Source organism: Pseudonaja textilis, chromosome 2 (genome assembly GCF_049901715.1).
Source record: "Pseudonaja textilis isolate UNSWEBS1 chromosome 2, rPseTex1.2, whole genome shotgun sequence".
NCBI classification, from domain to species: Eukaryota; Metazoa; Chordata; class Lepidosauria; order Squamata; family Elapidae; genus Pseudonaja; species Pseudonaja textilis.
The window spans coordinates 334,003-400,616 of record NC_141991.1 but is presented as its reverse complement, the minus strand read 5'-3'; the positions used below and the strand labels follow the sequence as shown (position 1 = coordinate 400,616).

The following is a 66,614-nucleotide window of genomic DNA, read 5'->3' as shown; positions in this document are numbered from 1 at the left end:
CTATTCTATTCCAAGCTGGATCTCTCCTTGATTCATTCCCATCCATTTGCTTCTCAACGCCTTCTGGTGCCTTGGAGAATCGATTGATTCCCCCCTCCTTTTTTGGGGGGGGGCGCCCCTCAAATCCTGAAATGCGGCCGTCATGTATTCCTTCTTTTCACTAGACTAGACGTACCCAATTCCTGCAATCTACGTTTTTGCCTCCGGACCTTCGGTCATCCTAGTTGCTCTTCTCTGCACTCTTTCTAGAGTCTCAACATCCTCCTACCATTGTGATGACCAAAACTGGAGGCCTCAATCCCAGGGTGGTCTTACCAAGACATTATAAATCGGTTCTCCCACTTCCCGTGATCTTGATTCTGTCCTTCTCTTAATGCAACCTAGGATTGCCAACCGGGGACCGATCTTTTGTTCTTCTGGTGTTTGGATAACGTCTTTGATGCTCAGGTAGAAAGAGCTTGTTTTCAACTACAGCTTGTCCTCAAGTCATGACTGTAAGGGAGCCTGCCCATCATTGCATAACTCATGACAGTCATAAAGTGGGTCGGTCGCATGATCACCGCCATCCTGATTTTATGACTTTTCTGTGGCTGTTGTTAGGCCCTTGCCATGGTGGTGAATCCACCGCTGTGGCGCTTAGGTGAACTTACGGTTCGTTATGAACCGGTTTCGCAGGAAACTGGAAGTCAGTGCAGGTTTTTGACAAAAAACCTGTTGTAAAATGGAGTCACATGGCTACACAATTATATGCAAATATTATATGCAAATATTATGTGCAAATATTATATGCAAATATTATATGCAAATATTATATGCAAATATTATATGCAAATATTATATGCAAATGCAGCCCGGTTGCTGAGCTGTCACCAGTGGAATTTCTCATCTGGGTCGTAAGAGCTTCAACCGGTTGCTAAGCAATTGGTCATAAGTTGAGCACTATCAGTAGAGGCTGTTGGACTGCATTAGCTACCCGAGCAGTGAGCAATTTCAAAGTTGCTATTTTTAATAATAATGGATCTGTTTAATAATATCTGTTCCCAACAGTGTGAAGTCCCAGCTGACAGTTTGTTCAGCTGGAATTGGTGATGAGACAGGTCGTCTTCCTAAGAACCTAGGAGGTCCTAAAGCGGGGCTCCCCAAACTTGGCCATTTTAAGACGTGTGGACTTCCAGCTCCCGGAATTCCCCAGCCAGCTGCTGGGTGCTCTCTGAGTTTGGTGGTTTTCTTGCAGACGTTTCATTACCAAACTAGGTAACATCATCAGGGCTTCTAATTACCTGGTTTGGTAGCGAAACGCCTGCAAGAAAACCACCAAACTCAGAGAGCAACAAGGACCCCACAGGTCAACCCCGCAGCTTCGCATATATCCTTCTTTCATCGGTAACGTATCCGTGGAGTCAATGTGAGGAGCGTGTGGCTTTTTGTAGAAAGTTTTGTCAACGGGCAGAGTTTCTAAGATTATTTTGGCCTGCTGATAACTCAGCATAGCCAGTTTATGCCCCAACCTTTCCGTTTCAATTTTCGGATCTTGACACTTTTTTTAAAAAAATTTTTTAAAACAAACATACACAAACAAAACATAAAACATAAAACCATCTTTCAGTTACATACAGTGTGTTGGTTGGTACAAATCTTTTGTGCTTCGTCTCCGTAGACTTCATGTTAAATTCTCATATTATCAATCTAATGCATATATGTATATTATTATTATTAATCATTTGACTATTACTATTTTTCCATCATTTTATGCGAGTTATTCATTTTAATTTAATTTGCATTATAACATTCATTACATCATCATAAACCCATCCAATAATAATGTATCCTTAGGTTATATTCTGTACAGTTCTATTTATACTTATATTGTAAAATCTTCTAAACTATTTTATTTCCATGTTTTTTTTCTAACCATTGATAACATAAATCCCATATCTTCTAATATTGTTTATCTTCTTGCTCTCTTATTTCAAATGTCAGTTTACTCATTTCTGCACATTCTATTATTTTCTTGATAACTTCCCCCTGTATTAGAATTTTCTCATTTTTCCACTTTTTAGCAAATACAATTCTAGTCGCTGTTAATACATTTACAATCAAATATTTCAGTTCTCTACTGAAGGTTTCTGGTGAAATACTCAATAAAAATATCTCTGGATTAAAGTCTATATGTTGTTTTTTTCATTTTTTCCAACCATGTGTGGATTTTAATCCAATATATTTTAGCCTCTGCACACATCCACCACATGTGGTAGCATGAGCCTGGTATCTGATGACATTTCCAACATTTCTCCGATTTGTTCTTAAAGATTCTTGCTATTCTTGCCAGGGGGTAAATGCCACCTGTAAAACATCTTATACAAATTTTCTTTATATACTGTTAACATTGTCATTTTATAATTTTGAGACCACAATTTTTGCCATTTCTCTAAATCCCATATCCAAAATTCTTCCCCCAAGCAATCATTGTTTCTTTAACTTGTTCTTCTTCTAGTTTAACCTCTAATAAGTATCCATGTAATTTTTTAGTCACCTTTCTTAGGAATGATAGTCACCTAACAGTTGGGTTGGAAATATACTGCTCAAAAAAATAAAGGGAACACAAAAATAAGACATCCTAAATCTGAATGAATGAAATATTCTTATTACATACTTTGTTCGTTACATAGTTGAATGTGCTGACAACAAAACCACACAAAAATTATCAATGGAAGTCAAATTGAGCAACCCATGGAGGTCTGGATTTGGAGTTACTCTCAAAATTAAAGTGTTAAAAAACACTACAGGCAGATCCAACTTTGATGTAATATCCTTAAAACAAGTCAAAATGAGGCTCAGTAGTGTGTATGGCCTCCATGTGCCTGTATGACCTCCCTACAATGCCTGGACATGCTCCTGATGAGGTGGCGGATGGTCTCCTGAGGGATCTTCTCCCACACCTGGACTAAAGCATCCTCCAACTCCTGGACAGTCTGTGGTGCAAGGTGGCGTTGGTGGATGGAGCGAGACATGATGTCCCAGATGTGCCCAATTGGATTCAGGTCTGGGGAACAGACGGGCCAGTCCAGAGCATCAATGCCTTCGTCTTGCAGGAACTGCTGACACACTCCAGCCACATGAGGTCTAGCATTGTCGTGCATTAGGAGGAACCCAAGGCCAACCGCACCAGCATGTGGGTCTGAGGGGTCACAAGGGGTCTGAGGATCTCATCTTGGTATCTAATGGCAGTCAGGCTACCTCTGGCGAGCACATGGAGGGCTGTGCAGCCCCCTAAAGAAATGCCACCCCACACCATTTCTGACCAACTGCCAAAACGGACATGCTGAAGGATGTTGCAGGCAGCAGAACATTCTCCATGGCATCTCCAGACCCTGTCACGTCTGTCACATGTGCTCAGTGTGAACCTGTGTTCATCTGTGAAGAGCACAGGGCACCAGTGGCAAATTTGCCAATCTTGGTGTTCTCTGGCAAATGCCAAACGTCCTGTACAGCGTTGGTCTTTAAGCACAACCCCCACCTGTGGACATCAGGCCCTCATACCACCCTCATGGAGTCTGTTTCTGACCGTTTGAGCAGCCACATGCACATTTGTGGCCCGCTGGAGGTCATTTTGCAGGGCTCTGGCAGGGCTCCTCCTCACCTTGCACAAATGCGGTTGTTGCCCTCCTATGGCCTCCTCCACATCTCCTGATGTACTGGCCTGTCTCCTGGTAGCACCTCCATGCTCTGGACACTACGCTGACAGACACTCCAAGCCTTCTTGCCACAGCTCACATTGATGTGCCGTCCTGGATGAGCTGCACTACCTGAGCCACTTGTGTGGGTTGTAGACTCCGTCTCATGCTACCACTAGAGTGAAACTACTGCCAGCATTCAAAAGTGACCCAACCATCAGCCAGAAAGCATAGGAACTGAGAAGGGGTCTGTGGTCACCACCTGCGGAACCACTCCTTTATTGGGGATGTCTTGCTAACTGTCTCTGCTTTCCACCTGTTGTCTATTCCATTTGCATAACAGCAGGTGAAATGGATTGTCAATCAGTATTGCTACCTAAGTGGACAATTTGATTTCACAGAAGTAGGATTGACTTGGAGTTCCATTGTGTTGTTTAAGCGTTCCCTTTATTTTTTTGAGCAGTGTATATAAATCAGGATAGTAATTTAATACTGTATCTTTAAGAGAATGCTGTCACGGCCATAAGATGGAGCCAGAAACCTGGTTTGTTCTCTCCTTGCATTTCCTATTTTGCCGTATTGCCTGATCGTCCTTCTACTCGGATTGCTGTGAGTTTTGCAACTGTTAGCAAAGTCTGTTTACTGAACTCTGTTTATGGTACTTGACTTTATTTCTGCATTATCCCTGGACTGATACTAACTCCTTTAACCGTGTATGATTCGGACTGTTTGTTGGACTTTGTTTACCCGTTGACAGGAAGTAAAACCTCCATTGTACTATTCAGGGTTTCTGTATGCTGGTTGTGTGTTATTCCTCATCACTCTCACTCCGTTTCCCTGAGTGAACTCATTCTCCTAACGGGGAATGACCTCAACAACCTTTTTGTCAGTACCCATCCAAATTTTATCTAATTTGGTCAATTTATCATAGAAACCTTCTGTTTAACAACGTTTATCATACTTAGAATGTATTTGCACATATGAAAAGAAATTCATCCTTATATCTTGCTTGTCAGCCTTCAAGATCTTTTCTACTCCTTTGCATCTTTCGGCTGCCATGAGTAACGGGGGGAGGAGCGGTCGCGTCTGGGAAGAGAGCTGGAGGTGTTACATTCTTGTGTTGTATAAATGAGGAGTGGGGGGGAGTATAAATTCCTGCTCTCAAGTTTCTATTTCCTTGCTTAGCCTTCTTTCCTTTGAGCAACTGCGAATCCTTATCAAAATATGTCAAGGTCAACGGACAGAGGCCTCATCACCACCCGAAGATGCCCACATGATCATGTTCAGAACTTTTAATTGGAAGAGACTTCTGGATTTCGAGGGGTGGGAACAATTCCATTTCTTTGTATGTGTGATCTGCGCGCCAAATTTCTCAGATTCAGAATTCTACCTGTAGCTTCCACTTCGAACTTCAGCAAAAGAATTCTTTCCTCTAATTTGTGGAGTCTAAGTATTTCTTTCTTGGAATTTGAATGGAGCACAGACTGACATTATTGTGAATCTCCTAACCAGCCCACCCGGAGAAAATATCCAGTTTTCTTCCGAGGGGTTTTTACATCATGTCATCTCCAGCTAGTGATGAGGACGACCTGGGAGCTGTGGGGGGCCAATCGTTGTTGATACTGGAGGTGCCAGCAGCCGAATAGCTAGCCGACCTTACTCTGGAGGAAGTTCCAGCTGAGAGGCCCAGATGGTTGTTTGGTGTTGGCTGGAAGGATCCCGATGAGCCCCCCTCCCCCCTCCTGGGATCACCACGACTCGAAGGCATGGGAGAGACGAGCCATGGCAACAGAAGGAAAGGAGAGAATTTTTGCTGGATCAAGCCAGGCAGCTCCTGAATGAAGCTTTTGGTCAGCCTCACACCGCTCCAAGGTATGAGGGGGAAGGAGGAGCAACTTCAGACAGAGACAGCCAGGCTGACCCCACCCCCATAGCTCAGCCAGCACCAGCGCAGCAACCAGCTGCAGCCCCAGAACCCCCAGCGGGAGGTGTGATCCCTAGAAGGCGCATAGCTCCCAAGCTACCTCCGTTAGAGGTGAAATTTGGAGGAAATCCCAAGGACTTGGGTTTCTTCCTAGCACAAGTTTGGAGCTATATGGAGGAATATTGTGCCTCCGAAGTTTGAACCTGGTCAGTCAGCAGATGTAGGCTCAAGTGATGAGGAAGATCGGCATTGAGATTCGAGCCTGCATTATTGAGCGACATCGAAGGGAGTCAGGAGGAAGAAGAGGACTTGACTCTGAGATATGAGCCTGATTTACTGGAAGTTTCAGAGTCATCTTCCTCCCCTGAATCTCCCTCCCTGATTGAACCTCAGGTGTTGTTAACAGACAATCAGGAGAGGGTGCCGGAGTCATTAGTTGAAGGACAAACCGAGCAATGTTGGATAGACACACGGCAAAGATGTAAGCAGAAACGGGCCATCCAACGGACACAGAAAAGAGACTGACAGGCCCCTTAGGGAATATAAGGAAGTGTGCTAGCTCTGAATCCCCGTTCAAAGCAAGGTGTCATTTCGGTTGGTATTACGTCTGATACACTCGTCTGCAGCATCTTGATTTATGGTTAGTTTGGACTTGCCAGACAGATTCCAGGAAGACTGCCAAGGACTGCGTAAACAGAAGCAGTTAACTCTGCCGTGTCTGAGACTGTCTGTTTGAGCATTTGTACTTTGGAACTTTGGGCTCTCACCTGTGGATCCAGGTGAGACAGAACAGAGGAATATGGGGGAGAGTTCACCTCTGAAGCAGCCAAAGTGAGATGTGTCACCAGGGCCCTGGAGGGAATAGCGGCAGAATGGATGGTGACTTTGCATAATGATAATTCCCCCCAACTGCGGAATTACAACGTATTCATGACTGCGTTGCGAGCAAGATTTGAGGACCCACTGGTGGAGAGAAAGGCCAGGATCAAGATGAAAACCATAAATCAAGGAAGGAGGTCAGTAGCTGACTACACCTAAGAGTTTAGACAGCTGGTGTGCCATATCCAAGGCTGGTCCCAGGGAGCCCTGATAGAAGCCTACAAAGATGGTCTAAATGAAGACGTATACCAGATGTGTATCTCCAGAAGGGATCCCAATGATTTGCAATTGTGGTACCTGCTGGCAGAGGAAGTGGAGATAGACCTGACCGGAAGCAGACACAGGGGGAGCTCTAGATGGAGTAAGCTGTCCCCCCCATGCTTCCAAGAGGCCCTCAAGCCTCCCAAGGGAGGGGTGATGACAAGACCCAAATCCACTGCCTGTTTTCGATGTGGGAAGGAGGGCCACCGGACTGCAGACTGCAGGGTCAAGCTGGATCCAAAGGGGGTGCAGAGGGCAGGGAGGAAGCCTGAAAACCCCCCAACCAAGCCTCACGAAACTGTGCTAAAGATGGGGGAGGTTGTAGAGGTCACCCCTCCGGCGGGAGAGGAGCCGGGACCTCCAACCTTCTTTGAAGAGAGTGAATCCGATTTGGAAGACGACTTCCTGGTAAGTCCAAACAAGGGCCCCATGACCATTCCAGTAAAATTAAGGGCACCCACTTCAGGGACCGAAGGGAAGATGTTAGCCTTGCTAGACTCTGGGTGCACAAGATGTGTAATCAACATGAAAGTAGTTGAGGAGATGGGCATCAGACTGAGAATTTTAGAAATGCCCATAGCCTTTTGCCAATTGAATGGATCAGTGGCGGGGGGTTGCCCTGCACGCTTCATAACGGAACCCCTAGAGATGACCATGGGGGAGCATAAAGAGACTTTGCGTTTTATTTTGGCCCCTGGCATGGAGCAACCGCCAATACTAGGACTGCCCTGGCTCCGCAAATGGAATCCCCATGTGAACTGGAGGAAGGGGTTGCTGCGCATACACACCAATCAGCGACCGGAAGGGGAGGGGCAATCCCAGCAGAACCTTCAGAATCCGGTTGAGCTAGCCTCCACGGGTACCGAGGATTTGGAGGGGGAGGAAAAAATCCTGAAAGAATATTGGGACTTAAAGGAAGTGTTTAGTGAAAAAGCTTCAGATGAGCTTCCCCCTCATTGGTCAATGGACTGTAGTATTGAAATTCTGCCTGGGGTAATGCTCCCGAAACCGAAATTATATTCGATGACACCACGGGAATTGGAAGAGTTGAGATCGTTTATCGATAAAAATTTGAAACGTGGTTTCATCCAACCCGCTAGACCTCGGGTAGCTGCCCCAGTGCTGTTCCGTGAAAAGAAAGATGACTTCACATGTCTGGTGGTTGACTATAGAAACCTGAACGCAATTTCCGTGGAAAACGTATACCCCCTCCCCCTGATGAAGGACATGCTAGCCCACCTGGTGAAAGGGAAAATTTTCACAAAGTTGGACTTGAGAGAAGCGTACTAGATGAGTGGAAGATGAGTGGAAAACCGCTTTTAACTGCCCGATGGGTTGTTTTCAGTTTAATGTTCTCCCATTTGGACTACAGGGGGCTCCAGCCGTATTTATGCAGATGATCAATCAGGTATTACATGAACATTTATACAAGGGGGTCTTGGTTTACCTTGATGACATCCTTATTTACACGGAAACTTGGGATGAACATGTGAAACTGGTGCGTTCCGTACTACAGAAACTGCGAGCTGCTAAACTGTATGCTAAACTGTCCAAATGTGAATTCCATCAAGAGAAAATGGACTATTTGGGGTATCGCATTTCACACAAGGGTATCGAGATGGATCCAGGGAAGGTGCGAGCTGTGTTGGAGTGGGCCCCACCACGTACCCGAAAACAACTTCAAAGCTTCTTGGGCTTTGCCAACTTTTACCGGCAATTCATCCCGTCTTTTGCTAAGATAGCAATGCTTATCACCAATCTCTTAAAAACTAAAGGGGAGGTGAAATCAAAGCCGAGTAAGCCGCTGGAGTGGTCCATGGAATGCCAAGCTGCCTTTGAGAAACTGAAGTGACTGTTCACTGCAGAACCAGTGCAAAAACACCCGGACATAGATGCCCCTTTCATAATCCAAGCCGATGCAAGTGATGTGGCCGTTGGAGCGGTATTACTTCAAATCAACGAGAACCTCCCGTAAACTGACTGAAACTGAAAAAAGGTGGGCTGTCTGGGAAAAGAAAGCTTTTGCAGTTCGCTGGTCTCTACTGACATGAAGACATTTCTTGGAAGGAGCGAAACACCCATTTGAGATATGGACTGACCGTAAGAATTTGGAGACCTTAAAAACGCCTTGGAAACTGTCTCCTAAGCAAGTTCGGTGAGCCCAGTATTTTAAACGGTTTAATTTTTCACTAAAGTACATTCCGGGGGGTGGGGGAGGAATTTTATGGCGGATGCTTTGTCTAGACTGCCTCAATACAATAGTGTTCGTCAGGAAGTGATACGGCCAATTGTTTCTACCAAACAGCTAGCCGCCCCGGTGGTCACTAGAGCGCAAAAGAAGAAGCAAGAGGCAGATTTGTTGGGTGATTTGACAGCACAATTAAAGAAGCCCTGAAACTGGATGAGTGGTTCCTGGCGAATTCGAATAACTGTACAGTTAGAGATGGCTTGGCCTGGATGGGAGCGAAACTGTATGTACCAGAGACATTGAGAAACCAAGTATTGCAACAGGCCCATGACTCCAAAGCGGCTGGTCATTTTGGATTCGTGAAAACCTTACACCTCATTAAGCGACAATTCTGGTGGCCTGCGTTGAAGAAAGACATTGAAACTTATGTGTCTAGCTGCTCAGTCTGCGCTTCAGCAAAAAGGCCTCCTGGTAAGCCAGCAGGTCTGTTACAAAATGTGGCCAGGCCAACAGCTCCTTGGAAGGAAATCTCTATGGACTTTATAGTAGAGTTACCCGAGAGGTTATTTGGGTAGTAACGGATTCGTTTTCCAAACAAGTGCATTTCATACCTTGCTCTAAGATTCCTTCCGCAAGATCGTTGGCTAAACTGTTCATACTGCACGTTTATAGGCTGCATGGTGTCCCTGAACATATAATTTCTGACCGAGGGGTTCAATTTACCTCAAACTTTTGGAAGGAGTTCCTGAAGTTGATTGGTTCCGCCCAGGGCTTAAGCTCTGCCCACCATCCCCAAACCAATGGGGCCTGTGAGAGACTAATGCTATGCTAGAACAATACCTCAGATGTTACATAAATTATCAACAGGATAATTGGGTTGACTTATTGCTGTTTGCTGAAGTGGCATACAACAATTCTGTTCATAATAGTACCGGGTTCACCCCCTTTAAAGTGGCGTCAGAACAAGAGTTTGTGCCCATACCTGAGCTTCCTCGTGAAAAACCTAACATCCAGTCGCTAGACGAATGGATATCTCAACTCCAGCTTAACTGGCCAGTTGCTCACAAAGCATTGGATGACGCCCATCAGTCCCATAAGTAATTTGCAGATAAAAAGAGGGCCACAAAAGTCCTATCAAGTGGGAGACAAAGTTTTCCTGTCCACCAGATACTTACAAACCACTCAAAAGTTGAAGAAACTTGGTCCTAAGTATGTAGGTCCTTTCACAATTGAACGAATTGTAAATCCTGTGACGGTCCAATTGACACTACCAAAAACTCTTCGATGAATTCACCCAGTCTTCCATGTTAGTTTGTTGAAACCTGAACACACTTCTGTTTTGAGACCAACCCAGACTGATCCTCCTATTTGCTGGTTGAGGGTGAACAACACTTTGAAGAGATTTTGGACTCTCGTAAATGGAGGGGTCGGTTCCAATACCTCGTAGCTTGGAAACATTTCCCGTCTTCCCAAGCTGAGTAGGTTAATGAGAAGGATGTTAGAGCCCCTAAGCTGATCAAAGACTTTCACACAAAGTATCCTGATAAACCCTAGAAATATATATGATTGTTAACCAATGTTTTTGTGTTGTTCTCTCTTACAGGACTAACGTCTTTTTTCTAGGAGGGCCGAATGTCAGCCTTCAAGATCTTTTCTACTGCTTTGCATCTTTCGGCGGCCATAAGTAACGAGAGGAGGGGTTGCATCTGGGAAGAGAGCTGGAGGTGTTACATTCTTGTGTTGTAAAAATGAGGAGTGGTGGTGGGGAGTATAAATTCCTACTCTTAAGTTTCTATTTCCTTGCCCAAGGGAGCCGAGGAAGGGCGACTCTCTTGGGGAGGGGGTCCCATTCAGGAGAGCTCTCCCCACAAATGCGGCTGGCGGCAGGGGGGCCCTTGGGGGGGAAGGGAGCAATGTGTATGCGGGGGGGGGGTGTCCTTTGCCCCCCTCCCCAACCGCAGAGCAGGAGCCAGCGCTGGGGGGGGACTTATTGCCAGTGCTGCACCGGACCATCAAGCCAGGCAACCGGCCTTCAGCTGCCCCCTCCGCCTCTCTTGCAGCTACCGGTGGAAAGGCGCCGTCGAGGAGGACGCTGAGGTGCTGCTGGTGAGTTTGGGGAAGGGGCGGCCAGGCAATCCAGTTGATCTCTGCCCCCCTTCCCCCACCCAAGGGGGCTTGAAACCCCCACTCGCTGGGCCCAAAGCGGGCCAGGCTGCGCAGGGATGGTTTGGTTTGGCTGAGGAATTGGGGAGGGGTCACGGGGGAAAGGGGGAGAGACTTTCCCCTCTGATCAGCTTCACAGAGCCCCGGCTGCATATTTGGGACCCCCCCTCACCCGTACTCTTTCCTCCCCCCCTCCCCAGATGATCAAAACACGGAGCTCCCGGGTCTCGGCATTGGCAGAGTTTGTCTGGTAAGGCAAAGACCCCCTCTCCCCGCCCCTGGCAGTGCATGATGGGGGGCAACACTCACTTTCTACATCGCCCACCCCACAAAGACCCCCCGGTAGTGCATGATGGGGAGGCAACACTTTCTACACCCCCCGCAAAGACCCCCCCTCCCCCCTGGCAGTGCATAATGGGGGGGCAACACAGTGACTTCCTACATCAACCCCCCATTTGGCTTGCAGGTCGGTACACCCCTACGAATTGGCCGAGGTGATCTCCGTCCCCATCCAGCAAGGGAACCCCCTATTTCCGATGGGTGGAAGAGGCCGTGGACCCCGAGTGACGGGCCCTTGACCCGCCTGGGCCCACAATAAAAGTCCCCCGCCCGGGCGGGGCAGTGCCAGGCTCTGGCTTCCATTTGCCTTTGGGGGCTCCTTGAGTCTTGGGGGAGGGGCGGCTGGCTCTGGAGAAGGGATTCCCCTCCCCTTAGCGGCAGTCCCACGGCTGGGGCCCCCACCCTGGAAGAAACAGCGGCAGTCAAGAGTCTCACTGAAGCTCTTTATTCAGCCTCTGGCTGTGAAAGGGAGGGGGCGCGTGGGGGGGCAATGGCACCTCAAAGTCAGCAGTGGGGGGAGACAGGCAGCCCCCCCCCAGGAGCCGTGCCACACCCCTCCGGACACTCTCCATAAGAACTTCACTCAGAAACAGTACAAAAATAAACTCGGGCTTCACTCCACAGGGGGAGGGGTCCTCCGCCCAGGGTCCCTTTCCCGGCTCCCCTCCCTTCTGTGGAAGGTGGGGGAGCGGCGCTTGTGGCTCCGTGGGGGACCTGGAACATGCCTCACCCGTCCCACTCCACCAGGTACTGGACGCTGCCGTCCATGGTGATGCACCGGGCCAGGATGCGGACAGCCTCCCTCCGTGCAGGTCGGCCCATCGCCCCAAAGTAGCTGCTGCTGGCCGGGGTGCAGAGGGCAGGGGGCACGGCAGGGGACAGGGGGCGGGGCTTGGCGCTTGAGGGGAGGCGTTGGGCAGGGTAAGAAGGCGGGGGCAGGGCGCTCCGGACTCTGCTGCTCTGCGGCGCTGGGGGCAGCTGCCACGCAAGGTTCAAGGGGAGCCCCAACGTTTCCGCTGCAAGGGAAGGGGGAGCGGTTAGTCCCAGGCCACAAACCCCGGCCCCTCCCATCACCCAGGGCCGGGGGGGGCCTCCCCCCGAGACCCCTCGGCGGAGGCGTCCCAGCCAGGGCGAGAAGGGGAGCACCTCAGCCGTCGGGGTGTGTCCCATCGAGAACTCGGGCAGCCCAGCTGGGGCAGCTTCGGTGCCCTGCGTGGTGGCATGGCGGGAAGCAGAGCAAGGGGCGGTGGGCACCCCAGCTGCTTTGGGGACCCCAGGTGGGGGTGCAGGTCCTGTGACCACTCGGGGAAAAAGCCGGTGGGTGAGACGGCCAGCGTGCCGGGGCTACCTGGTGCCAAGGAAGGGCTGCTTGCACCCCTGGGGGAAGACCACCGCTCCTTCTGCATCGAAAGGGGCACCCCTGCTTTGAGACCCCCCCCACACACCCCCGGTCCATCAAGGTTCCTGCCCAGCCTGAGCTGCTGCCTTTGCCCTGTGATGCCCGTTGACCCCAGCCCTTGGGGAGGCGCCCTGCCAGGCCCCGTCCTGCCACGGCAACAGGGGCCCAACAGCCAACGGAGAACCTCAGCCCTGCCTGGAGGCCCCAGCCACAGGAAGCAGGCCCAGCGGATGCCCCTCGAGGCCAGAGGGCCCCCTTGGGATCCTCCATCCTGGCCCTGGGGGGAGGCCGTGGGTATCCCCACGCCCCTCTGGGCCCCCCGGCTCACCTCAAGGCCCCTGTGGTGTTGGCCAAGGGGTGGAAGGAGGCGAACATCCGGATCGGAGCGCTGGGGGGAAGAGAGAGAGCGGACCATCAAGAGAGGAGCCGGCCTGGGGAAGCAGCCATGCCCCCTGCGCCCCCTGTCCACAGCCTCACCTGTCCTGGCAGCGGGCATCGGTGCAGCTTAAATTGTACGTGCTGCAGGTGCCGCCGTAGCTCTGGTTAGGACTGACCGGGCTCTGCACCAGCTCCTGTGCGGAAGGGAGAGCGTTGAAGGGCAGCTGGGGGGGGGGCAGCACAGGCCCCTCCTCCCTGGTGGCCCTCCCTCCATGTCCCTCTGCTCCCTCCCCTGCTTACCTGAGTGAGGGCCCTTGTTAGCCGCTTCCTCTTCCTGGCGCTGTGCTGCTCCGTGGTGTTCAAGGCTGCCCCGGGGGCCTTCGGGCGATGACGCCTCTCCCTCCTGGGCTGCGGCCCCAACCCACGCCTGCCCTGCCCTGAAAGCAAGCTGTAAGGGGCCCTCCTTATCTGTGCAGCACGGAAGGGGGGGCGGGGGGGACACAGCTTCCTCCTCTGCCCAGGCCCACAGCTGGGGAAACTCCTCACCTGTTCTTGGAGAAGGGCGTGGGGGCCCAGGGGCGTGGGGGGCAGGGGGCGGGACTCGCAGGTTCAGCCCAAAGAGCCCCTTCCTGCCGCTCAGTGGCCTCCACCCACACCGCCCGGGCTCCGCTCAGGTGTCCGACTGGGGCGGTCAGGAGTTGTAACCGCCGGCGTGGCTCTGCACACTCCAGTCCCGCGTTGCCTCAGGAAGGGAAAAGTAAAACCGGGAGCCGCTGCCCGAGCGTCCGGTGCCGCTGCTGCCGTTGCAAAGCGCCGCCGCGGTTCTTTTTGCTTTTCCCTTCCCAAGGCAACGCGGGACTGGAGCCGCACGGAGCCATGCCAGCGGTAGCAACTCCTGACTCAGGGGGCCTCTGAGGGGAGGGGAAGAGGGGGGCGATTCCTCCAAAAATCAGAATTCCAATTTTAATCGGAAGAATATCATGTCTGCCCCGCCCACCCCACAATCCCCCCGCCGAGCTGCCTGGAAGCCCCCCTGCCCTCCAGCCCCCCCCAGGGGCTGCTCCCTGGCCCCTGGGCCTCCCCTTACCTCTCTGGCGGCTGTTCCCGAGACGGACTCCTCCGGGGAGGCTGACCCCCCCTCCCCGGCCCTGCTGGGCTGGGGGCCTCTGCTGTCCTACCTGGGGGGCCTCCCCCCCTGCTGCTCCTCCTCGCTCTTGACCTGTAGTTGAGCAAACTGGGTGATCACCTCCTCCAGGCGCTGTACATCCAGCGCCTGGTTGCATTGCAGGTGCTGGGCTAGCTCCACACCCCCCATAGCTGGGTCAGTATCTGCCGGGCAGGAGACAGGCACGAGCTGACAGGGGGTCCGCCTGCCTGCCCCAGGCCAATGGCCTCCACTCCATGGACGGGGGAGGGGCCCTCTTGGGAAACTGGGGATATCCCCTCTAGCCTTCGAGGAGGGGCTGTGCCCAAGGAACTTTCAGCCGCCCTCGCCAGAGGAAAGCAGGCGTGGGCTGCCCTCCCTCCCCTGATGGGCTCCTGCCCAAACCTTCCCCCCCAGGTGTTCATCCCAGCTTCAGCCCAGCCACCCCATAGCCAGAGTGCTTTTGGGGGGACAGAGCTGGTTACCCCCCTCCCCAATTCTAAACGGCCTCAAAGGCCCCACCGGGGATCCACGCCAGGAGCTCCCAGAGGATGAAGCGCAGCTCCATGGTGTCCCTCCCTGGCCCCCCCTTACCTCCTGGGGGACAACAGTTGCCGGAGTCTCCCTAGTCCGCCTGGCTGCTCGGTCCAAGAATCTGCCCAGCAAAGCGGCCGTGCGGAGAGAAGGGAAACGTGCCCCCCCTCCCGCGTCAAGGACAAGGAGAGGGGGGTATGTGGGTTTAACTGGGCCAAGCTCTATGGGGCAGGGACTGTGGGGGTCCCTGCCTGGAGCTACCAGCCGAGGACAGGCAGCCCTGCTCCACTTGCTGTAACCTGAGAGGGTCTGAGCTGCTCATCCAGCCCTCTGACCCAGCCCTCCTCTCGGCAGGGCAGGCGGGCCCTTCCTTCCCGACAAAGGGAGTAGGAAGGACGAGAACAGCCGGGGGGGCTCCTTTGCGCCCCCAGCTGGTGGCCCCAAGGACTGCCCTGAGCAAGACCAGAAGGGGCACAGCGGGCACCAAAGCGGGACTCCTTGGGTTGAGGCCCTGGGGGCTCTTCCAAGGCAGCCCCTGCCCCGGGTGGAACCAGGCACCGCCAAGAGTTCCCTGCAGCACTCACTAGTCTGATACTGGTCGGTGGGGTGGCTGCCGAAGTTGTAGACCAGGTCGAGGCGACGTTGCTCCTGCAGCTGGGCGTTCACATCCCGGAAGGCATCGGCTGCCATGGCCTCCATCTGGTCCTTGGGCAGCCCCAGGCTGTGACGGTCGCTGGCCTCCTGCACCACCTTGAGGATGTCGGCAAAGTCTGGGAAGGCCTCCGGCTGGTTGATCAGCTCCTCTATGCACAGGTTGACCTCCGGGTAGCGGGTCCCGCAGTAGGAGATGCGCTGCTCTATGACGCGGCCGGTCAGGCTGCTGCAGTCCCTCAGCTGGCAGAGGCGCTTGAAGACGTGCATCAGCCGGCCCATGAGGAGGCTCTCCTGCAGGTAGGCCGAAAGCTGGCTGTCCAGCTCCTCGAAGTCCAGCTCCTGCTCCTGCAGCTGCCGGATCTCGTTGGCGTAAACCCGCAGCAGGTTCTCCAGGTAGCGGATCTGCTGCTTGGAGCCCACGCAGGGCTTGGCGGGCTCAGAGGGCGTCTGGGAGGCGAGGGCAGCCGGGGCATCCTGGGTGTTTGCGGGGCCGGGGGTTACGGCTCTTCTCCTCTGCGAATGGGCCCGGAAAGCGGTGCAGAATTCATTAATGCAGACATAGATTTTTCCACTCCTGCCTTGCACCTGCGTCAGACAGCGGCTCAGGACATTGTGAAACTCCACAGAAGCCAAGTACTCCGGACTGGTCCTCTGGTGGCAGCCAGAGAGGTAGGAGATGAACTCAGGGTCATCCTTGGTGTGCCTGGAGCAGAAGGCCACGAACTGCAGAGGGAAAGAGGCAGGAGAGGCAGGGCTCAAGGCGTGGCTCAGGCGGGCCTCGCTTTCTCCGTGGCTTCCTGCCAGGAAGAAGACGGGAGCTGGGCTTGGAGGTGATACCCTCCTCTGCCCCAGAAGTCTATGGGACGGGCCCCGTAGTCCCTAAGGCCCAGGCGGAGAAGCCTTCACAGGAGCCCAGTTGGTCAGGATACTAAGCGGAGTAGCTGGAAGAGCAAAGCATGCAATGGGCACAGGGACACTTGATTGGTTGGAGAGGGCTGGCTCCTGCGTGAGATTTCTGTCCTGCAGGAGGACAGAAACGGCATGGGTCGCACTTTTGGGGGATCTCTGGCGGGAGTGGGATAGGGGTAGTGCATCCATCCTTGCTCTACTTGATGTCTTGGCGGCTTTTGGTACCATTGACCATGGGCTTCTCCTGGGGGGACTTCAGGGGATGGGAGTGGGAGGCCTTGTGCTATTCTGGTTCACTTCCTTCCTCTGTGGCCGCTCTCAGTCAGAGTTGATAAGGGGGCAGAGATCCAACCCTTGACCGCTGCTTTACGGGGTCCGCAGGGAATGGTACTCTCTCCGCTCCTGTTCAACATTTACATGAAGCCGCTGGGTGAGATCATCCAGCTGATAATACTCAGCTGTATGTCTTGGCCCGTGGTGAGTTAAGAGTCGCTGTGTCCTCCCTCTCGCAGTGCCTGGAGGATGTTAGGGGCTGGGTGGGGAGCAACAGGTCGAAACTAAACCCTAGCAAGACTGAGTGGCTCTGGGTCTGGGGTTCGTTGGTTGAGGGAGAATTACCACCTTTAGTCTTGGATGGGGTGGCACAACCCCAAAGGGACCCTGTGAATAATCTAGGGGCTTTCCTGGACTCACGACTCCTGCTTAAAGAGCAGTCATGGCCAGGAGGGCGTTTGCACAATTGCAGGTTGTGCACCACTTGCGCCCTTTCCTGGACCAACAGTCCCTACTGACAGTCACTCATGCCCTAGTCCCACGATGGGCGAACCTGTGGCACGCAGAGCCATTTGTTCTGGCAAGCGAGCTGCAGGTGAACTTACCTCACTGCGCATGTGTGCGCCTCACAGCTGATTTTTGGCTGGTTTAAGGCCTTTTTTTGGCCTCCCGGAGGCTTCAGGAAGGCTTCTGCAGGCTTTTCAGGGCAAGAAGTAGGCCCGTTCCATTACTTCCTGTTTTTCTGGAAATACCAGAAGTGATGAAACTGCCTCATTTTCGGCCTGGTAAGCCTGCAGAAGCCTTCCTTCACAGTGCAGGTAAGGGGGTGGCAGGGATGGGTGGAGATTGCACACGCAGGCATAGGGGGCGTGGGGGGGCGTGCATTGCCTTCTGAGTGCTGGTGCGCAAGCCTGCAAGCATGCGCACAATTTTTGGCACAGGAACCCCAAAAGGTTAGCCACCGCCGCCTTAGTCACTTCCCGTCTTGACTATTGCAATATGCTCTACATGGGGCTGCCCTTGCAGAACATCTGGAAGCTCCAGATGGTGCAAAATGCAGCGGCCCACATGGTTTTGTGCAGACATGGTCTGTGGTCACCACCCGCAGAACCGCTCCTTTCTTGGGGATGTCTTGCTAACCTCCTCTGCTTTCCACCTGTTGTCTATTCCATTTGCACAACAGCATGTGAAATGGATTGTCCATCAGTGTTGCTACCTAAGTGGACAGTTTGATTTCACAGAAATGGGATTGACTTGGAGTTCCATTGTGTTGTTTAAATGTCCCCTTTATTGTTTTGAGCAGTGTATATAAAATTGAATGGTGGAGGGGGGGGGGTTGACTCCCATCTGGACAAACGCTGCCGCCTGGGGGGATCCGGCTGACTCAGGGCATTCTGGGAAATGGAGAGGAGAGTGTGGGGGGTACAGGAGGGTCCTGCAGGAAGGTGGGATGGATGACCCTTGGGGTCCCCTTAGAGGCTGACGCGTGGACTTTCCCGGCTTTCCTCTCCCTCTCGGAGCCCCGTCGGTTCCCGGGGCCTCCCCACCCACCGACCCCCCCCTGCCCCCGCTCACCTCCTGGAAGAGCCGCTCATTCTCGGCGCGGAGCCCCTTCTCCCCAGCGCTGCTGTTCAGCGGCGGTGGCGGCGTCGGAGGGGCATCGGGCCCGCGGGAGCGCTGGCGGAGGGGGGCGGCGTCGGCGGCGGCCGGGGACGGGTCGTCGTCCTCATCGTCCAGGACGATGATGCAGTCGTCGTCGGAGGCGTCCGGCGGGGAAGTCATGGCCGGCGGGGACGGGCCGGTGTCGTCGTCGTCGTGATGGGGTCGTCGTTGGAGGCGTTGGGCGGGGAACTCATGGCCGTCGGGGAGGGGAGGCGCCGCACAGCCCCCGGCCGGCCTCGTCGGGGGTGGGGGGCGACCGCGGCGGCGACCGCGGCGGCGACCGCTCCCTCCAAGATGGCGGCTTTCAGTTTCGGTTTCGATTCCGCTCGCCTCGCCTGGGCGGCCTTCTCCCTCCGCGCCCACTGCGCAGGACCGGAAGCGGAGGTCCCGCGCCGCCATGTTCTTGTACGGACTGGGGAGAAGGAGACGGCCCTGTTGCCCCCCCCCCCCATCTCTGGCGCTGAGGGTGCGGCGGGCAAAGCGGGACAAGAGGCGGTGGTGGTTGTGGGGGGGATGCGCGGGGGCCGGCGACCCTCCCGCGGGCTCCGGCTGCTCCTCCTCTTCCTCCTCCGTGGGCAGCCGAAGCTCCGGCCGTCCCGAGCCTCCGCAACCCCAGCTGCGCCGCCACCGCTGGAGCACGGCAGGCAGGCGGGCGAAGGCGCGGCCCCGATCGCCGCCGCTCCTCGGTCGGCCCCGGGACAGGCGGCTCGCCCCATGGCCTGAGTTATTCCGTATGGTTGACAGAGGAATCAGTGCAATGACAAAAAGTAGTGGTGATAAGAGAATCTCCTTGAAATATTCCTCTCTTGGTGCTAAACTTCTCCCAGTCTCTCACCCTGGACCATCAACCGTCTCTTCCATTGTTGCAACGTTGATTTTTGCACAAAGCTTCTGATGTTTCTAGCGACTCCTGTTCTTTCTAGTCACTTCATTATCCAGTCAGGTGGCAGGGAGTCGAAATGCCTCCTGTCATCAGTCCAAGTTGGTCTTCCTTCTCTTACAGTTTTCCAGAATCATCTTAACAGAATAATAGAATAACAAGTTGGAAGGGAACTTGGGGGTCGTTGAAGACACTCAATTTAGTAGCTGGAACAGTAAAGGGTACAATGGACCAGAACGCACAGCAGCAGTTGGGGAGGACGGCTGGCTCTTGCCTGAGGCAATCTACGCTATGATTGGTAGCTGTGGTGTAAAGGGGGAGTTTCCCTGTTTTCCCGCCTTTTTTCTTCGGTACGCTGCTTGGTTTACCTCATGATGTGTGCGCGCGCAGACACACACACACACACACACACACACACACACACACACACACACCCACCCACCCACCCACCCACCCCTCATATATTTAACATTCAGCATCAACCAGAAAGGAAAAACATGAGATAGTCAGGAGCAGAAGAATATCATGAGGTAAACCTGGCGGCATACGGAACACACAGGAGAAGAAAGGCGGGGGGAAGGAAACTCCCTTTACACCACAGCAACCAATCATAGCAATAGGTATGTATAAATATAAATGTATAATTCATATAATTATATAAATATATGTATCATTTCTCAATGGAGGCCCTGCTCAAGCAGGAAGCCTTGCATCATTTCCGCTAAATTGCTGTCCAGCCTCTTCTTGAAAACCTCCAGTGATGGAGCAGCCGCAACTTCTTTTGTGGACCGTTCCCTAGCAGGATTCGATGGCTTATTAGTACCCCAAGACTACAATTATTCAGTGTTGGACCCGATGGCTCTGGACTCTTGACGAATGGAGCTTTTCTTCTTATGCACACTGAGAGCCTTTGCACCAAAGACAAATCCCTTGTGTGTCCAACCATACTTGGCCAATAAAAGATTTCTATTCCTATTCTATTCTATTCTTACTCCATATTCTATATCCTATCCTATATTCTATTCTATTTTCTATTCTATTCTTATTCCATATTCCTATCCTATCTAGCCTATATTCTATTCTCTATACTATTCTAATTCCTATTCCTGTTCCTATTCTATTCTTACTCCATATTCTATATTTTATATCCTATATTCAATTCTATTTTTTATTCTATTCTTATTGCATATTCCTATCCTATCTAGCCTACATTCTATTCTGTTCTATTCTAATTCCTATTCCTATTCTATTCTTATTCCATATTCTATACTATTCTATTCTATATTCGTATTCTATTGTATTCTTATTCTATATTCTATTCTGTATTCTATTCTTATTCCATATTCCTATCCTATCCTATCTATCCTATATTCTATTCTATATTTGTATTCTATTCTATTCTATTCTATTCTATTCTATTCTACTCTTATTCCATATTCTATACTATTCTATTCTATATTCGTATTCTATTGTATTCTTATTCTATATTCTATTCTGTATTCTATTCTTATTCCATATTCCTATCCTATCTATCCTATATTCTATTCTATTCTGTTCTTATTCTATTCTATTCTATTCTTATTCCATATTCTATCCTACCCTCTGTTCTATTCTATTCTATTCTATATTCTGGTGGCAGGCTGTTCCACTGGTTAAATGTCCTCCCTGTCAGGAAGTTTCTCCTGGTCCCAAGCTGGATCTCTCCTTGATTCATTCCCATCCATTTGCTTCTCAACTTGCCTTCTGGTGCCTCCCCCCTCTTTTTTGGGGGCCGCCCCTCAAATCCTGATATGCTGCCATCATGTATTCCTTCTTTTCACTAGACTAGACGTACCCAATTCCTGCAATCTACGTTTTTGCCTCCAGACCTTCAGTCATCCTAGTTGCTCTTCTCTGCGCTCTTTCTAGAGTCTCAACATCCTTCTATCATCTTTTGTTCTTCTGGTGTTTGGGTAACGTCTTTGATGCTCAGGTAGAAAGAGCTTGTTTTCAACTACAGCTTGTCCTCAAGTCATGACTGTAAGGGAGCCTGCCCATCATTGCGTAACTCATGACAGTCATAAAGTGGGTCGGTCACATGACCACCGCCATCCTGATTTTATGACTTTTCTGTGGCTGTTGTTAGGCGCTTGCCATGGTGGTGAATCCACCGCTGTGGTGCTTAGGTGAACTTACGGTTCGTTATGAACTGGTTTCGCAGGAAACTGGAAGTCAGTGCCTGTTTTTGACAAACCTGTTGTAAAATGGAGTCACATGGCTACACAATTATATGCAAATATTATATGCAAATGCAGCCCGGTTGCTGAGCTGTCGCCAGTAGAATTTCTAATCTGGGTTGTAAGTACCCCCTTTCGAGGTAGGTCCACCAGAGCTTCAACCGGTTGCTAAGCAATTGGTCATAATTTGAGCATTATCAGTAGAGGCTGTTGGACTGCATTAGCTACCCGAGCAGTGAGCAATTTCAAAGTTGCTATTTTTAATAATAATGGATATCTGTTCCCAACAGTGTGGAGTCCCAGTTTTTCAGCTGGAGTTGGTGATGAGACAGGTCGTCTTCCTAAGAACCTAGGAGGTCCTAAAGCGGGGCTCTCCAAACTTGGCCATTTTAAGACGTGTGGACTTCCAGCTCCCGGAATTCCCCAGACAGCTCCTGGGTACTCTCTGAGTTTGGTGGTTTTCTTGCAGACGTTTCATTACCAAACTAGGTAACATCATCAGGGCTTCTAATTACCCAGTTTGGTAGCGAAACTCCTGCAAGCAAACCACCAAACTCAGAGAGCAACAAGGACCCCGCAGGTCAACCCCGCAGCTTCGCATATATCCCTCTTTCATCGGTAACGTATCTGTGGAGTCAATGTGCAGAGCGTGTGGCTTTTTGTAAGGTGGAAGTTTTCTCAATGGGCAGATTTTTGAAGTGATGTCCAAGATTATTTTGGCAACTGCCCCAACCTTTCCGTTTCAATTTTCAGATCTTGATACTTTAAAAAAAAAAATTTTTTAAACAAACATACACAAAAAAAACATAAAACATAAAACCATCTTTCCGTTACAGTGTGTTGGTTGGTACAAATCTTTTGTCTTCGTCTCCATAGACTTCATGTTAAATTCTCATATTATCAATCTAATGCATATTATTATTATTACTATTATTATTATTAATCATTTGACTGTTACTATTTTTCCATCATTTTATGCGAGTTATTAATTTAAATTTAATTTACATTATAACATTCATTACATCATCATAAACCCATCCAATAATAATGTATCCTTAGGTTATATTCTCTACAGTTCTATTTATACTTATATTGTAAAATCTTCTAAACTATTTTATTTCCATGTTTTTTTTCTAACCATTGATAACATAAATCCCATATCTTGTAATATTGTTTATCTTCTTGCTCTCTAATTTCAAATGTCAATTTACTCATTTCTGCACATTCTATTTTTTTCTTGATAACTTCCCCCTGTATTAGAATTTTCTCATTTTTCCAATTTTGAGCAAATACAATTCTAGTCGCTGTTAATACATTTACAATCAAATATTTCAGTTCTCTACTGAAGGTTTCTGGTGAAATACTCAATAAAAATGATTTATTATTTATTTATTTATTATTTATTTATTTTGTTGAGCAGTGTATATAAATCAGGATAGTAATTTAATACTGTATCTCTAAGAGAATGCTGTCACGGCCATAAGATGGAGTCAGAAACCTGGTTTGTTCTCTCCTTGCATTTCCTATTTTGCCGTATTGCCTGATCGTCCTTCTACTCGGATTGCTGTGAATTTTGCAACTGTTAGCAAACTCTGTTTACTGAACTCTGTTTATGGTACTTGACTTCGTTTCTGCATTATCCCTGGACTGATACTAACTCCTTTAACCGTGTATGATTCGGACTGTTTGTTGGACTTTGTTTACCCGTTGACAGGAAGTAAAACCTCCATTTTACTATTCAGTGTATTTGTATGCTGGTTGTGTGTTATTCCTCACCACTCTCCCTCCGTTTCCCCGAGTGCACTCATTCTCCTAACGGGGAATTACCTCAACAACCTTTTTGTCAGTACCCATCCAAATGTTATCTCATTTGGTCAATTTATCATAGAAACCTTCTGTTTTACAACGTTCATCATACTTAGAATGTATTTGCACATATGAAAAGCAATTCAACCTTATATCTTGCCCTTCTAATTCTTGCACAGATTGAAGTTCACCCTCTTCATTCAATATTTCGCTACGTTTGACTGTTTGCTCCCTCTTACATATTACTGGGTATATGAAAATGCTTCCGTAGTTGATAGCCTGACTGGAATTTTGAAATAGTGTGGCCTTTTAATCTTCTCCGAATTGAATAGTAAAGCCTGTGATATGTAACCCCTCCTACAGGACCCAGGTGTGTTTTAGACCCCTCGTGCCAGAGGAAGGCAGGAGATCAGGTCCTTCTAGCCAAGATCTCGACCCGTTTTTGAACCTCCTGCCGTTCTTGGGCTTAATTCGGCCCCGTGAATTAACCACCTTTCCTTCTTTTCAACCACAGTTAAACCTGCGCCGGGGGCACCTCCAAGACCCCACCCTGTTTGGACCCCCAGCCACCTGCTGGGAGGGAGGGCAGGACCAGAGGCTCCCTTGCCCCCCACCCCAGCCCCAGCGGGGAGCCGAAGCAGCCTTTCCCCCCTTGCTGGAACTGAGGAGGGCAACCCCTGCCCTCCGCCCCCAGCTGACAGCCCCCTCCAGGCCAGCCCTGGCCCAAGGGAGCCGAGGAAGGGCGACTCTCTTGGGGAGGGGGCTCCCATTCAGGAGAGCCCTCCCCCCCACCGTTTGGACCCCAGCCACCTGCTGGGAGGGAGGGCAGGGCCAGAGGCTCCCTTGCCCCCCACCCCAGCCCCAGCAGGGAGCCAAAGGAGCCTTTCCCCCTGCTGGAACTGAGGAGGGCAACCCCTGCCCTCCGCCCCCAGCTGACAGCCCCCTCCAGGCCAGCCCTGGCCCAAGGGAGCCAAGGAAGGGCGACTCTCTTGGGGAGGGGGAGTCCCATTCAGGAGAGCCCTCGCCCCAAACGCAGCTGGCGACGGGGGGGCCCTGGGGGAGAAGTAATGTGTGTACGGGGAGGGGGATCCTTTACCCTCCCCTCCCCAACCGCGGAGGAGGAGCCAGCGCTGGGGGGAGGGGGGGGGCTTATTGCCACTGCTGCACCGGACCATCAAGCCGGCCAGGCGGTGGCAGCAGACGGAGCGCCCCTCCCCCCCCCCGCGCCCCCCCACTTGGGCCGCCCTTCCATCGGGAGGGGCGGGGCGAGCGGCGGACGCGACAGGAAGCAGGCGGCGGAGCTGGGCCGCCCAGGGGATCCCGCGCCTGCAAGGAGGGGGCGCCCTCTCCCTCCCCGGCTGCTGATGCTCGCGGGCGCCTGCGCGGTAAGCGGGGGAGGGCGCGGGGAGGGGCCTCCCCAGGGGTCTCTTCTCAACCCTCCCTCCCCCACCGCCCCTCCCTCCGTTCTTGCAGGTGGCGGCGCTGCTGCTCCCGCGGCTCTCCGGGCGGCTTTCTCCTCCGCCTCCTCCTCCTCCTCTTCCTCCCGCATGGCGGCCGAGTCCCCTCCGCCTCCGGCGGGCCTCCTCTCGGCCGCCTTCGTCACCTGCCCCAACGAGACGGTGGCCAAGGAGATCGCCAGGTGGGGGCCGGGGTGGGGAGGGGCGCCGGTGGGGGTGGGGTGGGGCGCACCGGGCCTGCTGTCGGGGCTTTAGGGCCTGATGGATGCTCTCTGCAGGGCCCTGGTGGAGCGGCGGCTGGCGGCCTGCGTCAACGTCCTGCCCCACGTCACCTCCATGTGAGTCTCCGGAGGAGGAGGAAGGAGGGGAGGGGAGGGGTGTCGCGGCGTCCGGGCCTTCAGCTGCCCCCTCCGCCTCTCTTGCAGCTACCGGTGGAAGGGCGCCGTCGAGGAGGACGCCGAGGTGCTGCTGGTGAGTTTGGGGGACGGGGGGATTTCCGGCCAGGCGACCCACTTGATCTGTGCCCCCCTCCGATCTCCCTCCCCGCCCAAGGGGGCTCGAAACCCCCTCCCCCACCCAAGGGTCTTGAAACCCCCAACACCCCTCCCCACCCAAGGGGGCTTGGAACCCCCTCCCCCACCCAAGGGGCTTGAAACCCCCTCCGACCCCCTCCCCACCCAAGGGGGCTTGAAACCCCTCCCGACTCCCTCCCCCACCCAAGGGGGCTTGAAACCCCCACTCGCTGGGCCCAAAGCCGGCCAGGACTGCGCAGGGATGGTTTGGCCGAGGAATTGGGGAGGGGTCACGGGGTGGGTGGGAGGGGGAGAGGCTTTCCCTCCGGCCAGCTTCACAAAGTCCCCGGCTGCAGATTTGGGGGTCCCCTCACCCCTATTCTTTCCTCCCCCTCCCCAGATGATCAAAACACGCAGCTCCCGGGTCTCGGCGTTGGCAGAGTTTGTGCGGTAAGGCAAAGACACCCCCCCTTCCCCCTGGCAGTGCATGATGGGGGGGAAACACTCACCTTCTACATCCCCCCCACAAAGACCCCCCTCCCCCCTGGCAGTGCATGATGGTGGGGGGGCAACACACTGACTTCCTACATCAACCCCCCCCTTCACCTTTGGCTTGCAGGTCGGTGCACCCCTACGAAGTGGCCGAGGTGATCTCCGTCCCCATCCAGCAGGGGAACCCCCCCTACCTGCGATGGGTGGAAGAGGCCGTGGACCCCGAGTGAGGAGGGGCCCTTGACCCGCCTGGGCCCACAATAAAGGCCTCCCCCCTCCCCGGGGTGGGGCAGTGCCAGGCTCTGGCTTCTAATTTCCTTTGTGGGGGCTCCTTGAGTCTTGGGGGGGGAGGGGCGGCTGGCTCCGGAGAAGGGATTCCCCTCCCCTTAGCGGCAGTCCCACGGCTGGGGGCCCCCACCCTGGAAGAAACGGCGGCAGTCGAGAGTCTCACTGAAGCTCTTTATTCAGCCTCTGGCTGTGAAAGGGAGGGGGTGCGCGGGGGGGGCAGTGGCACCTCGAACGAAGTCAGCAGCGGGGGAGGCAGGCAGCAGCCACCCCTCCCCCAGGAGCCTTGCCCTTCCCCTCTGGACGCTCTCTGCAAGAACTTTACTCAGAAACAGTACAAAAATAAACAAACTCGGGGCTTCACTCCACAGGGGGAGGGGCGAGGGGGGAAGGGGAGGGCACGGGGCGGGGTCCTCCGGCCAGGGTCCCTTTCCCGGCTACCCTCCCTTCTGTGGAAAGTGGGGGAGGGGACCTAGAACATGCCTCGCCCGTCCCACTCCACCAGGTACTGGACGCTGCCGTCCGTGGCGATGCGTCGGGCCAGGATGCGGACGGCCTCCCCCCGCGCCAGCCGGCCCATCGCCCCAAAGTAGCTGCTGCTGGCCGGGGCGCAGAGGGCGGGGGGCACGGTGGGGGCGGGGGGCGGGGCTTGGCGCTTGAGGGGAGGCGTCGGGCAGGGCAGGAAGGCGGCGGCAGGGCGCTCCGGACTCTGCTGCTCTGCGGCGGTGGGGGCGGCTGCCACGCAAGGTTCAAGGGGGGCCTCACCGTTTCTGCTGCAAGGGAAGGCGGGGGCCGCGGTTAGTCCCAGGCCACAAACCCCGGCCCCTCCCACCACCCAGGGCCAGGGGGGCCCCCTCCCCCACCCCGAGACCCCTCGGCGGAGGCGTCCCAGCCAGGGCGAGAAGGGGAGCACCTCAACCGTCGGGGTGCGTCCCATCCAGGACTCGGGCAGCCCGGCTGGCTGGCGGGAAGCAGAGCAAGGGGCGGTGGGCACCCCATATGCTTTGGGGACCCCAGGTGGGGGTGCAGGTCCTGTGACCACTCGGGGAAGAAGCCGGTGGGGGAGACGGCCAGCGTGCCGGGGCTACCTGGTGCCAAGGAAGGGCTGCTTGGACCCCTGGGGGAAGACCACCGCTCCTTCTGCATGGAAGGGGCGCCCCTGCTTTGAGGGCAAGGGTGGCCCCAGGGCAGGGCCAGAGGCTTCCAAGGGCCCCGGGGGGGGGTTGCTCTGAAAGACACACACACACACACACCGCCGGCCCGACAGCCGACGGAGAAGCTCAGCCCTGCCTGGAGACCACAGGAGGCCAGCCCAGCGGATGCCCCTCGAGGCCAGAGGGTCCCCTTGGGATCCTCCATCCTGGCCGTGGGAACCCCCCGTGCCCCTCTGGGGCCCCCGGCTCACCTCAAGGCCCCTGCGGTGTTGGCCGAGGGGTGGAAGGAGGCGAACATCCGGATCGGAGCGCTGTTGGGGGAGAGAGAGAGAGAGAGAGAGCGGATCATCAAGAGAAGAGACGGCCTGGGGAAGCAGCCCTGCCCCCTGCGCCCCCTGACCGCAGCCTCACCTGTCCTGACAGCGGGCATCGGTGCGGCGGAAGTTGTAGGCGCTGCACGTGCCGCCGTAGCCGCCGTAGCTCTGGTTAGGACTGACCGGGCTCTGCACCAGCTCCTGCGTGGAAGGGAGAGCGTTGAAGGGCAGCTGGGGGGGCAGCACGGACCCTTCCTCCCTGGTGCCCCCCCCATGTCCCTCCGCTCCCCTCCCCCCGCTTACCTGAGTGAGGGCCCTCGTCAGCCGCTCCCTCTCCCTGGCGCTGTGCTGCTCCGTGGTGCTCAAGGCTGCCCCGGGGGCCTTCGGGCGATGGCGCCTCTCCCTCCTGGGCTGCGGCCCCAACCCACGCCTGCCCTGCCCTGAAAGCAAGCTGTAAGGGGCCCTCCTTATCTGTGCAGCACGGAGGGGGGGGGGGGACACAGCTTCCTCCTCTGCCCAGGCCCACAGCTGGGAATGCTCCTTCTCACCTGCTCTCGGAGAAGGGGGGAGGCCCCCCGGGGCCCTCGGGGACGTGGGGGGCAGGGGGCGGGACTCGCAGGTGCAGCCCAAGAGCCCCTTCCGCTTCTTGATTTCCTTCCCGGAGATGAACCTGTGGAGGGGGCAGAGAGTGGGGGTCCTGTCACAGCGGCTCCCTCCTGCAGCCCCAAACGCTGTGGGTGAGCCCCTCCCCCCATTCCGGCGGCGACACAAGACCAGCGGCACACTGACGGGACGCACAGGGGCAGCGACAGGCGCTATAAAGTAGATCCAGGCGCTAAAGGGGGAGGGGCTTTGCACCTGAGGGCTTGGAAACCACTGGCTGCCCTCGGCCCTCCCCGCCTTTCTGGACCACCTTTTCCAAAGGAGCCTCATTTTCCGTGTCAGCCCCCACTGTGTTCCCACGAGACCCCGAAGCCTTAGACCCCCCTAAACCCAGGAAGCGCCCCTTCTCTGGACCAAACAGGGCCGGGGGCAGAAACGGACTCAATCGCCCAAAGCGGTTTGATGAGCTGCTCATTTGGGGGCTCAAGTCCCAGAAGAGAATTTCAATGAACCCAGGCTGGCTGAACCCCTCCCCCATTGTGCCTCAGGCCAAACCCCCGAAAGGAGGCTGGGCAGAGGCGGGACCTTCGCCTGGCCCAGGAGAGTTGGCCCTGTTGGGGAGGGAGGGGTCAAGCAAGGAACCAGCCTGGAGTCGCCGCAGAGACAAGCTCCATTCCCCCCCCCGCTGGAGCCTCCTGTGGCCTTTCCTGGGCGCTTTTACTAGCCTGGGAAGATTCCTGTCAACAGGCAGAGAGCAACCAAGCGCAACAACTCCTTTCGCACAGGTCGGTCTGCTTTTTTTGCGCCTGGCAACCCGCAACGAGGCCTACCTGTCCTTGTGGCTAGTCAGGGCGCTCAGCAGCTGGTTGTAGCGTTCCCCTTTGGGCGTCTCGGAGAGCTGCAGGGAGCCGAGGAAGACAAGGACGATGAACAGCGGCCCTGCACAGCCGCCACGGGGAACCCAACCTCCCCCCCACACCCCACAAAGGGGACCCGTTGCCAGGCCAAAGAAATGGGGCCGGTTTAGCCAAGGGGCCCAGAAGATGGTGGCCTCCCTCCCAGAGTAGACACTCGGTGGAACCGACCAGAAGGACACAGCCGGTCAGCCAGGGGGGAGAACCACACCCGTAAGGCTGCGGCTGAGGTCCCTTGGGTAGATACGCGCCATAGATAAAACCCCGTTGGGGTCAAAAGTCACCGGGAACGGGGGGCTTGAAGCAGCCATGCTTAGGCCACGAAAGTCCCCTTCCTGGCCTGCCATCGGCTGCCTCCGCACTGCCCCTCCCCGTTTCCTCCTCGGGATTCAGGGCCAAAGGGCCTCATTTGGCGGAGCTAGCAGACCCCCACCTGCCCTTCACGTAAGGCCCGCAGGAAGGGGCCACCCCAGATTCTTCAACAGAGGCAGGCGCCTGGGCTGACCCGCTCTGTGTCCGCCCCCACCACAACGCAAAGCAGGCAGGAAGCCGAGGGTCCCCCCTTGTCCTCCCACCCCCACCCCCGGCCAAGCCCTCCTCTGACCTCCCCCAGCAGGAGGCTGTCCCAGTTCTCGCTGGCGAAAGGCAAGATCTCGCGCTCAAAGTCGAAGTATTTCTTCTTGCAGCAGATGCTCAGGTGATACAGGATCAGGTGGGCCACGTCCACCCTGCAGAGGCGCCAACACCTGGGTAAGAGGCGCTCCCAGCCCAAGGCCGCCCCGGCACACACACACCCCCGGCAAAGAGCTGAGGGGCTTGGGATGACCTTTGCCCTCAGCCCGCCCCCAGACTTAAAACTCAGCTGGTCAAGGCCTGGCCTCCCTCCCGAGGCCAGAGTGTGTCTCACAGAGAGACCGGCTCAGCCGGGCTTCGAGGGCCTCCGTCGAAAAGGGCACCCCCGCAAACTGGCCGCCTCTGTCCGGCCCCAAAGCCAGTACAAACAGCACCCCCACCACCACTGTGAAATTGACAGAAGCGCCCCCCGCTGGCTGGGGAGGGGAACAGCTGTCGTCAGAGCCTGTGGCCCTGGACTCCCCAAAATCTGGGCCCGCAAAGGAGGTAAGTGACGGCAGCGTCTGGGGAGCATCTACACAGAGACACCCCCAAAAGCCCCCTGGAACAAGGCCAAAAACACCCCGCGCCCAAGGGCCCTCCCGGACGCAAGCAGAGCAACCGCCAGGGCTGGAGTTACAGACCCCGCCTCTCCTCCTAGGGGCCCTCCCTCGCCCACCCCTCGGCCGAGGAGCGCGTCCCCACCAGCCGCCCCTCCCAGACTCACCAACGCAGAGCCAGGCGCCGGACGCTCTCAGGACCCTGAGTGCAGGCGCAGCATTCAAAGACGTAGAACCTGCCCGGGTTCAAGAGGTCAGCAGTGCCGGCTCTGCAGCGCCTCCCCCCACAACTGCTCCAACCCCCCACCCAACCCCCGGTCTCCTGGGTGGGGTGGGGCTCACCTGTCCCCGTAGAGGAGGGGCTTGCTCAGGCACTGGGTGCAGGCCTCGTGGAACCACTGGCCACAGTGGCAGCACTGCAGCATTTTGAGGTTCCACCTGGGCCGCGGGAGGGAAAGGAGGAGGGGAGTCAGAGCCCGGCACGGGGACCTCAGCCACGCGGCCCCCCCCTCCCGGCTCCGGGACCAGGCACCCTCCCCCTTCCCCGCTGGGCCTTCAACCAGGCCTTCTCCTCCCTCTTCCAGGTAGGGCAGCCGTCCTGTCGTCCCCCCCGTCGCCCCGCCCCCCCCAGGCCGGGCACGCACTCACTCGCCGGGGCCCCCGCAGTAGCAGTAGCACTGCTGCCGGTTGCTCAGGTGCTCGGCATCCCAGTCGAGGGACTTCAACTGGTAGGGCAGCACCAGTTTCATACCCAGCATGGCCTTGGCGTAGGGCCCCTTCTTCAGGGCGCCCCGCGCTGCAGGGAGAAGAGAGAAGAAAGCGGGAGGCGCCTGGGGGAGGCCGGGCTCAGGACGGGGGGGGGATCGCAGGGAGGGAGGGGGGACCCAGAGGGAGCCTGCTTCCCCCTCCCCTGAGCGTGGGGGGAGGGCACCGTCTCTGCCCTCTACCCTGAGGCCGGCCGGTGCTGATGCCCGTTGCTATTGGGGGCCACAAGCCCCGCCGCTCACCTTGGTGGCCACGGCAAAGACACACTGCCGGCAGGTCCAGGCGGCGTCGCTGAGCACGCGGGGCAGGTGGCATTCCTGGTGGTAAACTGCAGGGAGGGCACGGGTGAAAGGGGGCCTGAAGGATTGACGCCTGCCCCCCTCCGTCCTCCGTGGCACTCACCATGGCTGCACTTCTCGCACCTGACCAGGCGGTTCTCCGGGCTGGAGGCTTCGGAGCGGCAGACGCTGCAGGAGGGCGGCTGGCCCGGGACGGCCGCTGCGGAGGAGGAGGGGAAGGGGGTCACTGGATGGCTGCCGGGAAGGGGGTCACTGGGTGGCGGGCGGGAAGGGGGTTAACTGGGTGGTGGGCGGGGAGGGGAAGGGGTCACTCGGTGGCTGGTGGGTGGGAAGGGGGTCACGGGATGGCTGGCGGGGAGGGGGTCAAGGGGGTCCCTGGGTGGCTGGTGGGGGAGAGGAAGGGGTCACTGGATTCCTGCCGGGGGAGGGGAGGGGGGTCACCGGATGGCTGGCGGGGAGGGGAAGGGGGCATCACCCTGTGGCTGGCGGGGAAGGGGGTCACCGTGTGGCTGGGGGGGGAAGGGGGTCACCAGGGTGGCTGGCGGGGGAGGGGAAGGGGGATCACTAGGTGGCTGGTGGGGGGAGGGAAGGGGCGTCACCGTGTGGCTGATGGGGGGGTCACCGACCTCCCCTCGTCCCCCCTCCAGAGCGAGTCCCTTGGGGGCCCAGGCCAGGGGGGCCCCGAGGCAGAGCACCAACCCGGGTTAATGTCCTTCCACAGGACCAGGAACTGGGAGTCGTCCTCGAACTGGACCAGGCACACCTGCCGGGCGGCGTCCACCTGCGGGGAGAGGGAGACGGGTGGGGGGGTGTCAGCGGGGTCCCGCCGGGGTCCTCTCTCCCCCGCCCCGGGGATCGGGTGGAGGGGCTCCGCCGGCTGACCTTCTTGATGGTGCCCAGGTAGAGCAGCCCGTCGGTCCAGCGAGCCAGCACGTCCTGCCCGTCCCAGAAGCGCGGCCAGCCGCCCGGGGAAGAGGAGGAGGCGGCGGGGGCGGGCCGGGCGGCCGGGCGCTTCCAAGGGCCGGAGGTCAGGCGGGCGCTGGCTCGGGGGCCTCCGCGGGGGGCGGCGGGGGGCTCGCTCGCCATCACATCCCCCCCCCCTCCGCCGCCGCCGCTACAGGAGACCCGCGGGCGGGAGGGCCCGCGCCAGTGACGCAGAACCGTCGGAGCCTAATCGGAGCCCCGACGCGACCTTCGGGCTGGGCGGGCGCGGCCTCCGGCCTCCCCGGGAGGGGGAGAGGGGGCGGCGGAGGTTGGCGGGGGCGGGTGGGGGCGCGACGGGCTGCACCGGCGGGGCTGCTGTCGGCGGAGCGAGCAAACGCCACCGGCCCCGCCCCTCTTCGCTCGGGAGGGGAGAGGGCGGAGCCCTGGGTGAGCCCTCCGGCCCCGCCCCCGGGCAGGGCCCCGCCCCTCCCTCCCGGCCTGCCCGGCCCCGTGCGGAGAGGGCGGGGCTTCCTCCCAGGCACGCACACGGGCGCCGTCACGCACAGGGCGCCGTCGCAAGCCGGAGGGGCGGGGCGCGGCTGGGGGGGGGTGGGGGGAGAGTGGGGAAAACGCGGGCCGACGTCCTCCTCCTCACGCGATTGGTCGCCCTCCGGAGGCGGGACGAGCGACGCCGCCGCCGTATCTCCCCATTGGCTCCGCCGCGCGAGGGGCCCGACGGGAAGCCGATTCGAATTCCCCCTCAGACGTTGCCGAGGCGGCGAACGGCGAGCAGCCTCGGAGCGGGTGCGGAGAAGCGCGGCGGTCGAGTCGCGCCCCGCGCCGGATGCGCCAGTGAAGCCCCGGAGCCTCTCGGGCCATGGACCGGGCGGCCTCCCGGCAGCCCCTGGCCCCCAATGCGGCTCCCGAAAGCGCCTCCCGGCTGCCCCGGCCGGGCTTGCGGGGGAAGCGCGCGGCCGCGGCGGACGAGAACGCGCCCCCGGAGCCCCAGGTGAGCGCCGGGGCCGCGCGGGGAGGAGGCGGGGGCGCGCGGGGAGGGGGCTGCCACCCCCGATCTGACCCCTCCTCCTCCTCCTTTTCCTCCTCCGCAGAAACGGGCGCGGACCGGGGCGGCCCCGGCGCCGAAGTGCGCGGCGTCCCAGCAGGTCCAGGCGAATGCAGCCCCCGGAGGATCCCGGCCCCGAGCGGCCCCTTCGGCTCCCCGCGGCCTCCTGCGCGTCTCCGGTAACCAGGCGGGTGAGGTGGGAAGGGGCGGGGCGTGGGGGAGGAGAGGGCCGGCCGGTGCACCGTCTCTACGGGCGCCGCTGACGGACCCTCCCTCCGCCTCCCCGTCTGTCCGTCTGTCTGACCCCGCAGGACGACGCCGATCCTCGGCCCGGGCCACCATCGCCGCCCTCCCAGCCGGCCCTTCCGCAGGTGGGCATCGGCGGGGCATCGGTGGGGGCGGAAGGGCCGAGCCCCTTCGCGGTGGGGCCTTCCACCTGCCGGTCCCGCTCACTCTCCCTCCTCCTCCGCTTGCAGGGCTGAAGCGCCGGGCGGCTGTTCTTGCGGAGCCTCCCAAGCCAGGTAAGGCATCCCCCACACCCCTGTGTCCCCCAGCCCGCAGCCCTTAAGCCCCCCCTCTTGTGCTCACCTGGGCCTTTCCTCCCCAGGACCCCCGGCTGCGGCCCCCGGGGTCGGGCGGGAGCGGAGGCGAGCCCCCTGGGACCTGAAGGGCCAGATCAGTGACCTCCAAGCCAAGGTGGCCGCCTACAAGGAGCGGGTCCAGGGGCTGGCCGGGGAGAACGAGACCCTGAAGAGCCAGCTGGGGAGCCTGCAGCAGGAACTGGCGGAAACCACCGGCCGGAACGGAGAGCTGAGCACCCGGGCCAGGTGAGGCAGTGGCAGCTGCGGAGGCTGAGGGGGGTGGGATGGGGGCTCCAGCCGCTGGTCTTAACCTTCCCACCGGCTTTCTTGGGCAGTCTGCTGGCCTCGGAACTGCAGGGCTGCCGAGAGCAGGCCAGGGAGAGCAGCCAGAGGGTGTCGGAGCTGCTGGAGAAGGAAGAGCGGCTGGAGGAAAGGTGCCAGAGCCAAGCTCAGAGGATTGGGCAGCTGGAGGCCCTCCGCCAGGAGCTCACGGAGGGCAGCCGGGAGCAGGCCCTCCAATTGAAGGCCAGAGAGGTGAGAGGACGGACTGGGCCTTCTCGGCAGGTCTTGGCTCAGTCCTGGTGCCTGTGGTGGCCAAGATCAGGAGAGGAGAGCCTCGGTTCTCCCCCCCCAGTCCATGTCTTTTGGGGGTGGTGAGATGAGAATGACACAGCCGGGTTTTGCACAAGCCCCTGTCACGCATGAAGCCCATTGAGTCCTGGAGGAGGAGGAGGCGCCAAGTCTGGCCCTCCGTCCTCCTCTCGCCGTCCCTGAGCCACCTCGGCCGTCGCTGCTTTTCCAGGGCCAAGCAATCCTGGGGTGGGGTGGGGGGTGTTGCACCATCTCCACGTGGAAAGCAGGGACTCTCTTTCCTCCGGCTTTGTCGAGCGGCTGCCGTGCTGTTGGCAGGCCCAGGTTGGTCCCAGGGGCTCGAACGCTGCCCAGCATTCCTCCCTCTGGGCCTTCCTCCCTCTGGCCGAGGCTGGTTACGCAGATCCCCCTCCCACCCCACTTCCAGAAGGGGCAAAGGTTCAGAGGAGACGAAAAGAGACTGGTGGAGGGGGTGCTGGGGGGGGAGGGGGAGCCTGCTGAACCTGCCTCGGAGGGTGGGGGGACAAACGAGACTCAGCAGGCCCTTCCCTCCTTGCTGCTCAGCGAGAGCTGCTGCTGTCCACAGAGAGCCTGGCCGGACAACGGCAGCTGAACGAGGGGCTGACGGCCCGGCTGGAGGCGCTGGAGGAGCACCTGCACCAGGGAGAGATGGAGCGACGCTGCCTGCACAACGCACTGCAGGAGCTGAAGGTGGGAAGTGCGGTCTCCACCGTGCGTGTGTGTTATGCGTGTATGGGGTGTGTGTGTGCGTGCCTCTGTCCCGAAGGGGCTGCCTGACACCCCCCCCCTTTGCCCTCCCAGGGCAACATCCGCGTCTTCTGCCGAGTGCGGCCCCTGCTGGCCAGCGAGAGGCAGGCTCAGAAGGCTGCCAGCCACCTGCGCTTCCCGGCCGACAACAACAAGAGCCTTGGGCTCTCCAGGACAGAGGAGGTACCTTCCCCCCACACACACACACACGCACACGGGCGGGGAGGAGACCAGTGTCCCACCGCTGGGGAGACAAACGGTGGGTGAAACGGAGCCAGGGAGGTGGGGGGGCTGGGGGGAGGTCAGGGGGAGGTCAGGGGGAGGACTGGGTAGCTTCGCTCTCCCAAAGTGACCCCTCCCTCCCTCCCCCTTCCCCTCCCCCCCTGCAGTCCCACATCGGCCGTGACCGTAAGGAGGACGTGACCTACGACTTCCACTTCGACCGGGTGTTTCCCCCGTCCAGCTCTCAGGAGAGCGTCTTTGAGGAAATCGCCCTGCTGGTCCAGGTGGGGGGGGAGAGGGCGGAGGGGCGTCTGGTGGGTGGCAGGGGGTGCTCCCCCCCCCCTTGGCCAGGCATTCACCCTCCCGAGCTCTCTTCTTCCTCCTCCCTCTGCCAGTCAGCCTTGGACGGGTATCACGTCTGCATATTCGCCTACGGGCAAACGGGCAGCGGAAAAACGTACACGATGGAGGGCCCCGAGGACGCGGGCCCCGAGACGGCAGGTGTGATTCCTCGGGCCGTGAGGCGGATCTTCGAAACCTCCCGCGAGATGGAGGCCAAGGGGTGGCAGGTGAGGGGAGACCAGGAGGGGAGGGGGCGGTCCTTTACAAGTGGCATCCCAATCCTCCCGGCCGGCAGAGTCAGGAACGGACTCTGGGCCTCCTTTCCGAACCGCGGCCTTCCCTCTCTCCCTCCCCTCCCCAGTACCAATTCACCGCCAACTTCCTGGAGATCTACAACGAGTCGCTGCGGGATCTTTTGGTGCTGCGGCCAGAGCAGAATGGAGAGCTGGAGATCCGGCGAGTGAGCCAGTACACCGAGGAGCTGCACGTCCCCAACCTCTCCTGTGTCCCCATCTCTTCTGAGGTGGAGGTACGCCCTCCCCCCAGCCCCTCCCCAAACTCTGAGGGGGCTCCTGTGCCTCTGTCTCCGCCCCGCCTCCCTTGAGGCTCCTGGGACCCTCCCTCCTTTTCCCTTGCCAGGTCCAGAGGCTGCTGCTGACGGCTAAGGCCCACCGCTCCGTGGCCAGGACCAACCTGAACGAGCGCTCCTCCCGCAGCCACAGCCTCTTCCAGCTCCGTGTGGAGGGCAGGAACGCCAAGCGGGGGCTCCACACCTCCTGTGAGTGGGGGGGGGAGAGGAGGGGGGTCCTGCCGATGATTCCTCAGGGCCCCTTGTGGAGCCCCCCCCCAACTCCTCCCTTGACCCGCTCTTCTCTCCTGGGCCCTGCAGCTGTGCTGAGCTTAGTGGACCTGGCGGGCAGTGAGCGGCTGGACAAGTCCTTGTCCACGGGGGAGCGGCTGAAGGAGACCCAGGCCATCAACACCAGCCTCTCCACCCTGGGCCTGGTCATCAACGCCCTCAGCAACAAGGTAGCAGCCACTGCCTCTCAGGCACCATGCGGCGGGGGCGGGAAGGAGACAAGGAGGCGGCTGGGGCATCCTCTCTGCCCTGCCTCCTCCTCCTCCTCCTCCTCCTCCTCGTCTGCCCTGGCTGGGCCAGAGGCATCACGCCTGACCTCCCCCTCCCTGCAACCTTTCCGCAGGAGGCCCACATCCCGTATCGCAACAGCAAGCTGACCTACTTGCTCCAGAACTCGCTGGGGGGCAGCTCCAAAATGTGAGTGGCTGTTTTTTTGGGGGTGGAGGGAGCAGGGGAAGCCCCCCCCCAACTCACACACACACACCCCCGCCCTCTTCTGCCCCCTCACAGGCTGATGTTTGTGAACATCTCACCCCTGGAGGAGAACTTCGCGGAGTCCCTGAACTCCCTCCGCTTCGCTAGGAAGGTAAGTGTGGGGGGGGGGGTCTGTGGGGGCGATGGGGGTCCCGGGGGCAAAGCGGCTGACGTCACCCCACCCCGCTTTGCCTTGCAGGTGAACGAGTGCGTCATCGGCCAGGCCTCCAGCAACCGAAAGTAACCGGGCGTTTGTCTTCGTTATTTTTTTTTTAATTGTTTTACTGCTTTGTGTGTGTCTCTGTGTGCGTCTCTTTGGGTGGAGCTTTGAAACTTCTTCTGAATAAAAAGGGGCGAATCGCCAAGCCAGACAAGGCGCTTCTTCCTCTTCTTTCCGGCCGCCCCGAAAGGGCTTTCCTCGCGGGGAAGGGAGGCGGGAGGAGGAGGCCCGAGAGCCGCGGCGGGGGGGGGCGATGGCGGGAACGCCCGGAAGCGGCGCAGCGCTGGACTTTGCCGGTTCCTACGGACAGGCGGGAGAGAGCGCATGCGCAGCGCTTGGATGCGCTGGATAGGCGGAGCCGCTTCCTGAATCCTTCCCCCCGTCAATCCGCGGGCGCTTGAATGGAACCGAGTGCGCAGCCGCCAAAAAAAAAAAAAAAACGCCCCCCCCCACAGGGGGGCGCGGCCTCCGAGCTTCACCTAGCTATATCCGGTCACGTGCCAGGAGACGCCACCAGCGCTTCCCCCGTACGGGAAGATGGTGACGCTCCAATCTCAGCGGGGACCGAGGGGGAGCATCGGTCCACCTATCGACCGAGCCTCTGCCGGTCCACGGCAGCGGGGAAGACGCCCGCCCTGCCGCTTGAGGAGACGCGGGGCAGCAGGGCCGCCTCCTTTCGCCCCCCAAGTCCGTACAAGAACATGGCGGCGCGGGACCTCCGCTTCCGGTCCTGCGCAGTGGGCGCGGAGGGAGGAGGCCGCCCGGGCGAGGCGAGGCGAGCGGAATCGAAACTTGAAAGCCGCAACCGGGGAAGGAGCGGCCGCCTCGGGTGTGAACGCTGGCGCCGCCGCCGCCGCCGCGGTCGCGGTCGCCCCCCGAGACGAGCCCGGTTCCCGCGTGGGTCGCCCCGCCCCTTCCCGCCGGCGATGCCCGAAGCCCGCTCGCCCTGCCGGCCATGAGTTCCCCGCCCGACGCCTCCAACGACGACGACTGCATCATCGTCCTGGACGACGACGACGACGACGCCGGCCCGTCCCCGCCGGCCGCTGCCGCCGCCGCCGCCTCCCCGCTCCGCCAGCGCTCCCGCGGGCCCGACGCCCCTCCGACGCCGCCACCGCCGCTGAACGGCAGCGCCGGGGAGAAGGGGCTCCGCGCCGAGAACGAGCGGCTCTTCCAGGAGGTGAGCGGGGGGTGGTGGTCGTTAGGGAGGCCCCGGGAACCGACGGGGCTCCGAGAGGGAGAGGAAAGCCGGGAAAGTCCACGCGTCAGCCTCTAAGGTGACCCCAAGGGTCATCCATCCCACCCTCCTGTGGCCCAGGAGTGCCCCCCCACTCTCCATTTCCCAGAATGCCCTGAGTCAGCCGGATCCCCCAGGCGGCAGCGTTTGTCCAGATGGGAGTCAACCCCCCTCCACCATTCAATTTTATATACACTGCTCAAAACAATAAAGGGGACATTTAAACAACACAACGGAACTCCAAGTCAATCCCATTTCTGTGAAATCAAACTGTCCGCTTAGGTAGCAACACTGATTGACAATCATTTTCACATGCTGTTGTGCAAATGGAATAGACAACAGGTGGAAAGCGTAGGCGGTTAGCAAGACATCCCCAAGAAAGGAGTGGTTCTGCAGGTGGTGACCACAGACTACGTCTCAGTTCCTGTGCTTTCTGGCCGATGGTTGGGTCACTTTTGAATGCTGGCGGTGCTTTCACTCTAGTGGTAGCACGAGACGGAGTCTACAACCCACACAAGTGGCTCAGGTAGTGCAGCTCATCCAGGATGGCATATCAATGCGAGCTGTGGCAAGAAGGTTTGCTGTGTCTGTCAGTGTAGTGTCCAGAGCATGGAAGCGCTACCAGGAGACAGGCCAGTACGTCAGGAGACGTGGAGGAGGCCGTAGGAGGGCAACAACCCAGCATCAGGACCGCTATCTCCCCCTTTGTGCAAGGAGGGACAGGGGGAGCCCTGCCAGAGCACTGCAAAATGACCTCCGGCGGGCCACAAATGTGCATGTGGCTGATCAAACGGTCAGAAAGAGACTCCATGAGGGTGGTATGAGGGCCCGACGTCCACAGGTGGGGGTTGTGCTTAAAGACCAACACTGTGCAGGACGTTTGGCACTTGCCAGAGAACACCAAGATTGGCAAATTCGCCACTGGCGCCCTGTGCTCTTCACAGATGAAAGCAGGTTCACATCTTGATACCTAATGGCAGTCAGGCTATCTCTAGCGGGCACATGGAGGGCTGTGCGGCCCCCTAAAGAAATGCCACCCCACACCGTTACTGACCCACTGTGACAGACATGACAGGGTCTGGAGATGCCGTGGAGAACGTTCTGCTGCCTGCAACATCCTCCAGCATGACCGGTTTGGCAGTGGGTCAGTAATGGTGTGGGGTGGCATTTCTTTAGGGGGCCGCACAGCCCTCCATGTGCTCGCCAAAGGTAGCCTGACTGCCATTAGGTACCGAGATGAGATCCTCAGACCCCTTGTGAGACCATATGCTGGTGCGGTTGGCCCTGGGTTCCTCCTAATGCACGACAATGCTAGACCTCATGTGGCTGAACTGTGTCACCAGTTCCTGCAAGACGAAGGCACTGATGCTATGGACTGGCCCACCCGTTTCCCAGACCTGAATCCAATTGAGCACATCTGGGACATCATGTCTCGCTCTATCCACCAATGCCACGTTGCACCACAGACTGTCCAGGAGTTGGGGGATGCTTTAGTCCAGGTGTGGGAGGAGATCCCTCAGGAGACCATCCGCCACCTCATCAGGAGCATGCCCAGGCGTTGTAGGGAGGTCATACAGGCACGTGGAGGCCACACACATTACTGAGCCTCATTTTGACTTGTTTTACATCAAAGTTGGATCAGCCTGTAGTGTTTTTTTAAAAATTTAATTTTGAGTGTAACTCCAAATCCAGATCTCCATGGGTTGCTCAATTTGATTTCTATTGATAATTTTTGTGTGGTTTTGTTGTCAGCGCATTCAACTATGTAACGAACAAACTATTTAATGAGAATATTTTATTCATTCAGATCTAGGATGTGTTATTTTTGTGTTCCCTTTATTTTTTTGAGCAGTGTATTTCCAACCCAACTGTTAGGTGACTATCATTCCTAAGAAAGGTGATTAAAAAATTACATGGATACTTATTGGGGGAGGGGGAGAAAGTGAACCTCCCCCTTTGACACCCGCAGCAGCCAATCGTATAGATTGGGGTTCCCAAACTCCCCTCCCCCCTCCCGGTGTGCGTGAATAAGCAAACCCCCCCCCCATCCGGGGAATCGGTCCCTGGTGGCCGAAAGGCGGGGGGGCAGCTCAGGCACCAGAAAGGCGCCTTCTGGATGGACTCAATCACCCATCCTCCGCGGTCTCTCCGTGGCCTGAATTATGCTCCCCTGTGTCCCGTCTCCCCCCCGAGGGCCACTGCCCTTTCCTAGAAGGGGCCGGAAAGCTTCCGTGCCCATTGACCCTGGTCAGGGAATTGCGCAGCAGTTGTCCGAATGAACTTGGAGATGCTGACAGGAACTTGCACTGCATAAATCGGGGTCTCCAACCTTGGCGACTTTAAGCCTGGCGGACTTCAACTCCCAGAATTCCGGGGGTTGAAGTTGCTAAGGTTGGAGAGCCCTGGCATAAATTTACGTTGTGAGGTAAACACTTACGTTGTGAGGTAAACCATTCAGAGCGCGCAGAAGAAAAAGGCGGGGAAAAAAGAGAAACACCTCCCTTTTACACCCACAGCAACAAATCACGGTGCAGATTGCCTCATTTATTTTATTTATTTATTTATATTGCCGCCTGTTCGCCCATGGCAACTCAAGGCGGCTTACAAAATGTAAAACCATATTTAAAACACTATAAAAACTAACAATCAAATTAATAAAGTACAATAGAACAAAACCGATGACAGCAGATTACACGAGCCATTTGATGGGCTCCATCGCACTCTGGGTTCCCCAGGCCCACTGGCAGAACCAGGCCTTTTTTTAATTTTTTTTTATTGATTTTTAAGAACAAACATACACAAACAAAACATAAAACATCTTTTTTGAAAGCAGCTTGATCCCGGGTTACATCTCTTCGTACAGACACAAATTCAAGTTCATGCTCATTTTTATATACCATTCCATATCTCATTACCATTCTACATTTTCTATATAGCTTTTCCCCTCTTTTGGCTTTCTTAATTTTATTTATTTCATCTCGATTTAAGTCATTATACTTATATTCTTTGTCCTGTTTCAGCTGTCTATTATCTTTTCTCATTAAACAAAATTTCTCCTGTAATCACTGATTGGAGTATGACGCCTTTATATCTTTCCCCTAAAATTATAACACTTAATATAATACATAACTTCCGTTCGGATTCTGCTTGGTGCATTCTAAAACTACACACTGTATTTTAAAAAAAGAAAAAAATATGAATATATAATATAATTAAAACAACAGTCCGTACCAATTCAATTCTATCGTTAATATTAATATTCATTTAGCTCTTAAACATTTTACACATTTCTTTTCAAATAGGTATCTATGGGAACACTTATAAACTTTCCATAGTTACTTTCCCCCCACTTCACTTATATTTTATAAAACATTGAATAATTAAAATGTTCCCATTCCTTCCTAGTTCAGTTCTCTCATTTATTTCATTTCATTTATTTTGTTCACAAAAGTTTCACTGAATTACACTGACTATTTTATCCCACTTTTTAATCATACGTTGCTTCCAATTTTCTAACCTTATTTCTAATACAAATATAACAATACAATCTTATGTACCTTTGCAGAATCACTTTGTCAGTTAAATTTTCACTCATTATCTCTGAATAAGTCCTGTTTCTTTACATCTTGCTCCAAACCTCTTCCCTTCCTTCTTCCCTTCCTCCTTCTCTCTCCCCCTTTTACCCCCTTGTCTCTCCACCTCCATTTCCCTCTTCTGTATTCCCCTTTTCTGTTGCTTTCTATCATTATATCCACTTTTCACGTTATTTTTCCCTTTTGGGGTTGGTTTTTTTGGTCTTAAATTCTCCACTCTCTTTCCCTCCTTTCCCCTTTCTTCCCCAGATAAAGTTACTTGTTCATCAAAGATGGCTTCTTCTTTGTCCCAATCATCTTCTTGTGCAGTCTTTTCTTGTAGCTTCTCATAGGTACAGATCGCCGTTTCTAAAAATTGAAAAGCGGAACCAGAAGAGCCCTTCCCTTCTTGTTCCTCTTTCTATTTTTTAAATTCCATTTTCAGTTCATCCACAAGTGATACCATTGTAGAATTTTTTTAAACAACCACCCAATTGTTTTTAGTCATTCAGATATAATTTCCAAAAGTCCCAAAGTCACCAAGCAATCCAAGTATACACAAGCTATTTTCTTTTAGCACTTTCTTCTTTTTTCACTTTCTCTTCCTGGGGTTACTATTTAGTTGCAAAGTTCCAGTTCAAATGTATCTTTTAGAAGTCTTGTTTAGATTTAACTTTAAATTCTTTTGAATTCCAGGCAAGCTCCTCCTTCCAATTCCAATTGTGCAAAGGCCCTCCTGGCCACGACTGCTCTTTGAGCAGGAGTCGTGAGTCCAGGAAAGCCCCTAGATTACACACAGGGTCCGTTTGGGGTCTTGCCACCCCATCCAAGACTAAAGGTGGTAATTCTCCCTCAACCAACAAACCCCAGACCCAGAGCCACTCGGTCTTGCGAGGGTTTAGTTTCGACCTGTTGCTCCCCACCCAGCCCCTAACATCCTCCAGGCACTGCGAGAGGGAGGACACAGCGACTCTTAACTCACCACGGGCCAAGACATACAGCTGAGTATCATCAGCTGGATGATCTCACCCAGCGGCTTCGTGTAAATGTTGAACAGGAGCGGAGAGAGTACCATTCCCTGCAGACCCCGTAAAGCAGCGGGCAAGGGTTGGATCTCTGCCCCCTTATCAACTCTGACTGAGAGCGGCCACAGAGGAAGGAAGTGAGCCAGGATAGCACAAGGCCTCCCACTCCCATCCCCTGAAGCCCCCCCAGGAGAAGCCCATGGTCAGTGGTATCAAAAGCCGCCAAGACATCAAGTAGAGCAAGGATGGATGCACTACCCCCATCCCACTCCCGCCAGAGATCCCCCAAAAGTGCGACCCATGCCGTTTCTGTCCTCCTGCAGGACAGAAATCTCATGCAGGAGCCAGCCCTCTCCAACCAATCAAGTTCCCCTGTGCCCATTGCATGCTTTGCTCTTCCAGCTACTCCGCTTAGTATCCTGACCAACGGGGCTCCCGTGAAGGCTTCTCCGCCTGGGCCTTAGGGACTACGGGGCCCGTCCCATAGACTTCTGGGGCAGAGGAGGGTATCACCTCCAAGCCCAGCTCCCGTCTTCTTCCTGGCAGGAAGCCGCGGAGAAAGCGAGGCCCGCCTGAGCCACGCCTTGAGCCCTGCCTCTCCTGCCTCTTTCCCTCTGCAGTTCGTGGCCTTCTGCTCCAGGCACACCGAGGACCACCCTGAGGTCATCTCCTACCTCTCTGGCCGCCACCAGAAAACCAGTCCGGAGTACTTGGCTTCTGTGGAGTTTCACAATGTCCTGAGCCGCTGCTTGACGCGGGTGCAAGCCAGGAGTGAAAAAATCTATGTCTACATTAATGAACTCTGCACCACCTTCCGGGCCCATTCGCAGAGGAGAAGAGCCGTAACCCCCGGCCCCGCAGACACCCAGGATGCCCCGGCTGCCGTCGCCTCCCAGACGGCCTCTGAGCCTGCCAAGCCCTGCGTGGGCTCCAAGCGGCAGATCCGCTACCTGGAGAACCTGCTGCAGGTTTACGCCAGCGAGATCCGGCAGCTGCAGGAGCAGGAGCTGGACTTGGAGGAGCTGGACAGCCAGGATTCGGCCTACCTGCAGGAGAGCCGCCTCAAGCGCCGGCTAATGCGCGTCTTCAAGCGCCTCTGCCAGCTGAAGGACTGCAGCAGCCTGACCGGCCGCGTCATAGAGCAGCGCATCTCCTACCGCGGGACCCGCTACCCGGAGGTCAACCGGCGCATAGAGCGGCTGATCAACCAGCCGGAGGCCTTCCCAGACTTTGCCGACATCCTCAAGGTGGTGCAGAAGGCCAGCGAACGTTACAGGCTGGCGCTGCCCAAGCGCCAGATGGAGGCCATGGCAGCCGATGCCTTCCGGGACGTGGGCGCCCGGCTGCAGGAGCGGCGTCGCCTCGACCTGGTCTACAACTCGGCAGCCACCTCACCGACCAGTATCGGCCTAGTGAGTGCTGCAGGGGACTCTTGGCGGTGCCTGGTTCCACCCGGGGCAGGGGCTGCCTTGGAAGGGCCCCCAGGGCCTCAACCCAAGGAGTCCCGCTTTGGTGCCCGCTGTGCCCCTTCTGGTCTTGCTCAGGGCAGTCCTTGGGGCCACCAGCTGGGGGCGCAAAGGAGCCCCCCCGGCTGTTCTCGTCCTTCCTACTCCCTTTGTCGGGAAGGAAGGGCCCGCCTGCCCTGCCGAGAGGAGGGCTGGGTCAGAGGGCTGGATGAGCAGCTCAAACCCTCTCAGGTTACGGCAAGCGGAGCAGGGCCGCCTGTCCTCGGCTGGTAGCCCCAGGCAGGGACCCCCACAGTCCCTGCCCCATAGAGCTTGGCCCATTTAAACCCACATACCCCCCTCTCCTTGTCCTTGACGCGGGAGGGGGGGCACGTTTCCCTCCTCTCCGCACGGCCGCTTTGCTGGGCAGATTCTTGGACCGAGCAGCCGGACAGACTAGAGAGACTCTGGCAACTGTTGTCCCCAGGAGGTAAGGGGGGCCAGGGAGGGGCACCATGGAGCTGCGCTTAATCCTCTGGGAGCTCCTGGTGTGGATCCCCGGTGGGGCCTTTGAGGCCATTTAGAATTGGGGAGGGGGTAACCAGCTGTGTCCCCCCCCCAAAAGCACCCTGGCTGTGGGGTGGCTGGGCTGAACACTCGGGGGAAGGTTTGGGCGGGAGCCCGTCAGGGGAGGGAGGGCAGCCCCTCCTCGGAGGCCAGAGGGGATATCTTCTTGGGGGGGACTTTGTCCCTCCCCCAGTTTCCCAAGAGCCTCCCCAGTCCATGGAGTGGAGGCCATTGGCCTGGGGCGGGCAGGCGGACCCCCTGTCAGCTCGTGCCCGTCTCCTGCCCGGCAGATACTGACCCAGCTATAGGGGATGTGGAGCTAACCCGGCACCTGCAACGCAACCAGGCGCTGGGTGTGCAGCGCCTGGAGGAGGTGATCACCCAGTTCGCTCAGCTGCAGGACAGGAGCGAGGAGGAGCAGCAGGGGGGGAGGCCCCCCAGGCAGGACGGCCAAGGCCCCCAGCCCGGCAGGGCCAGGGAGGGGGCCAGCCTCCCCGGAGGAGTCCGTCTCGGAACAGCCGCCAGAGAGGTAAGGGGAGGTCCGGGGTCGTGGAGCAGCCCCGCGGGCCGGGCCTGGAGGGCAGCGGGGCAGGGGATTGTGGGGTGGGCGGGGGACCTAACCTCCCGCCTTTGAGGGGGCCATACCCTGCTGGACTCCCATCTCAGCCGCTTTGCTGGGCCACAGGGTCAAGTCAAGGGGGCGGGTGCTGAGCTGGGGGAAGGGCTTTGGGGCCGGCCCAGCATCCCTTCAGCTGGGGGTCCCGCTCACCAAATGCCTGCCGAGGTCATCCCGTCCCACAGAGGGCCGAGACGGTTTGTGTCAGGCCTGCCCTGGGTAGGTTCCTTCGGAAAGAAAGACCCTCGACTCCCGTTGGACCGAAGGGAGCGTTTCCTTTCCCGAAGAGCTGCTGGCTGCAGCAAAGTCCGCCTAGAACTAAGTTGCCCTCCACCCCTCTCCAGCCTCCCCCTCCCCCCATAACCAGCCAGTGAAGATCCCCTCGGCGGGGGGAGGTTGAGAGTATGAGGTGTTTGGGTCAATCCCCGTCCCGTGGCCCAGTGGGAGGGGGGTCCCGGGCAAGTGGAACCCCACCCCGCCCACATACCCGGCCTTTGCCCTAGGACAGTGCAGGGCCCAAGGAGGTCCGTGAAAAGAAGGGAACGTGGGACGAAGAGGAAGACGAGGAGGAGGAGGAGGAAGAGGAGGAGGAAGACTCGGACTCTGAGTCAGACCTAGACAGGGAGTTGGCCCACTGCCTGGATGATGCAGAGGAGGAGGAAGAGGAGGAGGCAGCGGCAGCGGCAGGTACCCGGGTGGGTGGGTGGGTGACTAAAGTGGCCCGTGTGGGGCCCCCCTTCCCCCTTGAAGGGGCTCCTTGTGGCAATGAGTTCCGCAGGGTCAGCCTGCATTAATAGCCTGGAGGGGGCTCTTCTGCTGGCCCTACAGTTCCTGGGGGAGGAGGGGGACTCCCGGGTGACCTGGGGTGACCCTGCCCGCGCCCCACACCCAGGTGAGGAGCCCCCTGCTGCAGACGGGGACGCTGACCAGCAGATGGACACGGAGGAGCCTGAGGTGGCCCTGCTCTCAGTAGAGGAGGAGGAGGAGGAGGAAGAGGAAGGCTTCCCGGACTCCCCTCCCCAGCAGTTGCTCTTGCACCTCAAGCAAGAGGAGGAGAAAGGGGGCAGCAGAGCCCGGCCTCCAGGAGCCCCCGGCGGCCCTCAAGCGCAGCCACTCGCTGGAGAACGGGGAGCTCAACGGGCAGCCGCCCAGCAAGAGGAGCCGGCCTCAGGGGCAGGCGGTGGGCTCCAGCAGCAGGTACGGGGCCTGGGGAGGGGATGCAGACACTGGGGGGAGGGGCTGCCTGTCCCCTCCCCTCATCATCTGACAAGCTGGCCCCTCTCTCTCTCTCTGCCCGGCAGCAACATCACCAGCACAACCCCCTCCCCATCCCCCGGGGACGGCGTCTGCATCCGGGTGCCCAGCTCGGGCTCCGAGGGGGAGGAGTGGCAGCCTTCCCGCAGCAGCCCGGGACCCCTGGCCGACTCCACCCGCCCGGACTCCCCCGGGATGGGCCTGGTCTCCAGCAGCCAGGGCAGCCCCCGGCCACAGCAGCAGCAGCAGCCGACCAGGATGAAGCCAACTTCGCTGGAAGACCTGCTGCTCACCAGGGTGAGGAGGGAGGGGAGGAGGAGAGAGGGGGAGGAGCGAGGAGCGCCGGGGCGGGGCTTCCACTGACTTCTCTCCCTCTCCTTTTCCCCCCTCCCTTCCACAGACCAGCGTGGCCACCCAGTGCGACCCGGAGGAGATCATCGTCCTCTCCGACTCGGAGTAGCAGCCGCTAGGGGAGAGGGGGGGTCAGGGGGGCGGGGCCCGGAGGAAAGTAAAGACTTATTTTTTTGTTCACGGAGCCCGCCTGCCTCTTTTTCCGCGCGGGCGGGGCGGGGGGAGAGGAGGGGGCGGGGTCAGGGGAGGGGCGGGGCCCGGAGGAGAGTAAAGACTCATTTTTTGTGGACGGAGCTCGCCTGCCTCTTTTCCGCGCGGGCGGGGCGGGGCGGGGCAGGGGGCGGGGCCCGGAGGAGAGAGACTCATTTTTTGTGGACTGAGCTCGCCTGCCTCTTTCAGGAGGAGGGGCGGGGCCCCCGGAGGAGAGTAAAGACTTATTTTTGTGCACGGAGCCTGCCTGCCTCTTTTTCCGCGGGGGCGGGGCCCGGGAGGCGCGGCGCCTGCGCAGAGGGCGCCCGGGCGGCCGGCATGGCGGAGGCGGTGCAGGTGGCCTTCCCGGAGGCGACGCGCGCCCTGCTGGAGGCGCTGAACCAGCAGCGGGTGGAAGGGCAGCTCTGCGACCTGGCCATCCACGTGCAAGGCCGCGTCTTCCGGGCTCACCGGGCCGTGCTGGCCGCTTGCTCGCCTTACTTCCACGACCAGGTGCTGCTGAAGAACATGAGCTCCGTGGTGCTGCCCAGCGTCATGGACCCGGCCGCTTTCGAGCTGGTGCTGGGCTCGGCTTACACGGGGCGGCTCCGCATGGGACGCGACGACCTGGTCAACTTCCTGACGGTGGGCAGCGTCCTGCAGATGTGGCACATCGTCGATAAGTGCACCGAGCTGCTCAAGGAGCGGCAGAGACGGCCCGAGCTCCTCGCCCAGGACGCCGCCGCCTCCTCCTCCTCTTCTTCCACCTCCGGCTGCTGCTCCGGAGGCCGCGCCGGAGGCGGCGGGGAGAGCCAGTCGCCCAGCAGCAGCAGCTACTTCAGCCCCCGCCGCGAAGGGCCCATCGAGCAGCCCCGCGCCGGGCTCCGCGTAGGCGGCGGAGGAGGCGGAGGCGGCGATCGCGGGAGGGAGGAGGAAGAGGAGGCGCTGCTGCTCCGCCGGCCCGCCCCGCGGCGCCTCCGCCCGCCGGAGGATCCCTTCCCCGCCGGGCCGCGGCTGAACCGGACGACGACGGCGAGCCCGGCAGCAGCGAGGCCCGCCGGCCGGCCTACGCGCGGCCCAGCCTCGTCCCGCAGCGGCCGTGGGTGCCGGTGAAGAAGGAGCGCGGTGTCGGGCGGGCGTCCGGCGGGGAGGCGTTGGCGGGGCTGGTGCTGACCTGCGAGGAGGAGGAGGAGGATGACGAGGAGGAGGAGGAGGAGGAAGAAGAGCCGGCCGACCCCGCCGCTCTGAGCATCAGCGACGTGCGGACGCTAAGCGAGGCGGCGCCCGCCCCCCCACCGCCGCCGCTGCCTGAGGAGCAGGTCAACTTCTGCGAGTCCTCCCAGGACGTGGCCTTCCCGCCTTCGGCCACCTCCGTCCCTCGGGCCCTCCTCCCGCTGGACCTGCCGGCCGGGCCTCTGCTGCTCTTCCCGGCTTCGGGGGCCTCGGTGGGTCCGGCCCCCGGCGTAGGCCCGGCGGAGCACGGAGCGGTTCAGTTGCCGGGAGCTTCGGGCGAAGCCAACAAGATCTTCCTCTGCCACTGCGGCAAGGCCTTCTCGCACAAGAGCATGCGGGACCGGCACGTCAACATGCACCTCAACCTCCGTCCCTTCGACTGCCCCGTCTGCAACAAGAAGTTCAAGATGAAGCACCACCTGACGGAGCACATGAAGACCCACACGGGCCTCAAGCCCTACCAGTGCCTGGTCTGCGCCAAGAAGTTCATGTGGCGGGACAGCTTCATGCGCCACAAGGGCCACTGCGAGAGGCGACACCGCCTGGGACCGCCCGCCGGGACCCTCTCGGACGCTGGGAACCCCCGGAAGGAGGCCTCGCCACCCCGCCTGCCCGGGGAGGCCGAGTGGGCCGCCGGAAGGTCCCCCCGCAGCGACGGGGGCTTGGCCAGCACCAGCGGCAAGATGTGAGCGGCGGGACGGACGCCCTCCTTGCGAGGAAGGAGCCTCCCCCCTCCGCTGTGGGCACAGCGGCTTCCTCTCGGGGCAGAGGGGAGGGGGGTCTGGGAACGGCTCCTGTCTCCCCACTGAGGAAACCCCTCCCCTTTGGCCCGTCTTCCCATCATGCAATGTGCCCAACTTTGGGCGGGTTCCCCTTAGGGCTGCCCCGGGCCCCCTCGGGCAGCCTTTGCCTAAAATTTCCTTTTGGGAGAACGGGGTGACGCTAAATGCCCCTCCCGGACCCATTTGCAGAGGGGGTCTTGATGTAACCGCCTCCCCCCGTGTGTTTCAAACTTTGGGGCAGAGCTCCTCCTTTCCCCAGGAAGGGGCTTGGGGAGGGGTCAGTTCTGAGATGGCCGGGTGCCCAACTGTGTGTCCAGTGAGCACACCAGTCACTCTGGAAACAACTTGTGCCCCCAAAAAAAACCCTCACGCACACATAAGAAAGCTGGACTCTGCTCTCGTCCCAGCCTGGAAGACAATCCCCCTCCCTCCCCAGAGGTTCCCCCCCTTCTCTCACCCCCTCCTTCCTTCCATCGAGATGATAAGCGTCATTTTCAATTTGAAAGCCAGAAATTTCTCTATAAATATTTATTGCTCTTTAAGCCTCCCCTGGATCTTTGGATCTTTGCTGGCGCCGTCCTGGGACTGAGGAGGAGGTGGGGGAGCTGCGGCCAGGTGAGCTCGTAGGGAGAAGCCCAGGTAGGGTTTGCCCCAACCCCCCACCCCTCTTCTCGGCTCTGGGCAGCAGAGGGCAGGAGGGGGAACGGTCCCGGCTGGTTCTTGGGTTGGGCGGTACAGCTGGTCCAACAGGGTTTGTTTTACGAACGGCCGGAAGTTACAGGGGCCCAGAAAAAAAGCGACTTTCGGCCATTTTTCCCGCTTGTAGCGTCTCCATGGTTACGTGGCCCATATTGGTGACAGCTGCCGGTCCCCCTTTTCTCCCTTCGGATCAATGGGGAAAGGTTCTCTTAACCACTGCGATTGTAACACGAGACAAAATTCACTTAGCCACAGAAAGTTGGGCCCCCGTTGTGGTTGTAAGTCGGGGAGGGGGGGGAGGGGAGGGCTACCTGTAATCATGTCACCTGCCTAGAGCAAGCGGTTGGACTAGAGCAACGGTTGAGAAAATTTTGGTGGGCTGCAGAGAAGTCTCACCCCCAGAGAACACCCCCAAAAAAAGCAATTAATCCAGGCTGCGTAGAAACACAAGGCTGCGCCGCCAACATGGCCCGTGGGAACCCTCCCCGCCCACTCACTCCTTACCGGGCAAAGTTGCCCGCTAAATTGCTATTTTTGGGACCATCCGCTGTTCTGCTGGATTAGCTAGGAAGCAGGAAATGGTTGGATTTCTTGCTTTCTAGCTAGTTTTTAGATCTTTGGCTCTGCTTTTAAGCACAGCCGAACCTCCCTTAGGTCCTATTATTCAGTGCAGACTCCCGGCAAGCAAACTTTATGCGACAGGCTCAGGTAGCCGATGGCAGATAGATTGATCTCTGAATGATTCTGTGAGCAACTCAATCTGCCTGCCTGCTTTGACTGATTTGGGGTAAAAGTTGTTCTTCTTTTTTACAAAAAAAAATCAATATTTACATACAAGGTGTGTCGTGAATTAATTTTGTGAGTTTGCCCTGCTAGCACATTTTGTGAGTTTGCTTGCTAGCAAATTTTATGTGACAGGCTGAGCTAGCTGACGGCGGATAGATCGATCTCCGAATGAATCTGTGATTCTGTGAGCAACACAATCTGCCTGACTGCTTTGCCTGATTTGGGGTAAAAATTGCTTGTTTTTCAATAAAAAAAATTCCATATTTATATCAATATTTATAATATTTGCATACAAACCATGCCCAGCCAGTCACATGACCATGAAGCCACACCCACAAATTAGGCCACGCCCACAGAACCGGTTAGTGGTCCCTGGGATTTAAAACGATGGTTTTGGTAGGTCCCTGAGGTCCCAAAGCTTGGCGACCCCTGGACTAGAGGACCTTCAAGGGCCCTTCCAGCCCTGGGATCCTGGGCGGCTCTTCTCCTCCGTCGGGGCTGCTCCCTCCAATTCCTTTCAGTGCCCAGGGGAGCCTGAGGCTCAGGTGCCCCAATTCCAATCCTGCCTCTGGAGCAGAGGGGAGGGAGGAAAGGGGCGAGGAGGCCAAGCCCCAGGAAGGGACGGGAAGGACGAAGGTGCCCCCCCAATGACAAACAAATCGGCCTCTGGTTTGTGGCTTTTCCTGCGGCCTTTTGCAAGCTCTGCCCTGGCCCTGGTGGGCATCCAGCCTGTCCGGAGGGCCCTTTGGCGGCCATTTTATCCAGGAGACCAAATGGGGGAGGGAGGGAGGAGGGGCCGTCCCCAGGAGCACCAATTCCCCCCCCCCACCCACTGAAGAGGGCCATTCTCACCCTCAGGGGGGCCTTGGGGCCCACCCGGCCCTGGTGGTTGTGCTGAAGATTTCGGGGAAGGGACCGTATAACGCAGAGGTCTCAAACACAATTTACCTGGGGGCCGCTGGAGGCAGAGTCTGGGTGAGGCTGGGCCGCATAATATTATATTTTATATTATACACTAATATTCTACTTTTGTATCACAGTGGGGGCCACAGGATATCGTCCTGCAGGCCGCAATTGGCCTGTGGCCCGCGAGAATGAGACCTCTGGTAATAATGGGTGAAGGTGTGTAAACGCAGGCAGGGAGCCAACGAGGCGGCCATTTTATTCGGGGTTCTCTGTGGAAACTTTCACACACACACCCCCAACACACACTTACTTGCACCCAAGCAAATCCCTCCATTGTCCACAGGCAGTTTCCCCCCCCACCCACTTTCCAGCCTGCCTGTTGTAATGACAGGCAGTCGAGTTGTTTGATCATGAACACCTGAATCATGATCTTTATTGGAGTCCAGTCTTGCATTTATATACCTTTTTAGTTACCCTCCATCACTGGTTAACATTGGTTACTGCTTAACTTTGGTTACTGTTTACCAGAGCAATCCATACAAGGAATGATCTCTAGTCAAAGTCTAACATATGTTGACTTCCTCTCTCTAAGCCTCCTTTAGATGAGTGACTTGGTTGACCTGAGTTGTATTTGCTTGGAAACGTCCTTTTATCTGAGCTTTTGCCATCCGAGATGGGAACCTTCCTGCAATGGACAACTCGACCTCTGACGGCCTAAGAGCTCTTGGGATCGCTGGCTGGCCTCCCATCCCGGGACTAGCCTGGCTTGGCTGCCCGAGGCTGCTGCCCCCTGCGGCCCCCGCCGGGATAGTTGCCTCCCAGAGCATCGGGGCGGGGGGAGGGAGACCACGGGGCGAGGGGGCTTCCCCGCCGCTTCCCTCCGGAAAGGAGCCCGGCTGCCTTCGGCTCCCTCGGCCGGGGAATCGCCCTCGCCCCGCCCGGACCAGGGAGGGAGAGGGAGTGGGGGACGCATCGGCCCGTCTCTCTCGGGCGCCTCCTCTTCCTCCTCCGCCGAAAGTGAAAGCGGCCCGGGCCGAAACGGATCGCGCCGCGTCGTCGCTCCGGAGCTCCCGGTCCTCGCCTGCCCGTCCGCCGCGCTCGGTATGGCCGCCTCCGCCTCCTTCGCCTTCGGCCCCGGCGAGCGGAGCCCCCTCCTCCTCCTCCTCCTCCTCCTCCTCGGTGAGTGCGGGCCGGGGGAGGGGGACGGGGGGGGGAAGCGGGGATCCGGCGCCCCCCCCCCCGAGGGGAGCCCAACCCAGACGACCGACCGACGGACCGGCCGGAGCCTTTGGACGGCCCGAAGCGGCCCCCGCCACCCCCGGCCGGCAGCGCCACGGAGGCTCCCCCGGGCCGAGCGGGGGGGGATTCCCGCTTTGGGCGGCGCCGTCCGGCTGAGCGACTCCCGTCTGTCCCCGCAGGTGCCTCCCTGGCCGCCTCCGCCTCCCCCGCCGGCCAAGCTGGGCTGCTGGTTCGTGGAGGAGGCGGCCGTCGGCCGTCGGGGCCGGCGGCGGGCTGATGCCCGGCGAGGTGACCCCGCGTCCCGCTCTGCTCGTCCTGCCGCCGCCCGGGCAGCGCCTGCCCGAAGCCGCCCTGGAGCGCGACCTGCCCGCCGAGGTGGAGCCCGGACTGGCCTTCCAGCTGCTGGGTAGGGAGCCGGGCGGGGGAGGAGGCGGGCGGGCGGAGCCGGGCGGGCGGGCGGGAGGCTCCGGCCCTGAAACCCTCCGCTCTCCCCGCACAGACCCCTCCGGGAGCCTCTGGAGCGGCCGGGAGCCCGACGCCCGTCCCCGCTGGGGCCGCTCCAGCGCTCGGGCCGGCGAGGGCCCAGCGTGCGAGGTGAACCCCTACCGCCCGCGGGAGGCGCACGTGCCCTGGGCCGCGGGGCTGGCGGAGGCGGCGGGGCCGGAGGGCGGCGGAGGCTGCTGCCCGCGCTCGCTGGACGGCCGCTGGGTCGTCGCCTCCATCCAGAGCCCCGAGGCGGCCTTCGGGGTCAGCAGCATCTTGCACCAGGAGGGGCCGTTGCCCGGGAAACGGCCGGAAGTGCCCAGGGTCGCCACGGCAACCGGTAGGCCCAGCAGCCCGACTGGGGCAGCTCTGGATTATTTGGTGGGGGGGTGAGGATGGGGAGGATGGGAGTTGCAGTCCAGCATATCTCAGGGATTGGGGTTGGCAGGAAAGATTTCAGGGGGGTGGGGGGAGCATCTTGAGTCCCTAAACAGGGAGACCCACTTTAGACCAGGCATCAAGTCCCCCTTCCCCCCTGAAAGATGGGCGCTCCAACCGGAAGACTCGTGGACTTCAACTCCCAGGATTCCTCAGCCAGGAAAGTGGAATTCTGGGAGTTGAAGTCCAGGAGTCTTCAAGTGGCCAAAGTTGGAGAGCCCTGCCTTAAGGCCATCTTTCACCTTTACCTTTCCTTTCCTCCTCCCCCTCCCTTTTCTTTCTGTTCCCTCCTTTCCTCTCCTCCCTCCTCCCTTTCTCTTCTCTTCCCTTCTTTCCTCCTTTCCTTCAAGCAAGAACGTCCCTTCCTTAAGGGGGCAGATTAAACGCAGGGCATCAAAAACGTCTTCGCCACTTTGAGTTGCATGTAGTCCTCGACTTACAACGGTTCCTGAAGGGACCATTTGAACTTACAAGGGCACTGAGAAAAAGTGACTTATGACCGCTTTCCCCCCACGGCCATTGAGGGCACCTTCCGCAGGGGTCACGTGGCCAGGATTCAGGTGCTTGGCAACCGACTCACAGTTGTGACGGTCACGGTGTCCCTGGGGTCCCGTGATCCCCTTCTGCAACCTCCCGGCCAGCCCAGTCAATGGGGGGGGGAGCCAAATTTACTTCACAACTGCAGGGATTCACTGAACGACGGTGGCAAGAGAGGTCGTGAAATGGGGCAAAGCTCACTGAACAACTGTCTTGTCTGAGGAAATTTGTGGCTCCCTTGTGGCCGTAAGTCGAGGACTACCTGCGTTTGTTAGAACAGTAAAGGTGGGATACAAAGAAAGGAAGGAAGGAAGGAAGGAAGGAAGGAGGGCTTAAAAACTGGGAAAGAGTCAAGAACTTGACAGGCTCAGAAGAAGCGAAGGGGAATCTAGAGATCAGGTGATGGGAGGTCCTGGGCCGGGGGGAACCCAGAGGGGGAGGGTTGGCTGACCTCACCTCTCCTCCTCCTCCTCCTCCTCCTCCGGCCCAGCCGTCCTCTCCGTGTTTACCCGGACGCCGCGGGTGGCGTCCCTGCTGGGGAAGGACGCGCTGCTGGACTGCGGCTTCTCAGCTCCGGCCACGGCCTTCTCGGTTGAGTGGCGTTACCAGCACGGCGGAGCCGGGCGAGTGATCCTGGCCTACGACGGAGCTGCCCAGCGGATGGCGGTCGCCGAGGAGGGGGCCCAGCTCTTCCTGGAGCCCGGCAGCAGCAACGTCTCGCTGCAGTTGAAGGGCGCTCAGGTGCGCCACGAGGGGACCTACATCTGCTCCGTCTACCTGCCCCACCTGCAGGCCCAGCAGGCCATGGAGCTGAAGATCGTGCGTGAGTGGCGCCCCCTCCCCCCCTCGCCTGCTGCGTGCCCTGGGGGGGAGGGGCGGCCCCTAGGACAGGAACCGCCCCTTGCAAGGAGGCCCGGAGGGGATCGGCGGGCCCAGCAAGGAGCCGCTCCGGCCAGCGGCTCCCAACTCCTCCCCGGACCTTCCTCTCCTGCTTCCCTGCACGCGTCGCACCCCTGGACGGTCTCCGGCCTCTTTCCGCCGGCTGCTTTCAGCTCCTCCTTTCTGGCGGTTTCGTCCTCCGGGCCCCAAATATATTTATCCTTTGCAAAACCACTGTTAGCAGCGGCTCAGCAGGATCTCAAAGGGTTCTGGTCCCTTTTGGGACCATCCCATCTAAACCTCCGGTTCAGGTCTCTGGATCTCTCTGTGCCCCAAAGGCCGCGTCGGGCCTGACCGGTCAGCAGCCTCTATATGTGCTCGTTCGCACGCGGGTCGCTTGGTGTCCCTGAGTAGTTTCTCCCTGGGAGGAAAAGGGGGTGGAGCCTTGCACTTCCCCTCCCCCACCCACCTGACCCGTCCCCCCTTTCTCTGCCCCCAGAGCCGCCCAAGGTCACCCTCCGCCCGGTGCCCTTCCCGGTGCCCCTCAACACCCCCACGGACCTGGCCTGCGAGATCCGCGGCCATTACCCGCCGAGCATCTCCGTGGTCTGGACGTGGCACAGCCCTGGAGCCCCCCCCGAGGTCCTCCTGGAGACGTGGGAATCGGGGAACGGGCAGGCGCCGGACGGCACCTGCAGCTTCACCAGCTTCGCCCGCCTGCCCGCGCTCCAGTCCGGGGATCCGGGGGGCTCCTACAGCTGCCACGTGAGCCACGTGGGGCTGGGCCCGGCGGGGCTCCGGAGGACCCTGAAGCTGAAGGTGGCAGGTAGGCCGTGCAGGGGGGAGGGGCTGCGTGAAGGGGGGAGGGTGTGAAGGCGGAGGGTGTCTCCCCTCCCCACCTTGGTGGGAGGGGCCGCGTGCCCCCACCCGACAGGCGAGGCGGAGACCAGGCCCGCCACTAGGGGGCGCTAGAATAACAACCCTTTGGAGCCACAAGTGTGTGGCGTTGCTATCCCGGCTCCCCTCTTGGCAGGAGAGGCAGGCGGCGGATCGCGGGTGCAGCCCCCCATCGGTCTGGAGCCTGCAGGACGCCCCACCAGGGGCGCTTGTGGGAACCCGGCTCTGTGGGGGGAGCTTCTTTGTGGTGGTGGTGGGTTCAGTTCCTGCAGCCCAGCCCTGGAATTACCGTGGGGAGGGAGGGGGGGGGGGCAAAGGGTGCGGCCCATCCTGGGTGTGCAGGGAATCACCTATGAGCCCCCCCCAGCTAAGAGACCCACCTGGGCTGGGCCGAAGTGGGACTTGGCTCTCCGAATCCCCCCTTCCTCTCTGTCTCGGTGGGAGGGGCATCCAGGGAGCCCCTCAAGGGCTGGGTGGGGGAGGGGAGAGGGGCCTGAGGTCCGTTTCGGGGACTCCCCTCCCCCTGCCTTCCTCTCCAGGCTCCGCCGCCCCCTCCGTGGAGGACCTGGTCGGCCTCTTCCTGGTCTCCTTTGGGCTCCTGGGCTTCCTGCAGCTGCTTTCCCAGCGAGGTGAGTGAGTGGGCGACCGCCTCCCCCGACCCCCTCCGAAGGGCAGCCCCCCATGGCCTCCCCCCCCCCCATTAACCCCTCGGCTTTCTCTCCCGCAGTCTTTGGAGAGAAGAAGGAGGCGAGGACGCCGGAGCCGAGCGCCCAGGGTGCCCCGCCCGGCCCCTCCCCCAGGCGGCTGCCCTCCCCCGAGAAGGGCCAGGGGGCCAGCAAGCGGCAGCTCTCCGGCCTCAGGTCCACTCCGAAGTGAAGGGCCTCCCGGGGCCGGCGCCTCCCTCTGGGTGCCGAAGGAAGGGCTGCAGACGCCCCCTCCCCCCGTGAATCTCAGCTGGCAATTTGGGGAGGGGGTGCTGAACGCGCTTAGGGTGTCCGCCTGTCCTTCCCGCGTGCAGGAATCGGGATCCCTGCTCCCCTTCCGGCCAGGCCTCCCTACCTGGACCCGGGGGCCCTCGGGCGGACGGGCCCCTCCCCCGCCACCCCCGAGCAGCTTTCGGAGTGAAGCCCTGGGCAGGACCCGCCCACATCCTGCCTCAAGGGGTGGCCGGGGGCTCTCAGCAGCCAGGCTGGCCTCCTCTGGGGCCCCCAGTTGTGGCTGTTGCCCCCTTCCCTCCCCCCGCAGAGTGAGCTGTTTTGCTATGCGGGTCCTGTGCTGAAGCGGCCCCGTATTTGGGGAGGGGTCTCTGCCTGGCCTCCCCCTCCCACACAACCGCAGAAGGGGAACGAAGCCCTTGGCCGTGCTGGGAGGAGCCGATCGGGCCCCGGAAGGTCCGGTCAGGCCAGCCACTGAGGTCTGGCCACCCCCCAGACCACCGTCCTCCCCCTCCGGAGGCAGTGGGGCTGGGGGCTGCTGCTGCCCCCTTGCCCCTCCTATCCCCCACCCACCCCCGGCCTGTCGGGGTTTGGCCTGCTGTGGACCGTCAGCTGTTCTCTCTCTCTTCTCTGCATCGGCTGATAAAAGTTTTTCTTTCCTACGTGTCTCTCGTGTCTCTTGTGTGACTGGAGGTCTTTCGGGGGAGGTCTTGCAGGATAAAGGGGGAGGATGCCTCCCTCCCCACCCCTCCCTCACCCTGGGACTCGGGGCTGAGGCCTTGCCAGGCGCCTGGGGCCACTTGCCGCCTTCCTCGCCTGCAGAGGAAGACGGGCACCGACTGGGAGGGGGTCAGATCCTGAGAGCGAAGCTTTGTGCGGGTGGGGAGCCCTCAGGGCCCAGGAAGAGCCACCAGGGTCGCCGGCTGGCCGTGGCCCCTCCCTGCCTGCCGATCCCGGCGGGTTCCTCCCTCCGAGGGCTGCCCCCACCTGGGAGAAGCAGCTGCTGGCTTCACTGGGAGGGTTTTTGGGGGGTTGCCTGTTGTCCGAATCACCCGGAGGGCCCAGAGAGGCCGCACCCAGTCCTGCAAAACACGGCGGCTCCTTGGAAGTCCCTTCTTGGCCTCTGGATGGCGCTGGGGCCTCCTTGGATGGAGCCGGCCTGCCTGTCCTGGTGGGGTGGGGGGTGTCTCCCCCCCGGGTCCCAGTGGGGGCAGCCGTGGCCAGGAAGCGTCCCTGGTGGAGGCAGGTGGGCGGCTGCCTGTGCCGCGGCTTCTGCCCTTCCCTCACCCGGAAGACGCTGGAAGGCGAGGCCTGGCCGCTGCTTCCGTTCCCACCGCCAGCAGCTTTGGGAGGGGGGAGGGGGCAGCTGAGGGGGCTGAGATCCAGGGAGGGAGACCCGGAAGACCAGGCCTCGGCCTCAACCGGGGCCCCTTTTAGGATGTGGGGACTTCAACTCCCAGAATGCCTCGGCCAGCAGAGCAGGAGTCCACACGGCTTAAAGGGACCCAGGTTGGAGACCCCGGATTTAGGAGTTAACGTGGCTCCCCTGGCAGTTACTGCTTTGGCTCTGAAATTTTAGGGAGGTGACCAGGATTTTAAAAAAAACAACCATTGGGGACCCTCCCCCTAAACGTTTTGCCCCATTTTACGACCTTTCCTGCCACCGTCATTAAGTAAATTATTGCACTGGATAAGTTAGTCACGTGGTCATTAAAGCAAGCCAGGGACATAGCTTGCCAGAAGGTCGCAAAAGGGGACTGCGTGACCTGGGGGGGGCGTCATAAATGCGGGTCACTTGCCGAGCGCCTGAATGTTGATCCCCTGATCGTAGGGACGCTTGCAACGGCCGCAACGTTTAATCTGAACTGCGGGGACAGAGAGTGAAGGGATTCAGATCATCTCTGCCCCCAGCAACCTAAAACTAATAAGGATACGACTGCGTGGAAAATAGAGGTTTGTGCAGGTAAGACTATCAACCCTGAGGCCCCCGAAACCAAACATTTCATAGTAGGTGCCACACCGTGTGCACTGATCCAACAGGTGGCATGAAAGTAGGGACAGGCAGGCACAACACAGGTCATGTAGACAGGAAATTACAGGTAGCCCCACCCCCATCCCCCAAACTTACAACCACAACGGAGGCCAAACTTTCTGTGGCTAAGTGAATTTTGTCTCGTGTTACAATCGCATTGGTTAAGAGAACCTTTCCCCATTAATCAGAAGGGAGAAAAGGGGGACCGCAGCTGTCACCAACCAATATGGGCCACGTAACCATGGAGACGCTACAAGCGGGAAAAATGGCCGAAAGTCGCTTTTTTCTGGGCCCCTGTAACTTCCGGCCGTCCGTAAAACAAACCCTGTTGGACCAGCTGTACCGCCCAACCCAAGAACCAGCCGGGACCGTTCCCTCTGCTGCCCAGAGCCGAGAAGAGGGGTGGAGTGAGGGTTGGGGCAAACCCTACCTGGGCTCCTCCCAAGAGCTCACCTGGCTGCAGCTCCCGCACCTCCTCGGTCCTCCACGGGGCCATCACTCTGGGCCCTTAAGCCACAGGCTAGCCAGGATCTTTGGGGGTGTTCCTGGGCTCAGAAAGGGAGACCGGCGGGAGGAGGCCCAGGGAAACAATGCCAGCTGGAGGGGGGGTGGATAACTTTGGCCCAGCCCCACAGAACCACCCTCCCCAGGTGCCAAAGGAGCGCAGCGCCGTCCACCGGGATCCCCTTGGAGCCCTGGCCACGGAATGTCCTCAGGTGTGGCTCCGTGGCCTCCCATCTTCCCCAAGGCTCCCTGGATCAGCTGAAGCCACTTCCAAGCCGGGTGGCATAGACAGCATCCTGCCTTCGGCAGGGGGCTGGACTAGGAGACCTCTGGGGGGACCCTCCATCCCTCAGCACCCACGTCCTACAATACCCAGAATGCTCAGCTGGGGCCCAGAGCCTGCAAGGCCCCCCACTTGCCCATCAGAACTGGAACGACCGTCTCTTGGTTTCTTACCTGGTAAGAGCAAGCAGCGAAAATGATGCAGCTCGTTTAATGACCATCAAAAGTTACGACGGCACTGAAAAAAAGTGACTTATGATCATTTTTCAGAGTTTAGATTTAACAGATAATCAGAGTTGGACGGGACCTTGTAGATCATCTAGTCCAACCCCCCACCCAAGCGGGAGACCCTACACCATTTCTGACAGATGGCAGTCCAATCTCTTCTTGAAGGTCTCAAGTGATGGCGCTCCCACAACTTCCGAGGGCAACTTCTATTCCATGGGTTGATTGTTGTCAGAAAGTTTCTCCTTATTTCCAGGTTGAATCTCTCCTTGTTCAGTTTCCATCCATTATTCCTTGTCTGGCCTTCAGGTGCTTTAGAAAACAGCTTGACCCCCTCCTCCTCCCTGGGGCAGCCCCTCAAATATTGGAAGACTGCCATTCATGTCTCCCCTGGTCCTTCTCTTTATTAGACTAGCCAAGCCCAGTTCATGTAACCGTTCATTGTATGTAAGAGCCTCCCATCCCCTAATCATCTTGGTTGCTCTTCTCTGCACTTTTTCTAGAGTCTCAACCTCTTTTTTATAATGTGGTGACCAAAACTGGATGCAGGACTCTAGGTGTGGTCTTACTAAGGCTTTATAGAGTGGTATTAGTACCTCCCTTGATCTGGATTGTATCCCTCTGCTAATGCAATTTAGGATTGCATTAGCTGTTTTGGCTGCTGCTGCACACGGCTGGCTCCTATTTAGCTGGTGGTCCCCTAAGACTCCACTAAGATCCCTCTCCCAGTTCCTGCTATTGAGCCTGGTTTCACCTAGTCTATATGTGTCCTTTTGGGTTTTCTTCCCTAAGTGTAAGACTTTACTTTTCTCTACACTGAATTTCATTTTGTTAGATAAAGCCCAGTGTTCTAGTCTGTCGAGATCCATCTGGATCTTCAGCCTATCTTCTTGGGTGTCGGCTATTCCTGCCAGCTTAGTATCATCTGCAAATTTGGTAGGTTCCCCTTCTATTCCCTCATCTAAGTCGTTCATGAAGATATTGAAGAGTCCTGGGCCTAAGAGGGAACCTTGTGGCACCCACTGCTTCCTTCCCTCCAGGTAGACCTAGACCCATTAAGGCAGGTCCATGGATCATTTTGTACCGGGCCGCAAAGAAAATAAAAATAAAATAAAAACGGCGGCTTCCTTTCACCTTCGGTGAATGCTGCTGGGATCAGGGATCAAGGACACAAATGAAAGAAGGGGAGGAGGAAGCAACCAAAGCCCGTCCTGCTCTCCGGCTCAGCGGCTCCGGTTTCCTCCCGCCTCGTTCCTCTCTCAGTCGCTCTCTCGCTCCTCCACCAGCCCAGGAAGAAACTGCTTCAAAGAAGCCGGCAGGGTGGCTTTTCCTGTCGGCGCAGCTCCTCCGAAGCGCCCGTTCACCCCACCCGCCGCCCGCGGTTCAATCCAGTGCTCCGTTCTGCCTGCCTGCCTTCGTTTCTGGTCGTTTCGGAGCAGCTTCGGCTGAGTAAAAGAGGCGAATAGTTATTATTCTCAGCCGAAGCTGCTCCGAAACAACCAGAAACGAAGGCAGGCAGGCAGGCAGGCAGAACGGAGCACTGGATTGAACCGCGGGCGGCAGGGGTGTGTGTGAACGGGCGCTTCGGAGGAGCTGCGCCGACAGGAAAAGCCACCCTGCCGGCTTCTTTGAAGCAGTTTCTCCCTGGGCTGGTGGAGGAGCGAGAGAGCGACTGAGAGAGGAACGAGGCAGACACCTGAGAGATAAGGCTGAGGGAGGAGGAGGGAGACACCTGAGGGATGAGGCTGAGGGAGGAGGAGACACCTGAGGGATGAGGCTGAGGGAGGCAGGGCTGAGAGGGGGGGCTTCTCAGCAATCCTGCAGGGACTTTTCCTGAGCCTCCTGAACTTGGTGGTTTGCTGGCAGACGTTTTATTACCTGACTAGGTAACAACATCAGATGTTATCTAGTCAGGTAATGAAGCGTCTGCAAGCAAACCACCAAACTCGACTCCTCCCCCCGCCTGTCCTTGAAAAAGTGTTTCTGGGTGAAACTGGTCCCTGGTACAAAAAAGGTTGGCGACCGCTGCATTAAGGACTACTCCTTGAGTACAGTTTGTCAGCCAATTGCGAGTCCATCTGGTGGTGGTGCTATCTATTCCACTGTTTTCTAGCTTACTAAGAAGTAGGTTGTGGTCTACTTTGTCAAATGCCTTGCTAAAATCTGAATATATTATGTCCACAGTATTTTGCTGGTCTACTAATTTAGTCCCTGTGTTGAAGAATGAAATGAGATTGGTTTGGCATGAAATGTTCTTAACAACCCCGTGCTGACTGCTAGTTATTACTTTTCTTGTTTCTAGATGTTGGCGGATCTGCTCTTTTCCAATCCTCTGGCAGTTCCCCGGTGTTTTTTGAAAGATATGGTGCAGTGGTTCTGAGATGACTTCTGCCAGCTCCTTTAAAACCCTGGGATGTGATCCATCAGGCCCCGGTGATTTGTTTTCATCAAGATCAGACAGGTGTTCTCTTACTATTTTTTTTTTGCTTATTTTAACTTTCATTTCTGGTCTGTCTTTTACAGTGATGTTTTTGGTGGGTTGAGCTATAGTTTCTTTTCTCGTGAAGACGGATGCAAAGAATGAGTTAAGCAGTTCTGCTTTCTCTCTGTTGCCTGTTACTTCCTTGCCATCTTCTCTCTTTAGTGGACCGACTGTTTCCTTGATTTTTTTTTTTCTTGTTATTAATATGTTGGAAGAAACTTTTTTATTATCTTTGACTTTTGTTGCAAGTCTTTGTTCGTTCTGAGTCTTTGCTATCCTGACTTCGTCTCTGCAGATTCTACGTCCTTCTTTCCATTTTTTGTACTTGTCCTTTTTTTCTTTCAATTTGCCAGAAAGATCTTTGTTCAGCCATGCTGGTTTCTTCTTGGATTTCTTGTTTTTCTTTCTCAGTGGTATTGTGCTGGTCTGGACTTCTATGATCATATTTTTCAGAGTTTCCCAAGATTCTTGAGTTGTTTTCCCCTTTAGGATTTTCATCCATGAGTTTATTGAAATCAGCTCTTTTAAAATCCAAGACTCTGGTGTCATTCTGTTCAGTTGCTTGTGTTTGTGTTATGTTGAATTCTAGTATGACATGGTCACTCTCACCCAAGGTTCCTGCAGTTTCAACTCTCTCTATCGCTTCTCCTCTGTTTGTAAGAATTAAGTCCAGTGTGGCTGTCCCTCTAGTTTCACCCTCTACCTTTTGGACAACAAAGTTGTCAGCTAGGTTGGTTAGGAACTTTTTGATTTCTCACTTGGTGGCAGAATTAGTTTTCCAATTGTTATCAGGATAATTGAAGTCTCCCATTACTATAGTTGTGTGTTTCCTGCATATGTTTGTTAGTTGGCTGGCAAAAAGGACATCTATTTTTTCTGCTTGATTGGGTGGCCTATAATATATGCCTATGGCCATGTCATATTTTTTCTTCTTTTATATTCTAGGTGGTTTTCATCTTTGGTTTCATGCATTCCTGTAGCAATATAGTGGTCCTTTACATACAGTGCAACTCCACCTCCTCTTTTATGGGGTCTGTTTTCTTTTAATAGTTTCTATCCTTCTACCAGTAAGTTCCAGTCATGGGTTTCATCCCACCAAGTTTCTGTTATTCCAACTATATCATATCTACCTTCACATATTCGTAGTTGTTCCCCAGACTTTGTGCATTTGTATATAGGCACTTGAGATCTGTATGTCTGACAGTGTTTCCTGTCTACATGACCTGTGTTGTGCCTGCCTGTCCCTACTTTCTTGCTACCTGTTGGATTAGTGCACATGGTATGGCACCTACTATGAAATGCTTGGTTTTGGTTGGCATCCAGGTTGAGAATCTTACCTGCACAAACCTCTATTTTGCACGCAGTCGTATCCTTACTAGTTTTAGGTTGCTGGGGACAGAGATGATCTGAATCCCTTCACTCTCTGTCCCCGCAGTTCGGTTTAAACGTTGCGGCCGTTGCAAGTGTCCCTACGATCAGGGGATCAACATTCCGGCGCTCGGCAAGTGACCCGCATTTATGACGCCCCCAAGGTCACACAGTCCCCTTTTGCGACCTTCTGGCAAGCTATGTCCCTGGCTTGCTTTAATGACCATGTGACTAACTTATCCAGTGCAATAATTTACTTAATGACGGTGGCAGGAAAGGTCGTAAAACGGGGCAAAACATTTAGGGGGAGGGTCCCCAATGGTTTTTTTTTTTTTTTTTAAGCCTGGTCACCTCCCTAAAATTTCAGAGCCAAAGCGGTAACTGCCAGGGGAGCCACGTTAACTCCTAAATCCGGGGTCTCCAACCTGGGTCCCTTTAAGCCGTGTGGACTCCTGCTCTGCTGGCCGAGGCATTCTGGGAGTTGAAGTCCCCACATCCTAAAAGGGGCCCCGGTTGAGGCCGAGGCCTGGTCTTCCGGGTCTCCCTCCCTGGATCTCAGCCCCCTCAGCTGCCCCCTCCCCTCCCAAAGCTGCTGGCGGTGGGAACGGAAGCAGCGGCCAGGCCTCGCCTTCCAGCGTCTTCCGGGGTGAGGGAAGGGCAGAAGCCGCAGCACAGGCAGCCGCCCACCTGCCTCCACCAGGGACGCTTCCTGGCCACGGCTGCCCCCACTGGGACCCCGGGGGAGACAACCCCACCCCCCAGGACAGGCAGGCCGGCTCCATCCGAGGAGGCCCCAGCGCCATCCAGAGGCCAAGAAGGGGCTTCCAAGGAGCCGCCGCGTTTTGCAGGACGGGGCGCGGCTCTCTCTGGGCCCTCCGGGTGATTTGGACAACAGGCAACCCCCCCAAAAAACCCTCCCAGTGAAGCCAGCAGCTGCTTCTCCCAGGTGGGGGCAGCCCTTGGAGGGAGGAACCCGCCGGGATCGGCAGGCAGGGAGGGGCCACGGCCAGCCGGCGACCCTGGTGGCTCTTCCTGGGCCCTGAGGGGCTCCCCACCCGCACGAAAGCTTCGCTCTCAGGATCCGACCCCCCGCCCCCAGTTGGTGCCCGTCTTCCTCTGCAGGCGAGGAAGGCGGCAAGTGGCCCCAGCCGCCTGGCAAGGCCTCAGCCCCAAGTCCCGGGTGAGGGAGGGGTGGGGGAGGGAGGCATCCTCCCCCTTTATCCTGCAAGACCTCCCTCCCCCCCGAAAGACCTCCAGTCACACAAGAGACAGGAGAGACACGTAGGAAAGAAAAACTTTTATCAGCCGATGCAGAGAAGAGAGAGAGAACAGCTGACGGTCCATAGCAGGCCAAACCCCGACAGGCCGGGGTTGGGTGGGGGATAGAGGGGCACGGGGGCAGCAGCAGCCCCCAGCCCCACTGCCTCCGGAAGGGGGAGGACGGTGGTCTGGGGGAGGGCCAGGCCTCAGTGGCTGGCCTGACCAGACCTTCCGGGCCCGATCGGCTCCTCCCAGCACGGCCAAGGGCTTCGTTCCCTTCTGCGGTTGTGTGGGAGGGGGGCCAGGCAGAACCCCTCCCCAAATACGGGGGCCGCCTCAGCACAGGACTCGGATAGCAAAACAGCTCACTCTGCGGGGGCGAGGGGGAAGGGGGCAACAGCCACAACTGGGGGCCCCAGAGGAGGCCAGCCTGGCTGCTGAGAGCCCCCCTGGCCCCCTTGAGGCAGGATGTGGGCGGGGCCTGCCCAGGGCTTCACTCTGAAAGCTGCCGGGGGAAGCGGGGGGGCCCATCCGTCCGAGGGCCCCCGGGGACAGGTAGGGAGGCCTGGCCGGAAGGGGAGCAGGGATCCCCACTTCCTGCACGTGGGAAGGACAGGCGGACACCCTAAGCGCGTTCAGCACCACCCCTCCCCAAATTGCCAGCTAAGATTCACAGTGGGGGGAGGGAAGGGGGGGGGTCTGCAGCCCTTCCTTCGGCACCCAGAGGGGGCGCTGGCCCCCGGGAGGCCCTTCACTTCGGAGTGGACCTGAGGCCGGAGAGCTGCCGCTTGCTGGCCCCCTGGCCCTTCTCGGGGGGAGGGGCAGCCGCCTGGGAGGAGGGGCCGGGCGGGGCACCCTGGGCGCTCGGCTCCGGCGTCCTCGCCTCCTTCTTCTCTCCAAAGACTGCGGGAGAGAAAGCCGAGGGGTTAATCGGGGGAGGGGAGGCCATGGGGGCGGCCTGCCCTTCGGAGGGGGTCGGGGGTCGCCCACTCACCTCGCTGGGAAAGCAGCTGCAGGAAGCCCAGGAGCCCAAAGGAGACCAGGAAGAGGCCGACCAGGTCCTCCACGGAGGGGCGGCGGAGCCTGGAGAGGAAGGC

The 66,614-nt window shown here is 58.0% G+C and overlaps 8 protein-coding genes across 8 annotated transcripts in view; 5 read left to right on the top strand and 3 right to left on the bottom strand.

Moving 5' to 3' along the window:
* The first annotated feature begins 10,936 nt into the window (after nt 1-10,936).
* CUTA (cutA divalent cation tolerance homolog) lies at nt 10,937-26,045 on the top strand. Its single transcript, XM_087923261.1, has 7 exons — nt 10,937-10,956; nt 24,468-24,668; nt 24,757-24,922; nt 25,019-25,078; nt 25,166-25,211; nt 25,653-25,702; nt 25,872-26,045. Exons 3-7 carry the CDS (start codon nt 24,831-24,833, stop codon nt 25,972-25,974), a joined length of 351 nt encoding a protein of 116 aa, XP_087779387.1. The 5' UTR covers nt 10,937-10,956; nt 24,468-24,668; nt 24,757-24,830; the 3' UTR covers nt 25,975-26,045.
* Nucleotides 11,858-19,226, bottom strand: LOC113454710 (uncharacterized). Its single transcript, XM_087923237.1, has 8 exons — nt 19,217-19,226; nt 18,295-19,100; nt 15,468-16,260; nt 14,293-14,424; nt 13,506-13,642; nt 13,305-13,399; nt 13,156-13,215; nt 11,858-12,444 (listed from the first exon to the last, which is right to left on the bottom strand). Exons 1-8 carry the CDS (start codon nt 19,224-19,226, stop codon nt 12,042-12,044), a joined length of 2,436 nt encoding a protein of 811 aa, XP_087779363.1. The 3' UTR covers nt 11,858-12,041.
* Nucleotides 26,046-26,194: 149 nt separating the features above from the next.
* On the bottom strand, nt 26,195-32,599 carry PHF1 (PHD finger protein 1). Its single transcript, XM_087923262.1, is given in 15 exon segments — nt 26,195-26,802; nt 27,435-27,494; nt 27,595-27,698; nt 27,801-27,948; nt 28,046-28,127; nt 28,130-28,167; nt 28,931-28,998; nt 29,619-29,742; nt 30,354-30,422; nt 30,529-30,624; nt 30,835-30,982; nt 31,178-31,279; nt 31,354-31,449; nt 31,950-32,031; nt 32,133-32,599. Coding segments are annotated over 15 exon segments (1,722 nt in total). The 5' UTR covers nt 32,337-32,599; the 3' UTR covers nt 26,195-26,501.
* Nucleotides 32,600-32,686: 87 nt separating this feature from the next.
* On the top strand, nt 32,687-37,433 carry KIFC1 (kinesin family member C1). The gene is made up of 16 exons (XM_026725214.2): nt 32,687-33,183; nt 33,284-33,416; nt 33,549-33,608; nt 33,714-33,758; nt 33,845-34,064; nt 34,154-34,352; nt 34,974-35,120; nt 35,232-35,360; nt 35,567-35,683; nt 35,795-35,968; nt 36,103-36,270; nt 36,381-36,519; nt 36,631-36,770; nt 36,944-37,017; nt 37,111-37,186; nt 37,274-37,433. The coding sequence occupies exons 1-16, from the start codon at nt 33,052-33,054 to the stop codon at nt 37,316-37,318; spliced, it is 1,998 nt and encodes a 665-aa protein (XP_026580999.2). The 5' UTR covers nt 32,687-33,051; the 3' UTR covers nt 37,319-37,433.
* A 600-nt stretch (nt 37,434-38,033) lies between these two features.
* Nucleotides 38,034-47,514, top strand: DAXX (death domain associated protein). Its single transcript, XM_087923258.1, is given in 9 exon segments — nt 38,034-38,474; nt 43,749-44,505; nt 44,508-44,540; nt 45,431-45,669; nt 46,260-46,443; nt 46,649-46,815; nt 46,817-46,953; nt 47,058-47,307; nt 47,411-47,514. Coding segments are annotated over 9 exon segments (2,052 nt in total). The 5' UTR covers nt 38,034-38,249; the 3' UTR covers nt 47,471-47,514.
* A 362-nt stretch (nt 47,515-47,876) lies between these two features.
* On the top strand, nt 47,877-49,608 carry ZBTB22 (zinc finger and BTB domain containing 22). Its single transcript, XM_026725477.2, is given in 2 exon segments — nt 47,877-48,562; nt 48,565-49,608. Coding segments are annotated over 2 exon segments (1,581 nt in total). The 5' UTR covers nt 47,877-47,889; the 3' UTR covers nt 49,473-49,608.
* A 3,381-nt stretch (nt 49,609-52,989) lies between these two features.
* LOC148126515 (tapasin-like) lies at nt 52,990-58,030 on the top strand. Its single transcript, XM_087923260.1, has 7 exons — nt 52,990-53,135; nt 53,375-53,601; nt 53,695-54,018; nt 55,144-55,476; nt 56,032-56,358; nt 56,969-57,058; nt 57,157-58,030. The coding sequence occupies exons 2-7, from the start codon at nt 53,472-53,474 to the stop codon at nt 57,303-57,305; spliced, it is 1,353 nt and encodes a 450-aa protein (XP_087779386.1). The 5' UTR covers nt 52,990-53,135; nt 53,375-53,471; the 3' UTR covers nt 57,306-58,030.
* A 7,512-nt stretch (nt 58,031-65,542) lies between these two features.
* Nucleotides 65,543-66,614, bottom strand: part of LOC113452888 (tapasin) — a 6,175-nt gene continuing 5,103 nt past the window's right edge. The window contains exons 7-8 of the mRNA XM_087922948.1: nt 66,512-66,600; nt 65,543-66,420 (exon numbers count right to left, since the gene is read on the bottom strand). Coding sequence (XP_087779074.1) covers nt 66,181-66,420; nt 66,512-66,600 — 329 coding nt within the window. The 3' untranslated portion in view covers nt 65,543-66,180. The remainder of the gene's footprint in view (nt 66,421-66,511; nt 66,601-66,614) is intronic.

Bases quoted from the DNA above. Each gene is read 5' to 3' on its own strand.
- LOC113454710 (XM_087923237.1), bottom strand. The intron at 13,643-14,292 runs GTAAGGGGAGGC...GCTTGCTTTCAG, and splicing joins CGGGAACAGCCGCCAGAGAG to GGCAGGGCAGGCGTGGGTTG. The intron at 13,400-13,505 runs GTAAGCAGGGGA...CCTTCCGCACAG, and splicing joins TAACAAGGGCCCTCACTCAG to GAGCTGGTGCAGAGCCCGGT.
- CUTA (XM_087923261.1), top strand. From the start codon at position 24,831: ATGGCGGCCGAGTCCCCTCCGCCTCCGGCGGGCCTCCTCTCGGCCGCC. The intron at 24,923-25,018 runs GTGGGGGCCGGG...TGCTCTCTGCAG, and splicing joins GTGGCCAAGGAGATCGCCAG to GGCCCTGGTGGAGCGGCGGC. The intron at 25,703-25,871 runs GTAAGGCAAAGA...TTTGGCTTGCAG, and splicing joins GCGTTGGCAGAGTTTGTGCG to GTCGGTGCACCCCTACGAAG.
- KIFC1 (XM_026725214.2), top strand. From the start codon at position 33,052: ATGGACCGGGCGGCCTCCCGGCAGCCCCTGGCCCCCAATGCGGCTCCC. The intron at 36,520-36,630 runs GTGAGTGGGGGG...TGGGCCCTGCAG, and splicing joins GCGGGGGCTCCACACCTCCT to CTGTGCTGAGCTTAGTGGAC. The intron at 36,771-36,943 runs GTAGCAGCCACT...ACCTTTCCGCAG, and splicing joins TCAACGCCCTCAGCAACAAG to GAGGCCCACATCCCGTATCG.
- LOC148126515 (XM_087923260.1), top strand. From the start codon at position 53,472: ATGCCCGGCGAGGTGACCCCGCGTCCCGCTCTGCTCGTCCTGCCGCCG. The intron at 54,019-55,143 runs GTAGGCCCAGCA...CCTCCGGCCCAG, and splicing joins CAGGGTCGCCACGGCAACCG to CCGTCCTCTCCGTGTTTACC. The intron at 56,359-56,968 runs GTAGGCCGTGCA...CTTCCTCTCCAG, and splicing joins CCTGAAGCTGAAGGTGGCAG to GCTCCGCCGCCCCCTCCGTG.